This window comes from Vigna unguiculata, chromosome 9 (assembly GCF_037176805.1).
Source record: "Vigna unguiculata cultivar grain cowpea cultivar isolate G323 ecotype 2 chromosome 9, ASM3717680v1, whole genome shotgun sequence".
Taxonomy (NCBI): Eukaryota; Viridiplantae; Streptophyta; class Magnoliopsida; order Fabales; family Fabaceae; genus Vigna; species Vigna unguiculata.
In genome coordinates this window covers 39,066,062-39,137,112 of record NC_140800.1, presented here as the reverse complement: position 1 = coordinate 39,137,112, position 71,051 = coordinate 39,066,062, and the positions used below count along the sequence as shown (strand labels likewise).

Genomic DNA, 71,051 nt, shown 5'->3' with positions numbered 1-71,051 from the left:
ATTTTATTATTATATTTAAAACAATTTCCTTCGCTATAATTATGAGTGACAATTACAATACTGGAAAGTCAAAAGAAACTTATTATGTGTTGTTTGCCTGTGGGGAAATAAGGGAGACAATCAAAATTGTTTTTGTGTATTAGTTGGAAGTCGTAATTGACATAAAGAATAATTATAATCATTACTTGATTCAAGCATTATGTTATAAGACCCCAGAAAATTCTTTTCTTTTTAAACTATTTTATTCTTTATAAACTTATATCTCCCCATAAATCGTTTTTTTTTTCTAAAATTTTGAAGCTCTCACCTTTTTAAGAATCAATATTACTGAAATAATTTTTGCGGATAATGCTATTAAAACCTTCAGTCAAATTTTTCTATTAGTGAGTTCAAAAATTATACCCATTCTTTAAAATCAATATGTTTTTTCTTGCATGCATGGCTTATATTATGATCCTGAAAAATTTGTCTTCATTGTTGATATGAACTTTGATTTTGTAGATAGTGATTTTTAATGTATGACGTTGTTTAGGTGAGAAAATCATATTTAGATTAACTTTATCAATTAAGGGAAGCTATTTTCATTATTTTATAATCTAATGTTCTATTTTTTGAGTGATATTAGTTGATGGTATGATTGTTTGGATTAAATGTTGCTGGAAAAAATGAGAACTTTTTAAGAGAAGTATTAGTCTAATGCATAATATATGTAGTGGTTATATTTTCCTTGAACTAGAAAAAAGATAAGAATATATGAGAGGAAAAGATTTTTGGGTTTGTACTGTGAAGTTTCCAAGTGGAATGAAACTATAGACGTTATTACATTATGAAATTGATAGGAAAGTAGTGATGGAAGAGGTAGATGAGTATAAACTTTATTAATTTAATGTGATTTTTGTAATTGCATGACTAAGTGATTTCTTTGGTTTTGGTTGCTTGAGTGTCTCTGATGTAGTGAGGTGATTATACTTATGTATTTATTATTATATGAAGGTAAAGTTTAAAGAGAGTAGAAACATAGAAAAATTTGAATATAAGAGATGAAGAATTGAATTATTAAGGGATGTAAAGTTTATTAAGGTATCTATTATTGAGAAATTTGTGAATTTATTTTGGTATTGTTTGATTTGGGTTACATAGTTAGAATTTGTGATTTTGATATTTTGTTTGATTAATGAGTTAATTAAGAACATGATACATATTACTATCTGCTCTTGCATTGCAACAAATGTTGAAAAATTATTTTAAATAAAAATTTTTAAAATTTCTATAAATACAATTCAATGTTTAATATATTTTTTGTAAGATATTGTTATGAATTATATTCCTTTTTTCATGACTAATTTTCTATTAATGAAGATCAAAATACACGAAAATGAACTAAGGTGTGTGAATTACTTTAATCAATAATTAGCAATTTGCATGAAAAGTTGATTGTGCTTTAGAGTGTTTCATTTTACTTCTTTTGTCAAATGTGAAGATTTTAGGTGAAAGCCAATGAAACATTCTTCAAATTCTCAAAAAAGTTTTTAACACACTCACTTGAAGTTAAACAATGTCACATGAGTGACCGTCTTTATTATTATGAAGGACCAAGGAAAGTGTAACTTCTAACCACATGTACAATTGACGACATGTTATCATGATGTAATAATGCTTACTTTATTAAACTAACACGGAGCAAGAATACAACAAAGCTTATGTAGGTATTGTAAAGTTAGGGATGACAAGGCAAGACAGTTCATGGGACCCACCTATAGATTTACACGAAAAAATGTAAGACAGATTGAGTATTTTAGCCCATTGGTCCGCTTAGGCTCACCCCACATAACTCGTAGTGCACGCGGACCGACAATGTGCTAACCCGCATAACTCATATTACTTAAACTTTTAAAATGTGACAGCTCTAGTACAACATGTCATGTATATTTTTTCTAAGTAACTTGTTCATCCCCTTTTTACTCTAGTCCATACATACTAAAGTAACTCGTTCATTCATGTCTAATTCATTTAAAAGTACCTTTTCCATTCACTTTTTTCCTTGTTTTATTTCACTTCAAAGTTATTTTTATTTCCAGTAGACTCGTTCTTAAAAGTTATAAATTATAAAATTATGAATATTACTTATTTTGAGAAATTAACTATATAAATTATTATTTTTATTAATTTAGTTAAATAAAAAATAAGTTCTTAAAATTCTTATGGTAGACTTGCAAACTCACTCACAAACTAGACTTTATGTGAAACGAATAACAAAAAAATTAACGTCCATTTTTTATACCATACGGACCAATTCAACCTGTTCTTTGTGAATCACATATGAGTAACGAATCAATTCACACCGTCTTTCCTATGTATAAAACTTATTATAAATAAAAATTAATGTCATAAATCACTAAACTTGATTATCAATTATTATTATTATTATTATTATTTTTATTCTTTGATTGATTGTAATTGCATAATGTGATGGAATTTAGACGTCATTATAAACATTATAAACTTTTCATAATATCATAAATTATATTTTACTATAATAAACAATAAATAAATTATATTTTAATGGTGTAATAAACAATTTATATCACGATACATTCCTGTTTGATAAGTTATTTAAAAAAATTAAATTAAATTAAATGTATAAGATGTTGAAGACATATATTAATAAAAAGATATTTAAAACAATCTTAAGAAACTAATCAGAAAAATAAGAACTAAATATATTTTTATTTAAAATAAATATTTTAATTTCCACAAAAAATTATACTTCTACTAATCTTTCACTGAATAGTATAAATTCAAATTTAAAAAAAATCACAAATTTACTATAACATGAATAATTTAAATCAAGTTAAAAAAGAGCCCAGTGATTAAACCAAAATCCAAATTACATTTATATCCTAGTTTCTCAGAATATAAAAGAGCGAAAGACCAGCATCGTCATTTGAAGACAATTCAGCGTGCGTTTGAAGCAGAGAGAGATGGAAGGTTGGGACCCGAACACGAAGTCGACTCTGACACAGATCCCTTTACTTGCGACGAAGGCGGGTCCTCGCGACGGCGCGGCATGGACGCAGAGGTTGAAGGAAGAGTACAAGGCTCTCATAACCTACACGCAGATGAACAAGTCCAACGACAACGATTGGTTCCGTATCTCCGCCGCCAATCCCGAAGGCACTCGTTGGACCGGTAAATGCTGGTACGTCTACAACCTCCTCAAGTACGAATTCGACCTCCAATTCGATATCCCCGTCACTTACCCTTCCACCGCCCCCGAACTCGAACTCCCTCAATTGGACGGAAAGACCCAAAAGGTTCCTTCTTTACCCTTTTTTCTTTCCCCCTTCTTCTTTTGCTCCTTAATTTTCTACCTTTCACACCGTTTTTTTTTTTTTTTGTATTTTAGATGTACAGGGGTGGAAAGATATGCTTGACTGTGCACTTCAAGCCTCTCTGGGCAAAAAATTGGTACGTTTTTCTTCTCAATTAACCATATAAGATAAACTTCAACCTCTTTTTGTGATTGAGATTGTGATATGTTTGCGGGGACTGAACTATATAGTTGCCAATGAAAATTGGTGAAAGGATTTTAGGCTAAACTAGATGTTAGTTTATTAGGGATTGTTGTGCTATTTTTTCATATATATACTTGAAGTGTTTTGAATAGAATTGGACAAAGTGTTAACAGTACCTGCTCTCAATGTGGAATGAAGCAACAAGGATTGAGTATTGGGAAAACCTAAGTTTCACATTGACTGAAGTCCCTGAATAGTGTATATTAGTAGGGGAAGCTCTCATCTTATGAATTAGTTTTTGGGGTTTAGTCAGGTCTTACTCAAGTTCTCTGTTAATGTCTGTTATAGATTTGTTATTGCGCCACCTGTCATATTATACATGCACCAAACACAATAGTGTTTAGTGGGAGGGAGTGTATTGAAAAAGACCTGATTTTTGTGTATCATTTTATGTGCACCAAACACAATAGTGTTAAGTGGGAGGGAGTGTATTGAAAAGACCTTATTTTCATGTTGTGTAAAGATAGGGCCTAAGTAATGCATGTAAGTGAGTGGCAATCCTCACATTACGAGCTAACTTTCTGGTTGAATTAGAGTCTAACCCAAATTTCAAGACTAGGAACTATTGTGATTGCAATAGTTAGGATTGTAAGATTCCAACAAGAATCAATTAGGATTCCTGGTCAAATGATATTGTTGATTAATCAATATCTAAAGCTGGATAAGGTAACTAGAAGGTCTCTGTTCTTCTTCATTCACGTCACTGAACATCTGGAGTTGTTTAATGCTAGTGCATATTAAGATAGCTTAATATAACACTTGACGTGGGGCTTAATGTTTCTGTTTCATGACTGGTGTTTCAATAGTGATTTGAGGATTTTTAGTTTTAGGGCTGTTTTGTTATGACTGACCTAAAAGTGATTTAAAGCTGTAAACTCTTTTTTTGTGGAAAAATAGCCTACTTTTCGGGATCAAGTGTCATTCATTTTTTGATAGGAGGTTTTACCGAGCATGCTCTTAATGTTTTCTGAATTTAAATAACGATGTGTTTCTGTTCTTGGCTTTCCTTACAGCCCCAGATTTGGTATTGCTCATGCACTTTGCTTAGGTCTTGCACCATGGCTTGCAGCTGAGGTTCCCATTCTTGTGGATTCTGGTATGATTAAGCACAAAGATGATGCAACCACATCGACCGAGTCTTAATTATCTTGCTGAAACTGTAAAAGTAGAACTCAGATTTTTTTTTTTTGTTCCCTGATTGGTCAAGGGAAATAAAATGAGCTGTATGACCACAGGATTTTCCTTATGTAACTGCAGATATTGACGTAGTCTGGCAAATCAATATATATTGCATATGCAACATGAGTGATTTTTATCTGAGCTTGATTTTCTGTCGAGTTTTCGGTTGAAAAGGTTTTCTCCTTTGTGTTAATGATAAATTTATGGGCCAAATGAAGGTTTATTTGAAACTTACCTGAAAGGATAACGTTTGTCAAAACACTAGACATGATGGCAGTTAAAAAGAAAACGAAGCTTGGGTCAACTTGGTCCAAGCTTTTTGTTGATCACTTTTAATATTCTTTCTAAATATTCACTTGGATTTCTCTTGTTGCTTCTGCCTTAGATTTTTTTTTTTCTCTCTATTGCTCACAAAAAGTATTCAACACGCCTAAGTTTGTTATTTCATAATTCAGATTGCAGACTTTTTCTATAACCATATTTTATCCATAGAGATGTGTCTTAATTTTCTGATTTGTTGGCACAAAATCTGATACAGCGTGAGATTGGCCTCGTCTACGTGATTAAATATTTAGACCGGCCTCGTTTGACTTCATTCTTGCTCTTGTAATTCTCTGTTATAACTGCAATTCCTGGTTAAAAAGACTTATTTTGTATTGTTCTGATAAATTGTGTGCGATCAGAACATCCATAATCAGCAGTTAATATATAAACAAACCCTTTTCCCCTTCTCCCTTGGAAAATTATTTTCGAGAACAATACATAAACCTGTGTTGCCTTTGCATTCATCAACTCTACAACTGGTGTTTACTAGAAACTTGTAGCTCCATAATCGTGTGACTGGTTGGTTTTATTAGAAGAGTTGGTTTAGTTGCAATAAATAATTTTGCTTTTGGATGCCTATAATCATTCTGACATTTACAACGAAAATGAAAACTGTAACTTTCTCTCTACTCGTTTGTGGTGAATGGGATCAAACAGACAAATTACCAAGTGGTTTTCTTTGCCGTCAACATGTATCTAATATTCTAATCAGTTCTGCCCTCAAGAGAGTGCAAGTTTAATTAATGATATTACTTTTTATTATCAACTAGGAATTTTATGTAAGCTTACATGTATATTTTTAATTTTTTAGTTGAGACGAGTTATTAAAATAAAATGAAATTTTCTCTTTAAATACATTTCTATTTGGATGTGTCACATTGAACTCTGTTCATTGGAACCAATGAAACTCAATTTTACTTTTATCAATTTTAAGTTTGGCTTGTTGTTGCACACAATGCATCTCACACTGAGACGTTTGGTGATATGATATTTATCTGAAAAAGTTAACGAAGTAGCAGAAGACAGATGGAAGAATAGAAGAGGGTAACAGTGAGAATAATAATATTTGTAGGAGGAGAAGATTTGTTGTAGACAGCATGAGAAGTAAACCGAAAGGTGAAGAAAGCATGCACAGAAATGGAATGAAGGTAATTTCAAGCTAAAGACATCTCATAATCATAATTTGTTTCTCAGAAGCACAGAGTGAGAAGCTCTGAAAGACGTGTAGAGAAGCATATCTGATGGGGTCTGTGTAAAGCACACATAAATGCTTAAAGTTTCTTTATATACAGATGTTGGGCTTTCATAGCCTAGTGCAGTAGTTGAACTCATATTTCTGAATCAACTTGCTGGGGTCTGCTACTTCATGCCTCCCTATTTTCCCATTTAATATTTTCCTAAAAATGGAAACTCATTGCTGTTCTTGCCAATTCAAGATCATCACTCCAAGCAATATATTGTTAATTACTTCTTACCAAACATTTTAGGTGCCTTCAAATCAAAATTAAAGGACAGGACATTGTACAAATCTCTTAAATAATACAAACATATATATATATATATATATATATATATATATATATATATATAATTATAATTGGTGATGGGGTAACTGATTGGGAAGACCAACCACATGCTTTTCTAGATAATAGCATGGTCCAAAAGTGAAAATCTTTCCGATGTAAGAATTATTTATAATTTTAGAGATGGAAAAACAATAATATATCTTATTTGCAATCTCATGATAGCTAAATTAATATTATTTGTATTTGAGGTATTATCTATTTTCAAGTCCGAAACTTCTATTTGTAAAAAATATCTTTAAATATTAAAAATGAAAATGTATTTAAATTATCTTTAATTTTAACTCTTAAATAATATAAAATTATTGAATAACAAGAAAATGTTTCAAAGTTTCGAAAGAGATATTGAGGAAAGATCTAGTACAAAAAGAGTATTTGTGTTCTGGTCTGTAAGAGTTTAAAAAATATATATAATATAAATGAGAGATGTATTATTGAGTGAGTACATGCGATACTGTATTTATAAGCTTCCATCGTCATGAGTAAAGAAAAAATTATATAAATTATGTTATTTCAAGATAACTGAATAATGTATGTAATCAATTATCATATAACAATGTATCGTTTAAGTATGTAAAATATCAAATATTAAAATGATAAAAAAAAATTACAGTAGCAAATGCGATGCAAATGATGATGGAATTATTGATGTCAGTTTCCAAGGTTTATTTAGAGATGACAGTATGACGGTGACAGCGGTACTGAAATTGGTAGGGACAGCATAATCAAAAGAAAACAAGAAAACTGACTATTACATGTCTGAACGAAAATGAAAAAAGGTTATTTTTTTTAATATTAAAATGAAGGGTTAAATATATTTTTTTTAGTTTCATGATAAGAAGAGTTAAATATATTTTTGTTTTTTTTAAATTCAGTAAAATTTAAAATTAGTCTATTTTTTTTTAAATTTTTACCAATTTAGTCATTTATTTTTAAAGATGTATAAATTTAGTCATTTTAAGTAAATTTTATTAAGTTTATTTGATCTTTCAAACGTATTTTATGATAATATTTGAATTTTTTATAACATTTTATAATTTTTATTTTAATATTAACTCAAAATTATCATAAAATATAAAATAAATTTAACAAAATTTATAAAAAAAAATTAAATCCATATACTTTTTAAAATAAAAAACTAAATTAGTATAAAATTTTAAGGAATTACTTATTCTAAAGTTTACTTCAATTTACCAACAAACACATATTTAACCCGAAAATTAATTATATTAAGGAGTTGGATAAATTGAAGATTTGATAAAAGAATTGGTAGAAGAAAGGAAGAAGAGGAAGAAGGAGTGTGGATAAAGCATGCTCAGCGCCCACCAATGAGAAGTCAGAGAAATCTCTTATATCAATCAAACCCACAAAGCACTTCCTTTTCGTACCAAAGCCACACGCCTCAGGCCAAATCAGAGAGAGAGAGAGAGAGAGGAGAGGGTCAAAGTTTGCACAACTGTTCCAATTTTTCTTCTCTTCTGCTAGCGCCCCTCCTCTCTCACGATTTTCCCTTCAACATCTTCCACCTAAATTATTCCCCTTCCGTTGTTTTGTTAGGGTTAGGGTTCTCGCGCCACAATGGCACTTCCATCCACATTCTCAGCTGCAAAATTTGAGGCTCTGTTCCTCAAATCATCGTCTTCCTCTTCCTCGCAATTTCCTTCAAGGGCATTATTACCCACCGCTTTTCTCGACCATAACAGAAAAACCTTCGTCCGGAGAGGGGTTGTTCGCTGCGGCGCTCAGCCCTCTGATGCATCCGTTGGTCCCAACAATGCTATCTCTCTCTCCGCTCTTGAGCTGCTCAAGACTTCTGCTGCTGATAGTAAGTCCGGATAACTTTTACATTTTCTTTTATTGCCTTCGTAATCTCGTTAATTCGCTATTCTCGTTTGTCCCCATCATTTCGATCTTTTTCCCCGGAATCCGCTTATGTTTGTCGTTTTGTTGTATATTTCCTTTGTTGGATAAAATCACTCTTGTTATTTATACTTGGTCTTGTATTTAAGATCATGTTAAATATCCTGAGAATTTCTTTGCATATTCTTCTCTGCAATTATCTTTGTTGGGTGATTTTACTGTTTGATCTGAATGTGGAATAGTATGTTGGGTGCTTGAAATATTAAAACAATTGCAGCATTACCTGGAACCATATCATCGCTATTCGATTAGTATTCAAAGATTGAGTTTTGCACCGAAGCATTTTCCCTTTTTGATTATTTTTGCTGTTGATGATTTTGTCATTGGTGTATTCAATTTGATTACGGGTTCTCTCTGTTAATGTTGAAAAGGGAAAAATGAAATGGAATTGGAATGTTCCAAGTGATTGGGCTTTTGTACTTCATGATGGAATTTTACGCCTAAACTATATTCTATGAAGGTCCAGGGGGATGTTTACACCAAAGGCTTTCATTGGTCGAATTGTTCCGGTTAATTATCTGAAGTTTTCTGGTTGCAGCTTTTAAATAATTTGTAATTAACCTTGACAGGGTATACGAAGGAAAGGAGCAGCATTGTTGTCATTGGGCTAAGTGTGCACACCGCACCCGTGGAAATGCGTGAAAAACTTGCAATTCCAGAAGCAGAATGGCCTAGAGCTATTGCAGAGCTTTGTAGTCTTAATCATATTGAAGAAGCAGCTGTTCTGAGCACCTGCAACCGAATGGAGATATATGTTCTTGCACTGTCTCAACATCGTGGTGTCAAAGAAGTCATGGAATGGATGTCAAAAGTATGTGTAAAGTTTATTACCCAGATGGTATCTAAAGCGCATTATTAAATATTTAAATGCCTGTTCTCTTTTGCAGACAAGTTCTGTCCCTCTTTCAGAGCTAAGCCAGCACCGGTTTTTACTTTACGACAATGATGCCACACAGCATCTTTTTGAAGTATCAGCAGGACTTGATTCTCTTGTTTTGGGAGAGGGTCAAATCCTTGCCCAAGTAAAGCAAGTTGTCAAGGTTGGACAAGGGGTTAACGGCTTTGGGAGAAATATCAGTGGGCTATTCAAGCATGCAATTACTGTTGGTAAAAGGGTTAGAACTGAGACTAACATTGCTTCCGGGGCAGTTTCTGTGAGCTCAGCTGCTGTCGAGTTGGCCTTTATGAAGCTACCTGAAGCCTCACTTGATAATGCAAGAATGTTGGTTATTGGAGCTGGCAAGATGGGAAAACTTGTGATCAAACATTTGGTGGCAAAAGGTTGCAAAAAGATGGTTGTTGTCAATAGAACCGAGGAGAGAGTTGCTGCAATACGTGAAGAACTGAAGGATATTGAAATCATCTACAAACCCCTTTCAGAAATGCTCACCTGTGCTGGTGAAGCTGATGTAGTTTTCACCAGTACTGCATCAGAAACCCCATTATTCTTGAAAAGTAATGTCAAAGATCTTCCTCCTGCAAGCCAAGATGTTGGAGGCCGTCGCTTTTTCATTGATATTTCTGTTCCCCGGAATGTGGGTTCATGTGTCTCAGACCTTGAGCATGTGCGAGTTTACAATGTTGATGACCTTAAAGAGGTTGTGGCTGCCAATAAAGAGGATCGCCTAAGAAAAGCAATGGAAGCACAGACAATCATTGCTGAAGAATCTAAGCAATTCGAAGCTTGGAGGGACTCGCTGGAAACTGTCCCTACTATCAAAAAATTGAGGGCTTATGCAGAAAGAATCAGGCTTGCTGAGCTGGAGAGATGCTTAGGTAAGATGGGTGATGATATACCAAAAAAAACACGGAGGGCTGTGGATGATCTTAGTCGGGGTATAGTGAATAAGTTGCTTCATGGTCCAATGCAACATTTAAGGTGCGATGGGAATGACAGTCGGACTCTTAGTGAGACACTCGAGAACATGCATGCTTTGAATAGGATGTTCAACCTTGATACTGAGATATCTGTTTTGGAGCAGAAGATTCGAGCGAAGGTAGAACAGAACCAGAAATGAAATCCAACACCAATTTCATTGATCATAGTGATTTATTCTCTCCATTAGAATAAGAGGAAACATCCTCACCTGTTAGGATCTTAGTTGCGTAGTTGAAACACCTAAAGTGTCCATGTGGTGCTTCGTCTACTTGGCCTAACATCAAAGCGTCTGTGTTTCTTGGGTCATGTGTTTTTTTTCACCCCGTTCTTCCTCAGCCATCTGACTTTGTATTATACAAAATGAAGTGTTTTGTTGAGCTTTGTATTTACCTCGAATAATATTTTTCTAAAATGTGTCCCTGTATCGGGAATGTTAATTGTAAGTTTCGAGCTTCTATACTATAGAGAGGGTTGATTTTGCGCTTTCCGCGTCTTTCTTGGTCCAGGTTCATTCACACTTTTTTAGTGTTTTAGATTTTGTAATATATATATATATATATATATATATATATATATATATATATATTTGGAACCAATTGTAACATCCCAATTTTAGCATCTTAAAACTAATAAAATACGATATTTCATTTTAGTGTTCAAAACAGATAAACAAATGTATAAAGTATATTAATACAGTCTTACAAATGATCAGATTATATAAATATATCAATTATACATACTAAACATTTCTAACTCTAAACACAAGCTAACCACTTACAACAAATTCCCACTGAGACCTCCTTCCGACCTAAAAGATGGCTCCTCAACTTCCAAGGAACATACAATACAAGACAAAAACACAGAAGAAGGGTACGCTAATGACTTTGAAAGAATTTTCTTAAACCATATAATATTGATATATCTAACAACTATATACAAGCATATATCCACATACATATATTTATAAACTACGACTCAACTAATCCGGATACATGCATTGCGGTCGGATCCAGTCAGTTCTGCATTTGTAGTGGCATCTCATGCTCTGCAGAGCGACATATTAAGAGTGAAAACTCTACCACATGCAAGGTAAGTCCGTTAACACCTATGGTCAAGGAAAAACCTCTAGCCTAGGACCTCCTGCTCCTCTCACCACATACCCATTCCTCTCTACTTGAGAATTTGAATGATTATTAGAGCGTCATGATAACTGCCAAGACAATCCCTACCTCAATGTATACACTACCACAATCACTACTAATCCTCCTTAGGTTAGCATCAATCAGTCTTAACTCAGTCTCATATAAACAATCTCATACCATATACTCATCATTCATAATAATTACAAAGCTTCTATGATAACTAAAATACCACCCAATTTAACTCAAAAATACAAGTTTCAGGTTCTGACTCACTCGCTCAGCTAGTAGCACTCGCCCAGCCACTAGTCCATTCTCGCCCCGCTAGTACCACCCGCCCAGCCATTGGTACAGGTCTGAAAGTTCCTGACTTGGAAATTCGTCCAGCGAGTAGCACTATCCCAACCACTGGCCCATGCTAGCTCAGCGAGTAGGACTCGCCCAACAGTATGCAAATCTGCATAATTCTGCAGATCAGTGTTCTGCATAATTGTAACATCCCTATTTTTAAACTGTATTATTTATTTTAAATAAAACACTTAGAAAAATTCTATTTTTTACTAATGCTTTATATTTTATTATGATGTAATTTAAACATTAAAAATATATTTTATCATGATGTAGTTTTTACTTATTAAAAATAACAATAAAAACAAAACAAAACAAATTATATATATATATATATATATATTAGGAAAAATTATTTTAATTAAATAGGTGTGTGTAAAAAAAAATATATGAAGAATCTTTTAAAAGAAAAAAAAATATAGAAAAAAGAAAAGAAGAAGAAGAGATAAGAAGATAAGAAGAAAAGATAAGAAGAAAAGAAAAAAAAAGAAGAAAAAGAAGATAAGATAAGATAAGATAAGAAGAAAAAAAAAAACTAAAGAGATAAATATTATCTCTTTAATTAATAAAAGCAATGATGACTTTAGCACATGGATAGGCATATATAAATATATGAATATGGATGAAGAAGTTACGTAAAAAGTGAAAGAGAAAGAAGAAAGAAGGAGAAAGAAAAAGAGAGAGAGAAAGAAAGGAGAGAGAAAGAGAAAGAAGAGAGAGAAAGAGAAAGAGAAAGAAGAGAGGGAAAGAGAAAAATAGGGAAAGAAAGTTTAGAGCAACATTCAAAGAGATCTTAGTCTTCTACAACTATTATTAGTGTGCTCTTCGATCAATAAGGTAAGGGGGAGTGAGGTTAAGCTTTTATATATTAATCTTGATAAGCTCATGGGTTTTATATTAATCTTTTATTTATTTTGACTCATATATTATTCTTTTTACTTTCATTTAACTTATTTTCATTTATTATCCTCTTATATTTATTTTATTTAATCTCCAATTATATATTGATTCTGTTTATTTATTTATTTTATTTAATCTCCAAATATGTATTGATCCTATTTATTTATTTATTTTATTTTTATTTCCAGTTATGCACTGGTCCTATTTATTTATTTTATTTTTTATTTATCTCCAGTTATGCACTGGTCCTATTTATTTATTTTATTTATCTTCAGTTACGCACTGGTCCTATTTATTTATTTTATTTTATCTCCAGTTACGCACTGGTCCTATTTATTTATTTTATTTTATCTCCAGTTACGCACTGGTCCTATTTATTTATTTTATTTTAATTATCTCCAGTTACGCGCTGGTCCTATTTATTTATTTTATTTTATTTATCTTCAGTTACGCACTGGTCCTATTTATTTATTTTATTTTATCTCCAGTTACGCACTGGTCCTATTTATTTATTTTATTTTATCTCCAGTTACGCACTGGTCCTATTTATTTATTTTATTTTAATTATCTCCAGTTACGCGCTGGTCCTATTTATTTATTTTATTTTATTTTTATCTCCAGTTACGCACTGGTCCTATTTATTTATTTTATTTTTTTATTTATCTCCAGTTACGCACTGGTCCTATTTATTTATTTTATTTTTTTATTTATCTCCAGTTACGCACTGGTCCTATTTATTTATTTTATTTTTTATTATATTTATTTATAACGTTCTAATTCTTATCTAATTATTTATTTAAAGTTCTTGCTTTGATTCTTATTTTATCATTATTTTATAATTAAAACATAAACATAAATGTAAAGTGAAAGTAAATATTATTTTATTCAATGAGCTTGAATATGAGAAAATTACATGTACATTTTATTTTATTTTATGTTCTTTGTGTATAGTTTATACAATGACATGAATTGATAGTCATCACATTTAATGACCTTTGAAAATATCCAAGAGTATGTCGGTTAAGTAAGAGTTATCTCTGGTTTCAATAAGTTGAGATTAAACCAGTGTCAAAGTGTTTGTATTTGGGAAGTCACAGTTTGGTACACTGCGGGATGAAAGGCAGGGACCATGGTGGGGTCTAAGGAAGTTTTACCAAGTATGTGAATATCTGGATAGTTCAGAATAGCGCCCTGGACTAGGATATTCATAGGCCAAACTTGGGACTATCCGATACCTGCTCGGCATCGCCAAGGTTAGGTAGTGAGTATATATCTCTTTTGTGAGCCGATGAATGACTAATATTCTCGAGAAAGAAATAATTATGATTGTACCAATGTTTTATGAGAAATACTCAACTACCTAATCACTTCCCAAAGCAACTTTTGATGTTCAGATTGGATCATCAGAAGTGGAATATGGATCCATATGTCTGATAAAACAAGATCAAGTTTTGTGGTTATAGGTCCAAATCTAGGCCCCCGGTGTCTACATTGTTTGTTGAGTTTATTAAGATTGATATTTAAGGCTTATAAAGACCTCACTCCTTTCATATTTTTCTTTCATATGTACCTGTTGCATGAGCAGAAGAGGAACCTGCTCAGTGAGAGTTGTTCGGGATATTATTGGTGGATCTTCTGAAGATTGACTCATGGATAATTTCTATTAATATATTTAGGAGATATTAAAAATATAGATAATCTTTTATTCTGATGTAGAACTCTTAATATTTTACAAATACATATTTTTGTAACATTTCATGAACAATTATAGAGATGTATACTATATATATGAATATGAAGTTATGTTATTATTAATGTTCTCTCAAGGATAATCGTATGGAAAAAAAATTGATTCCATATCTTTTTATCAAATAATAATTATTTAGTATTGTAGTCGGGGTGTCACATTGAGTGGTATCAGAGCAGTTCCTTCTGTCAAGACCTTGGGTATGGTGTCTTCCATGTTTGTAGTCTCTACTAGTAAGTAGAGGTGCAAATTGTTTGTTCTTACATTTTTCTTGTAAAGGAAAAATGCAAGATAAGTAGACTAATAAAAGTAAGTAATAACAACAATTAATACTTGTAGTAAGGATAAGTTTTAACAATAGTTAAAAAAATAAAAATAAAAAAATCTAAAGAAAACTAAGGAAATTGTTCATTCTTTCAGGAAAAGATGGATAACGGACCAAACATTACCAATGAGTTGTTGGAAAGAATGACAATTGTCCTGGAAAATATGAGCCAAAAACAAAATGTTGAACCCATGAAAAATCAAGGATTAGAAACCTTTCGCAGGAATAATCCACAAAAATTTAAAGGGGGATTTAATCCTGAAGGTGCTCAGTCATGGATAGCAGGAATTGAGAAAGGGGGATATCATTATGATCACTGATCAGCAGAGACTGATATCGATAAATAAAACGGCATATGCAAGCGGAAAAGAACTTACATGCAACAGAAAACAGAAAAAACCAAAAAGACAACGAAAACTTAACTTATACGAACAGAGAAACTGATCGGTCCAAATTGAAGAGCTCATTGAGAGGATCAATCTTACGGTCTCGGTTCTTCAATACTTTTAGAGAGAAGTCAGAGAGCTTTAAAAAAGTGGTTTTTAGAGAAATAATGTGTTTTAAAATAATGAAACTCATTTATATCAATTCTATTTATACTAAAACCTTTTTAATATTAAAATAATCGAATCTCACTATTTTTATACCACTGTAACTTCTAAAATACTATTTTTTAGGATTTTACATGAATCACTAGTTTATCTACAAGTATTGTTCTTGGAGTGTTTCTTCTATGTGTTGTAACATAGATTAGGAATATGGACTCGGAGGGGGATTATGACACTGAACTCTACTGTTATTTTACGTCTACATTGAAGGCTGCACGTACTGGCATTGGCCAGTTAAAGCAATGAAATTAGGAAAGTTGATTAAAGCGATTAAAGGGAGAGGAGATTAAGACCTATTATGATGCTCATAATAGACTATGCTTATTGGATACGAAATGTATTTGGATATGATTATTCTAAAAATAATAAAATACGATACATAATAATATAGTAGGTATATTAAAAAATTATAATAATTTTTAAAAATATTATAAATATATGATTATTATTGTATAAATTTAAATTAAAATAAATTTATAAATTATCATTATTATAAAAGTTATAAGTTATGTGATCCAAGTTAAAATAATGATGATCGCATATTAAGACAAAAGCGCAAATAAAAAAGCTAAAGAAACAAATCACTCGATTGGTCCATCAGCAATTCATCATATCAGGTAGGTCACTGCAGAACTCCAATTCTGATAAATAGGAAAGCTATATTAAAAAATGTTAGTAATATTTCCTCTTTACAAAATTATTTTCTTTTTGTTTGCCTATTTGAAAGAGACATTTTTGTTTTTATTACTTTACTTGTATATATTTAATAGTATCATATCCTCAAATATCATATATTTGCAAATATTTTATTCATACACATCTTATATGAAAGTGATATAAGAGGAAATGCTATAATAAACTAGAGAGAAGTTAATTAAAGAGATTATTTTTTAGTTTTGCGTCATTTCCTTATAAAGCTGTAGAAAAAGACCAAAAGTAGCGTTCTCTCGTATTGTAGAATATCTATTGTTTGAAACAATTTTATAAGAATTGATAAACTGATTATATAACTTAAATTATACGGAAATTTAATTGTGTTTTTAATAAATTACCTATTGAATATTTAAAGTATTGTTGGTTTATTAAAACTTTGATTTTATTGATTGAAAAAGACAATATAACTTTTAGAAATTTAAAATATATATAAAAATGAAATAAATATCTAAAAACAGACAGCAGAATCTCCTCAACCCCACCACCCCTGGTGTTTTGGGTGGAAGGTGCTTGATGAGTCCACAAGGATAGCCCAACACATACATTTAAAGAACATCTCTTACTCCAAACAGATTGAGAACACTTGCTCAAAACTACTGAAATTGCAGTGTTGTTACAATGCTTTGGACAGAAACCTTGAGGTGTCACCACCACCCTTCTACACCTTAACACCCCACACCGTTTCAGACCCAATGTTCTTAAATTCTCGTGACTCAACTAATAGACACCACATGCAAGTGTGAGAGAAAGGAACGTTGCATTGGTAATTGGCGTGAAAGAGCAACAGGGACAGCTAAAAGATCTATTAAATGAACTCAATTGACAATATGCTTAGTTTGTATTCTTGTGACCAAATATTCAATTAACATTTTCCCATGCATCAAATATAGCAAAATTATACCCTCTAATAACATATACACTTCATTTTTCTCACAAAGTACGTACGTAGTCGGCAAAAAAAGTAAATACATTTATATCTGGAAATCGTGAAGAATATGTAATACTTCTTTTAGTAATTAAACAGGCAAATTAATAAAAAGAAATAAAAATTATCGAATAAACCATCAATATATTTCCTTAATGTCATCCTATCTCCAGAGTAGTTTCTAAGATGGTAACTACCTGATGAAACCTTCAAATGTTGAATATCCAACGAACAAATCCCTAAGTTTATATATTCTATCATATCTAAAGATCAGATTGAAACAAATACGAAAATTTGAGGGATTATTGATGCATTTATTTAATTTTATGGAGCATTTGAGAGAGAAGTGAGGATTTTAAAGAATGAAAATGGTTGATATATTATCTTTGATTTGAAGCGGTGTAAAGAAACAGTAGTAGTAAAATTGGATTAGTTGATAGATTAGATATAAAGTTTTGATCCCTAGCCTAGAGTGTAGTAGCCCATGGGTTATTTATAGCGCAACACAAACTGACATAAAAAGCAGGGTCCTTTGTTGCGGAGGCCTGGAACAGACCAAAGCTAAAACAGAATTAGCGTTGTTGGTGGTGGTGTTTGTGAGGCACCTCGTGGTTCTCCTCTTCCTCCTCCTATACTCCTACTCATACTAACAGTAAGAATAAAGCATAACAGCACTGGGCCAAGAACAAGACGGGGAGATGGTGATGGATTCGACAGCTGAGACTCCTATTTGGGCTCCACACCTGACATCTCTGTTTCAGATCCTCCTCTCATGCTAACTAACTCAAATCGTTTCTCTCCATTTATCGTCACTCATCCATCCATGCCTACCCAATTTCTGCTTCTGAGCCCACCAACTAGCTGGAAACTTCTTCTCCATCCCACCAAACTAAGCTTCCTCACACACTTGTCCTCTATCATTTTTAATTTTCAAATTTGCCAGCTACTTGAACAATTTTCAAATTATAAAATTCACCACCAATAAGCGCAGGAGATAAATACCCAAAGCATGTATATGTATAAATAAATTCTCCCTCACTCGCGGATAAGGTGTATCTCATGTGCCTACTGTTTGCTTTGGAAATCTCATCTCCAATGTATAAGGACCTACAACTTATTTCCCCCTCCTTTTACCACCTTGAAACCCACAGTATATCTATCTATCTATCTCCCGTTTCTTTTATTTTGTCACGTAGCTCAGTGCAACGCTTATGATTGCATTTAACTTTGGGCCCCTTCAAATTTCATTTCTGAATTGCCAAGGTAAGGGGTAATTGAATGAAAGATGAAAGAAACTGAAAAAGCATATCATGTTGCCATGGAACGTAATCATTTGTTCATCATTAAGTTCTGTCTTCTGCCATGTTTTTCATCCAAAAGATGATTTTAGGCTCTTGGTAGTCCGCTTCTTAATTATTAGCCGCACAAACCCACTACATTAAAGCGACAACCAAAACAAAATCTTAAACATGACAATATCGACTTCCGAAAAGGCAAGCATAAAGAGAGAGACTTTATAGATTACTACTAGAATGGCATTTACAACTTTCTAGAGTCTACTACTACTTCTACTACCCTTTCATATCATAAACTACCAATCTGAAGATGGCAGCAGCGGAGTTTAGATTTGTTCTGGGTTGGGTTGTGTTGTGTGGTTGAAAAGCAAATGATTATAATGGGAAAACAAGAGTGTATATAAAAGGCACAAGACAGAAAGACATGATGGAGGAAGCATCCAATGAATTTCTCCCATTTAAGGGTGGGCCATGCCCTTTCCTCTCTCGTCATCTTCCAATGCAGAAAGGGCCGCGCCGTCTGCTACCACCTTGTCCCCATTCCATTCTACTACCATGCCCCATCCCCTTTTCTTACCCTCTCTCTTTCTCTCTCATATGCCTCCACATTTTTAAACAATAAAAACAAAACATAATTTAAAAAGGAAAATTAAAACCTAGCGTTTTCGAAGCCGTGCAAGTCGCTGACTCTGTTCAAAGACTTCCTCATCATCGCCACCTTAGCCAGCTTCTCCGCGGCTCTCCAAGCCGACGTTGGGGTAAGCGGCTCGCCATTCTCGTCCACCAGAGTCACTTCTCTCTCACTCCCTCTTCTCCGCTGTTGCACACTTTGCTGCTGTTGTTGTTGCTGAATCTGAACCTGCTCGTGCTGCCTCCGCCAATGAAGCTCTGCCAGCTCAGTCTCCAAGGCGCGCAAGTAGTCCTCAGCCGAAGCGGCGTTGGAGTGCATGAGAAGTGCACGCGCTGAGGCAAGCAAATGATGCGCGCTGGTGAAGTCAGCGTTATGCTCAAGAAGCCTCCTGGACTCTGCAATGGCTCGGGTAGTTATGAAGAGATTCCTGAGCCTCTGGATCCTAGTACCGGAACAACGCAGGCTCTGAGGCGGCGGTACCAGAAGACCCTGCTCCCTACCGTATACGATCTCCTGGCTAGCAGGGTCCTTATAAAGGCATCGTACAGCCATCACGTGGTGGGTCCCAGCTCCTGACGACGCGGGAACTCTCAACTCCACCAACAGCTCCCTCTCTTCCTCGGCGTACAAGTCGCCCAGCCGCACCGCCCCTGTGCTCAGCAGACTGGGCCTTCCACTGCACGAGTAAATCGCGCTCATCTCCACCGCCTCTGACTCAAACCCCACCTGAATTCTCAAATCCTGCACCACCACGCTCAGTAGCCCACCCACGCACTTCGCGAACGCCTCCTCCCCCGGTTCCTGGCTGAAACCGCTTTTCGCCCCGAACCCGAAAGCGTGAACCGGAATCTCGATATGCGCGAACCGCGTCGACGATACGTGACTCGACGCCTTCCTCTGACTACCACTGCTGTTACTCCTCTGATTCTGAACCCTCTCTTCTTGACCGTCTGATAACAGCATCACGCTCGCCACCGGGTTTCTCTCTCTGCGATCCTCCAACACTCTCGTCGCCTTCCTCAATGCGTCGCCTACGCTCGAGCCTTGACCTACCACGAGCCGGTCAACTATGCGTCGAGCCACGCGCTGACCTTGGGCCGTCATTCTGCGCAGAGGCAAGAGCCGTTTTGAAGTGGCTGAGAAAGCGACGATGGAGAGCCTGTCAGCGGGACCAAGCGATGAGATAACCAAACGCATCGCGCGCTTCAGCATGTGCAGCTTCGCTCCGGTCATGCTTCCACCAACGTCCAGCACGGTGACGAGATCTATCGGCGCACGCTGCGATGGCGCCGCGCTGCTCCGTGGCGGAGGTGGCGGAGGCGGAGCCTTCACTTTCAACACCAACGCGTAGGTCTCGTGCGTTCGGGAAGCCGAGATAACGGCGCACTCCGGCATGAGTTTCACCTGAACCGTTCTAGAATCTCCGTCAGTTGTATGGAAGGAATCGGAGTATGATTTTGAGGAGGATGAATTCTTCGTGTTGACGAAAAAGCCTTGGAACTCCCCGGCGTCTTCTTCTTCGTCGTCTTCTTCGACATTCTCGTCGGCTTCGGGAATAGGAATGATCCTGCCGCCTGAGGTGGGAGAGAGGAGTGGCTCATCGTCGTCGTAGGAGCGAAGCGAATCGGAATGTTTGGTTGGGGGCTCCATCTGGTTGTAGGTCTTGAAAACGGGGGATGTGTTTTCCGTTGTCTTTTTGACGTTGGCATTGGGGTTTTCGGTGGTCCTTTGCGCGACGTCGTTTTGCGTGGCGGATTGCGCAGCGAGGTTCTTGTGCGCCGCTAGTAGTGGGACGTCCTTCCACGTGGCGTTGCAGACGGGGCACACCAGGCTACCATTTTTGCGTACATGCGCTGCGATACACGGGAAATGAAACGCGTGACCACATTCCGCAGTGTAAATAGCCGTACCCTGTCCCGTCTTCACGCTGTTCAAGCAAATTCCACAGCTACTCTGCTCAACCACAACAAATCACAACCATTCATTCAAATACTTTAATATTATTATTTATCACCGCATACACAGAGAACGTAACATACCCTGAATTTGAAACTGTTCTTGAAGAGTGAGAGCTTGAGAGGAGAACGCGGTGAAGATGGATTTGAGACAGAAAGCGTTTTCGGAGACTTGGTTGTTCTGGGAGTGTTCTTGCTTTGAACTCTGGGGCTGTCCCTTACAGTAACTGTTTGAGAAGCAGATTCTGGTATTGTTGTGCACCGCAAGCGTGGGGTGGAAGGGTTGCTCCCTCCGGAGAGAAAACCCAAGCGGGCACAGCTTCTTGGGCTGGGGCTTGGGCTTGGGCTCCCGGGCTGTTTATCCGATATGGTAGAAGCTGGGTCGCGGGTGCAGAAGGCTCTCCTCCAACCAGTACCCATGTTTACAGTGAGAGCTACACCTGAGGAATATATATACACACACACAGAGAATCGATCCCTTTCTATCGCTTTTCTCAAAGGGAGAGAAAGATGAGGAAAAAACAAGTTTTGTTTGTTTTGATGAATCTGAAGGTGGCACAGAAGACAAACGAATTTTGGTAGAGGGGCATGGGATCAAACGAAAATAAGGCTAAGAGACAAACTAAAGGGATGGATTCAGATAAAAGGAGATATTCAGAGAGGCAGGGATGGCTCTTTCGATCTTCACTTCTCTTTCTCTCTCTCTCTCTCTCTCTCTCTCTCTCTCTCTCTCTCCCTTATATCGAGAAACCCAAAAGATCTCTGCAATTAAACGCCTTGAGAGAGATCTGTCTCTCTTTCTCTCTCTCTTTCTATGTGTCTGTATATGTGTAATTTGTACAAAAAGGGAAGGCCTGCTTCCTCTGCATATTTATATATGGTGCTGCTTTTCGAAGGAGAATAGTGACGCCAATTACCATCTACATCTACATCTACTTCCAATAATTAAACAAATCAAAAACCTAAACCCATCATTTACTACACACTTTTTACCACCATAACTGCCACCTCTTTCTTCCCCGCTCTCCCTAACTATCTTCTAACTAATCATTAATCATTTCTATTATTCTTTAACATATCACTCACAATTGCCAAAGCTGCTAATAAACATCAACCACTAAACAACAAACGTGATTCCTTCCGCCCCAATTAAATATTACACTTTTAAAACTAAAAAATCAACTCTTTGTAAACATTATATTTAAATCATTAAAATCTTTCACGAACTCAAATCTCCCTCTTATTTGCACTTTTCATTAACTTTTAAAGTAATTGCTTATTAGTATTTTGAAATCAGACAAATGGTAGTAATCTAAGATTTCCATGCTTCAAACTTTGACTTCAACGTATTTATCTTCTTTCAAATTTTACTACTTTTAATTTCGAAGTCGTTTTATATGCTAAATTCGGCATAAGCAAACTCCGTAAGTTAAAAAATACAACTTTTTTAGCAGTTTCGATAGTATAAAGTATTGACAAGACCAGTTCATTTAATCTTTAAATCAGAGTTTTGTCAGTCCAATATTTAAATCATGTTTGAATCGAAGGGATTTGAGTTTGAAGTGAAGCTGATTGTGCGTTAATTATTCAGAATATTCCTTTCACGATGCATAATAATCAAAGTTATAATAATTTGTGATTAAGCGGTAATTGTTTTGAAGATACTGTTGATGATGTATAGGTGAGAGGGGAAGTTGATAACCGAAGAGATGACGCAGTTCCCATGCACACCACCTTGTTAGTTGTGTAGTGTGGTGACACCTCCACACATACCAACACGTGCCACACAGAACTCAACCCTTCCTACTCCAATCTACTTCTACTCCCACCTCTCATGCAATGTTGGCCGTTTGATGCATCACCATCAAGAGCATCAAGGTGGGACCAGTGAGAGAAGATTCAATGTGTAACAGCCACAGCCACAAAAGCCAATTCCAATTTTTACTATTCACTGTAACGATGCATATATTATACCTTGCTGCTGCACACAACAGTACAGTGTTTTTGAATTATTCGTGGAGTTTGGTGTGAAAGGTGTGAGTACGTGTACAACGCCAAATTTACCCTGACATTAACCTCGGATTACAGTGTGGTAATTTTCACAAACAGTAAAACCTAGATGTCACCCCCAACTTTTGGAGTACACTAGTACTACTGCTACTAATTCTACTCCATGCAATGTTTTTTTGAGCAGGAGCTAGGAGAACGTAGAATAGAGTACAGAAAGGTGAAAACATTAATTGCCATAAAAAAGTCAGAATTACTATTACTACTACATTGTATAATAAAACACTCACTTATCAGACATCCACATGACCCGTCCTTTCTTGGTGTGTCAGTAGTTTGGAGACCTACGCAGAAAGCCCCCCCCTCCCACACAGACCCTACAAACAAACCCTTCATCACAGGCCATACCCTCCCCTTTCTCTGTGCATGGGCCTTACCCTACAATGTCACTCACTTAACTTACACTTACCCAATTACTTCTTCTATATTATTTCAACATTATTCAATCATTCACATCCCTACTCTTCATCTATATCTACAAGATTTAAACTTTATTTACGATGAACCCTAAAATTTGGATAAGAAAAGAGTTTTTTAAAATACAGTAATGGTATTAGAAGTGTCCTTGAAAATGAAGCAGAATGGTTTAGTGCAGTGTTGATTATTTGAGGAATAAAGAACTAGGTAGAGTCGTTGTTGACAAATGCATATATAGCCACCAAAATGAACCAGTAGGGGTAGATTTCTTAAAGCTATGAAACCTAGGTAGAGAAGTCACAGCCTCACACACAGAGGTAGGTTGGTACCTTCCCAAAAGAACATAACAGAGAGAAAGAGAGAGAGAGAGAGAGATTTGACTGCAAGTATCATCAAAGAGTCAATAATTTCGACACGCACGTCGCGAGGTTAGGTTAGGGTGCGACTTTCAATGCCGTTTCGCATCTAAACCCTAAGCGGATGACGTTTTCGTATGCTACTATCAGTACCTGTGTGTGTTCCTTCGTGCAATGCATAGCTAACAAAAACAAAACAAACCCACTCGTATAACTGCGTGCGTCAAATCTCATTTGTCAACTTTCCACAAATCCAAGCATATTTATATATATACTTTTATTTCAGGGTATTCAAAGTTAACTACTATTTTGTTTTTAATATATATACATTATTAGAGCTTTGGTGGGTTTGAATATGAAGAGTTTACGAAAACGAAACTGTGGGAGTGAAATAAATAGAGTGATGAAAATGAATACAAAAAATAGAAATAATGAAAGTGATGAAGAATTTGAGTGTGTTGTGATGGGCTTTTTAAGAATGGCTACGAGGGTGTAGCTATAAAGTTTGGTAGGTTTTAGCTCTGGTTTAAACCATATTTTGGTTCTTGCCCATGTCTGGGGAGACAACACTCAAACCCCTCTGTAAAAATTTAAAACCCACCTTTATTTATGGCTTTCCCCTTTTTATTGTGTGTAATGTGGGTGGGTGGGGGAAATCAGAAAAAGAAAATCAAATAAAACTCTTCTCTTCTCATTTATTATTATTATTATTATTATTTTTTAATTTCTGTAAAATGTTGATGCTTACCATTGGAATAAATTTCTAAAATTGGTGGCTCAAAAAACAATTAGTGATTATTTAATTAGGAATTGGGTTTACCTTTGTTGACTTTTTGAGTGATAATGTATGAATGATGGTTAGAAATGGAAGGAGGTAGAAATGGAGAATTATTTTTATATGAAAGGGGAAATGACAGAGGAAGAAATGTGTGTGAAAGAACACATAACTACCTCGGTACTCACAATGATGTAGTGATGTGCATGCATTAAATTTGTTGACCATATGATATCATGCGTAAGTGCCCACCACCGGATCTCTCATGATATGCATATCTTTTGTTTCCAATTAATGCTACATCTATGCTGATACTATATAATAAATAAATCATATACACAATTTTCAATTTTTATTTTATTTTATTCAATATTATTACTTTTAGCATAAATAAATATAACTTTCAATAAATTTACGAATTATTTTGAATGGTATAAAAAAATTTAATTTTACTTATAATGGAATTGGTAGACAATACTATCTGTCCAAAGAAGCAAGTGTTCCAAATAAAATAATTAGGCATCTTCACCAAACCATATCTTATGCACTTTATTTTTCTACTCCCGTAAGTTAAGATATGATTCATTGTCAAACATGTATTGCAAGTGTTTAGCAGCACAATCGGTAAAGATTGAAGAACAACCCTTGTTTTCTTTGAATCCGGATTTTATTTGTTGAATACTATAAAATATGGCACGAGTTATGATGCATAAATACAATACGCGTATTGGATATAACACGTATTTGATACGTCAATATACTTATTTTAAAAATATTAGGATACGATATGTAATAGATACGAGATATATCAATATTGAAAAAATGTACAATAGTTCTTAAAAACATAATAAATATATGATTGTTATTATGTGAATCCAAATTAAAACTATATTACTAGAGTTGTTTATTGTCATCATAAAAGTACTACTAAGAAAATTCTTATATAATGACCAATTTTAATAACAAAAAATATGTTAGAGACTAATTTCCTAATTAGAAATAAATTATTTTGATAGTTAAAATCTTGTAACTAATGTTAGTGACCAATTTAAAAACCAATTATTTTGATAGTCAAAACTTTGATAGTTACTGTTAGTGAACAATTTAAAAATAATTCATAATAAAGACTATTTTACTTATCAATTATAATTTTTTGAATTATTTTAGTTGTCAATATTTTTTAACTTTTAAATTGGTACCTAAATTGGTTACTATAAAGTGACTAATTATTCGTTGTCACAAAAATTGATCATTATTCAAATATTTTCTTATAGTTTACTACGATTTTATAAAGTAGAAATTTTATTGATAAGTATCAGTAAAGTATTCTAAAGTATCGGATACAGATACGTTACTCAAGTTGAAGTATCGGTCCATCATAGGACATGAGTGTAGAATTTATATATATATATATATATATATATATATATATATATATATATATATATATATATATATTATAACTTATAACTTATATTATAATTAGTTGTTTATCGTTTATATATTTCTCACAAACAATTTTTATTCGTGTTTCTTCGTTTCGAAAAGTTTACTTTCTTTTTTACAAATTAAGAATAACCAACTAATATTACTATTGAAAAATTGTATTACTATAATAATTTGAATTTTCAATAAATAAATAAATAAATTTTTATTTTATGTAAATGCAGATAATTTATTAAAGGGTAAAAAAACTCGGCATTTCATTGAAAACTAATCACATCAATCCATTTAATTAGAAAAAAAAAAACTAAAACTATAAATGTTACTTTAATAAGACGGGAAACAAATACATATAAAATTTTACTTTTATTAAAACGAGTAAATAAACAGTGAGTCAACACGCTGTTTACCAAGCAACTCACATGTTTTTCTAGTATGTGAGTTTAGGGTTTAGGTATTATTTTGTCACATTATTTGTAAGCAATTCAGATAAATTTCGTTCCAATCAAATAAATTTAAATTCTTTAAAACTAAAAGATACTTTTTTGTTTTTTTACTTTTGTGATCTAAAGATCTCATTCTTAAATTTATAAATTCAAGTTTTAAGTTTATTATTGTGGTAGAAATGTTTTTTCATTAGTAAATAAGTCTTTAAATGATTTTTTTTTTGGTTCTGAAAATAGAAAACATAGTCAATTTTAACTCTCTATCCAACACACGATTAACTTTTCTCAATTTTATACTTCTAAAAAGTTTTTATCAATTTTACTTTCCAAAATTTTGCATAAATTGAAACTTTATAGAAACATTGCACTTTTATTAAGAGTGTTGTTTCGGTACATTTAATAAATCACAGATCATTTAGGAGTTAAGGTCAAGTATAATTTAAATACTCCTATATTTTTTATCTTTGAATGTTGAGACATCTTTTAATGAAAAAATTGTGACGAGGCTAATACCTCATAAATGCGGTCATTGTTGCATTTTTCTTTTTCAAGATTCACATGACTTTTAAAAATAAATCAAAATACAGAGTCATTTTCATATTCACTAAATGAATTTGAAGAACGTCAACACACCGCCATTTTTTGGTATAGAAAATGGCTAAGCGAAGATGGACCAGAAAGCACCAAAGTTACTGAGAAAAAAACACTGAATCATTTGCAAAACTAGTCAGTTAATTAAATTTCTTCGAGATAAATAATAATATTTTTTCTCGGTGAAAGTATATCAATAACTAAGGGTAATAAAAATGATAAAATATCTCACAAATTCATGTAGATCCGACTATTTGTTTATACTATATAATTGACTTAATACATTTGCGGAGATTACAACAAATATATTGTAATAATAATATTAAGTAATTTTTTCATCAAAGGGTTTGTACTATTTTCTACAGCGAATGTTTCTAAAACCTACGCAAAGCAATGTTGATAGGTTTGGAAAAATTGGAATTTTTTTTATCTCATTCGAATACAAAATCTCAGTTGAGAGCATGTAACTACTAGGAATCCAAGTGTGATTCTAAGTCTCACATTAGCTAAAAATGAGAAAGTTGAGCATTATATAAGAATAAAGACCCAAAAACCCATTGCCTTAAGGTTTTTGGTTGACAGTGGTGTCAGTATCTTATGTGGTTAGACTCAGGTCTTATTGGTATTTGTTCTTCCCAGTAAAATTCCCTCCTTGTGAAACCTGACAGTAACAAAACATATTTTGATTTACATAAGTGAAAATAATATGAAAAACATTATAGTTTTAGAAGAGAGGTTGTTGTGTTTAGGTGGAAATGTCTCAATAATTTTGGTGAGTCCTGTTAGATATTGAGGTTTATTGTCCATATTTGCATCTTTTAATGTCAAATCTTGTGACTTCTTGTTTCCTTAATGTCCGTTACAGTTTCCTCTTGGTATTTTAGTCCTTTTATGATTGTTCCTTTCATAATCATCTCACACAAACCTACAATTTTAGGGAGAAGACATGTTATTCTTCGTGCTCCAACACTTTCCTCTTTTTCTTTCTGAAATTAACTATGTCCATAGTGTTAGAATATAAGTGTGAGTCTAAGTCGCACATTAAATAAAAATGAGAAAGTATATCACTACATGAGGATAAAAACCCATACACCCATTGTCTTAAGATTTTGTGTTGAGAGTAGTGTCAATGTTATATGTGATTAGACTCAAATCTCATTGATATTTGTTCTCCCCAGTAAAACTTCCTTTATAAATCTAACACATAACTATACAAGATTGATTAATGTATATATTTTTAAAAGACAATAGTAGACCCGTGAAATGTTTACTCATAGTGCACATTTCATTTTTTTATATATATCTGATTTTGTTTTTCTATGATAACAAATAATTGGACTGTCAAAGGGGCATATGTTAAAAAAAATACGAAAATGACATGCTGAATGATAATGAGTTCACATTTAATTATTAACCAACAAAAAGTTATTACATAATATATTGCAAAAAGAGTTGAATTCTTCTCAATTTCGAGTTTCAATAATATAGGTACAAATCTTGGCCTCTCAACCACTATGTACAAGTATAATTTAAAATTGAAATACAAAAAATAACCACTTTTTTTTTTTTCATAACAAACTATGCAAGTTAATTTTAAAACACTTTGCTCTTAAGCCTTTTAATTATCAATTATTCCAAATGATGATAAGAGGAAATAATGAGTACTATATAGTTTGTACATATTCAGAACACTTTATATCTTTGATAATAATTTAAAGTATATATATGCTATAAGACAAATATGTATCTGTTTTTGTCTATAGTTGCTTACTGATGAAAATTTTATTCCGGAACGGTACTCTATTACATGAATAGAAAAAGATTGAAGACTTTTCATATAGATTATTTTAACTATTTTATATTGAATAATAATTTGTAAACAAGTTTTAACCATTTATTCTATTGTAATCAGATAACTAATAGAAAAAAAAATAAAATATAGAGCTAAATTTATAATTGATTACAAATTTTTCATGTCATTTGGCTGTTAATTAACACGGAAAAATATTTAAAATATTTTGAGAAGAATTACAAACTTACCTTTTTCCCTTTAAACTTGAATCCTTTCCTCTTTATATTTATTTGATTTAATTCAAGCTACCACATAAATAGATACTAAATAGATAATGAGTTTAGAACATCAAAGGAAGTTATTACTAATTACCCATAAATTAACCTTGTTTGGATGAAGCATCAACAATGCTAAGAAATTGAAATGCAATGTATTTGAATTGCTTGCAATTAAATTTTTTTCATTTTTTAAATAACCTGTTTGAATAAAGAAATTAAAATACATCACATTTTAATTTTTTGTTTGGATAAACAATTGAATTTCTTATGAGATAAAATTTCATTTTAATAATATTTATTTAGGCTTAATTATGTTTTGAATTAATGATAAATTTGGAAATGGGCTTGAGGACTCAGATGAGTCGGGCCGACCTGACTACCTAGTCGAGCTGGTTTGACCGATGACCCAGATGGGCTAGATCGACCGGGAAACCTCAACGGACCGTCTGACCCGTCTTGATCTCGACTTGTCCAACTTGTCTTGATCGTCGGGCCCCTCCGACTAGTCTTAGTCGGTGGGCCCGTCCGACCCTTGTTGGTCTTTGGGCTCGTCTGGTCCATCTTGGTCATCGAACCCACTTGGCCTGTTTGGATCGTCAGGCCTGCCCAATACATGTGGGTTGTTGGGCATGCCTGATTTGTTTGGGTCGTCTGGCCTATCCAACCCTTCTTGGGCGTCAAGCCTGTCTGACCAGTCTTGGTCTTCGGGCCTGTCTGATTTGTCTTAGTTGTTGGGCTCGTCCAATCTGTCTTGGTTGTCGGGCTTGTCTTGGTCTTCAGGCTCGTCCAACCCATCTTGGTTGTCGGGTCCGTCCAAATTTAGCTATTTCTAAAGTGAGGTTGAGTGGGAAAAAAAATCAAATTCCACATATTTTAAAAGTATTTGAATTTCTACTAATTTAGCTAATTGAAATACTTCAACAAAATACTTGCATTTTAAATATTTTTTAATTTCTCTATCCAAACAAATGATTTTATTACAAAAAAAATCTAAATTTTTCAAAACAATGAATTGTTTCATTAAAATGCTCTATCCAAACACATCATAAGAATATTTTAAGGATGATAAGTGTAAGTAGAAATAAACTCTTAATTGGTCAGAAGAAAAGAAGAAAAGAGATTTGTTTAGATAAATTTTTAAGATTTTTGTAGAAGACTATTCTACCATCCATGACCCATTAGATATTTTGGGAATGTTAGTGTTGGATTGATATGGATGACAAAATTAGTTAAGTTGAAGACACATGTGGAATACCTTTTTCAAATTAGCAAACCTTTTTGGAGTATTAAACATAATATTTTATATAAATTAATAACATTCCTCCATTTATAAATATATGGTTGACATCTTCCTAACTTCGCAATATAAATAAGACATCATTGGATTTGAGTCAATCTTCAATTCAAATTTTTCAATTGAAATTAATTTTGTTTGCGTCAATCTTCAATATATTGTTTGAATACGAATGTGGGTATAATTTGATAGTATCAATGAATGGGCTTAACATGACTTAGTTTAACCCTACTATTACTTGATTGATTCATACTTACCTTCCACGTAAATAATTGTATTTGTACCAATATTGGCATTGCAATTTATTATGTAATGTAAATGCACAATTATTTGATAAATTTGAAATTTTTAAATTTTCGTTTGAAATTCGTAAATTTGCTTTTTAAAATATCTTTTTATTTAAAACTGTTGTTGTTTTATATGAAACAGAATTCGTGATTAAACCTTAATTTTTCATTTGGAATTTAATAAAATGGTGAATGTAATATTAATTGTTTATTTAATATTATACAAGGATTTTTCTTGTTGATTTGATTAATACGTATATACAAGTCTGACATTTTTCATGAATTTTTGGTATACATGCATTAAATTATGTTTTATTGTGCACACTTCATTGTAGTTGATTTATTCTGATCATCATCTTTATATTTTGTACATGGAGATCAACCAAAAATAGTGTGGAAATATTATGAAAAGGATGAATGAAACTTTCTGAATGCAAGTAAAAAAATGTCTTTCTGAATGAGATAAGACAACACCTTTAAAATAAAAGTATAATATACATTCATGAAACGAGTTTATTTTTAACCATGGTCTTTAAAAAATTAATTAAAATTAGATCAAATCGAGTCAGATGTTTAATTATTTAGATATTATATATATATATATATATATATATATATATATATATATTCCTGACAATTTACTTTTAGTTATTTAATGTTAATAGTTGATTTTGCTCATAAGTTATATATATATATATATATATATATATATATATATATATATATATATATATTCCTGACAATTTACTTTTAGTTATTTAATGTTAATAGTTGATTTTGCTCATAAGTTGAGATGATCATAAAAAACTTAATAAATAAATAATTATTTCTTATACTAACTAATTACATTTTTAAATATTAATATATAATTTTTTTTGCAAATGTGAACAACCTTTTTTCTCAATAACATTTAAGAGGATTGATGCAAATACAAGTCAAACCATTAATAACTTTGAATGTGGTTAATATAAACTAGACGTCACTCATAATGCAATTTATGTGGCAAGTATTTAAAAAAAAGAAAGAGAAAATAAATAAAAACACTCACTTTATTAAAGTTATTACTTTATTGCTACTAAAATCTATATATCCTATTATTTACTAAAATTTTATCATATCTTCTATGAACATGGTTACGTGAAGACTTATGCCTTTTGAAATATCAAATATTTAATCTTGCACTAGTGTATAATCCCCAATCATTGATTAATGTAATATTTAAATTCTGTGGTATTTGTTAATCATCTTAACGAGAATAACTAGTACTAAATGATAGAGTAACATGACCAAACTCCATGTACCTTTTTGACTAATACCAAGCTGTTTAAAATATTTGGATATCATAGGATCCCAAATACCCCTTCTGTAATATCACTTTTTTTATTTCAACCAAAAAAATAAAAAAATAAGAGATGCAACTGTAATTAATACGAGCATTATTCATGCCAATGATTGACATGTGGCACGATAGTCAAGATTGGTAGGTTAAACAACAAATTAACACAAAATTAGAAAACAAAACTGTATCCTGATTAAAAAAACACTTTTCTATACTAATTAATAGTTGTATCGTCGACCAACTCCTAAATGTGTTAAGTATACAGAGGAGGTTTCACAAAATATCAATGAGACCTAAGTCTAATTAGATAAGGCATTGATACTATTTTTAACCCAAAATTTTAAGACAATAAATTTATGGACATTTATTTTTATATAGTACTCTACTTTTTCTCATTTATAGTCAATGTGGGACTTAGACTTACACTATTCTTAACAAGATGTTCATCAAAGAAATGAAGTTGTATCTAAGAGTCCATATTTTTTACTGAATTTTTGTGTTATTCTCTACTGAGTATTAAAAATACATTATATTTGATAGTTTAAAAATCTTCTAAATATTTTAAAATTTCAAATCAATGGTCATCAACATATTATTTTGAAAGCACAAGGAAGGATCGGTACAGGAAAACCTAATCGAGAATCCAATTTCTGTATTCTAGTAGTAACCTTTCCTTGGAGAATGAATATAATTAATGAGATTATTAAATGCTATGGCACTTTTAATGAACTAAATTTAGAGTTCTTGATGCACATGATGCAATATTGTTAAAAGTGTTAGGTTTTTTAAAGAACTGAAATTAGAGTTCTTGATGCACATGACGCAAATTTGATAAACTCTTGTGGAAGAGATCCCATCGTTTTTGCATACTCTTCAAGTTTGTCACATTTTTTTCCCCTGTTTGTTGTTTAATAACCTACCTGCAAATTGCAGATTCAAACTCATTCATTAAATGTCTTATACTCTTTCATTAATCAAAGCCACTTCACACCTTTCAAATATAAAATTCATCATATGCATCGCGTATCAATTATTTGACCATTGTGTGAATCTTTCAAAGAAAATAATCCTTAAACACACACACACGGTGTACAAGAGTAAAAAATACATGAGTTAAGTTAAATCAAGTATTTAGTTTAAGGTGATTGCTACATGAGTTTATATATATAACCCCTTTTTGATTATGGTTATGTGGTCAGTCATTCCGAACCATCAGCTCTGATATCACTATTGGGTTATATATTTTACATCAAATGAGTTATGGTTATAGAGACCGAAAGATTGTGGTTCTATATGTTTATAAACGCAATGGTGTTATGGGTTTTTATTCTTATATAATGTTTAACTTTGTCTATTATATCAAATATGGGACTTTGACTCACACTTTGACTATTCCCAATAATATATATATATATATATATATATATATATATATATATATATATATATATATTAAAAAGAAAAAAAGAAAAGAACTTTTATTTTGGCTTGTGTCAATGCAAATGAATTGGATTTGCTTGTTTGTCGCCCACGAATAGAAAGAAAACTGATTAATGATTTAATTTCTGTTCAACATCGTTATTAAATTGTATTCAAATTTTGTTGATGATGGTAGCTAACTTTATTGATTAAGCTTAGGTAGCTGGATAGTCAAAGTGGCGATTACTAAAAAAGCAAAAGAAAAAACAAAAAATGTACTAAAACCGATGATACGTATTATCTATTATTAATGGCTTTGGTTTTAATGAGACTAATTGGTTGGTGGAGTGAGGCTCATGATATGTTGAGAAGAGAGAAGTGGAAAATACGTTTTGAGTAATAATAAAAACTAAAAAAGTGATGATATATATATTATTAATATTATTATGTTAGGATGGGTTTTGAAATGAAAAGCTTTTGGTTGTTGAGATGTTGTCAATATTGGGTCACATGCCATGAACTTGTTAATCACACAGAATCCATAACAACCACGTACTTTTAGCTTCCAAAATATAACAATTTAGTACTATAATAGAAACCACCAATCAAGTAGCACAAATAGTTATTATTTTATTAAGTTTCACGCAAACTCTCATGTGCAAGGAGACTTTCAAATTCAATATTAATGTTATTGCCTATAACTTATAATGTTTATTTGCAGAAATCTATAAAGGGAATAAATTTTGCTTAGGATGGTATCATCTTTAATGCCCTAAGGAAAAATAAAATAAAATTAATCTTCATAGATCCTAAGGTTGACATCAAATAACTAACTTACATTTATTTTAAATTTCATTTAACAAGTACTTCTAAAAAGTCTAGGATCCTGAGTTTTGATAGATACAAAATGGAAAAAGTTAAGCATACACCCATGGAAGGAATCTTCATAACTATATATATAAATACTACTACAATCCAATACGTTGGTTTTATGAACAATCATATAACTCATTTTATTTTTATTTTCAGATAAATGCATATTAAATAATATTACACATTAATACACATTATTTTTTGGGTTAACTATGATTATGATTTTAATTTATGAACTTCGACACAAAATTGAAATTCATTCTTGTTCGAAACTTTGGTACGTTTTGATTCTCTAACTTTTAAAATGAATAGATATAATCATTTTAATCTAATTAAGTTAAATTCCTTTGAAGTGTCAAAAAGGTTTCTTAGCGGACATTAAAGTACTAACATGTTAAATCATGTAAACAAACGCGTTTTCAAAAATATTTAACGTATTTTGGTTAAAATGGCTATATTTATTTATTTTTAAAATTTATAAATTAAAATATATTAAAATTTTGGACATAAATAAATTCTAATTTCGTATTAAAATTGAATTAAAAACATATTTAACCTTTATTTTTTCTAAATCTAAAGATTTTTTTACCATAAAGTATATCTATTGATGTGCACAAATGGAAGTAACACGGATGATAAATTTTTATAGTTGACAACATCACAAAAAGCACTCTAAGAAAATACAAAATCATATACTAAAAACTATAAAAAAGATGAAACAATTTTACATAGCAGTGCAAAGTGCAGGCCTGTTTGTTGAATAAAGTTGAAGTTCATGTGTGATGCTGCCAACCCATGTGCTCTGCTTTGTAGCAGTGTGTTGTAGTGTTGCACAGTTATGCTAAAGCACAACACATTTTCACTTCATACATCTGAACACAAAACACCAAAACCCAGGTTTCATATGCACAATTCCTCCAAACTTTATACATTTAAGAGAAAAAAAATAATTTTTTAACTACTAAATTTCGATAACTTTCTCTTACAATTTTAAGTATCATTTTTTAAATAATTTTTCATTTTTTTATTTTCAATATTCCAAAATCACTTAAAAAATGTCACCTCATATTATAAAAGAAAATTGGTAAAATATCCTTAAAAAAAAGAAAAGATTTTCCAGTTACCAATTCAATCGTTCTGCGCTTCTATCAAGAGGAAGAAGAAACTGTACAATAGTTTTTTTTTTTTTTTTTGGTAACCTTAGATAGTGTGGTGGGTAATTGCTATAGTTATGTTAATTTTAATTCTGATTTCACTGAAATCTAAGGAAATTTTCGTAAATTATAATTTTAAAATACGCATTTTTAAAATAAAATTTTATGTTAAAAGATAAATTCAATTACTTTATTAAAAAAATACAAAATATTTTAATTATTTTATCCAAATAAAATATAAAAAATTCAAAGAATTATTTATAAGTAATTCAAATATTACATATTTAATTTTCTTAAAATTATTGAATTCTTTCATCCAAAACAAAACAAGATAATATACTCAAAGATTATTTCTATTGATTGCCTTTTCTTTAAACTAACATTATTCCTATATATCAAAGTTGACTAGATAGATAGTTGTATATCACAAACCAACATGCCTTCCTCCCAAAAGTATAATATAATTGCTATATATAATAATCGATCAAGGCCACATAATTTCTTACACGTTTTTTTTTTTTTTTCAATTCATTAATTGTCATATATCACCACTTTCTGCCTAGAGGGAAAGTAGACATAGAGGGATGGAAAATTTAATTATAATATTTTGAGCTTTTATTTAAAAAACACAAAGACATGTATCAATTAAATGAATTAAGCCCATTGACTAAAATGGTTTAAAGGTCTCTGAAAACTTACTTAATTTAGCAGTCATAGAAAATTCTCTGGCTTAATTATTGAATTTTTGTTTTCATTTATCGTTTCATATGACTAAAATGAATCAAATAGAAGGAATTTAAAATCCAAGTCATATTACCAATACTATGTTTGGTATTATCCTTTTTGACACACTTTCTCATGTTTAGATTAAAATCAATACATTCTCTTGTTTGTTAGGTCTTTAAATGGTTGATATTTTGTATATTTATATTAGAATTTCGATTTTCTCTTTTTTTTCTTATATTTTTTTTTTCAAAATACACATTAATTATGATATTTTAAAATATGTTAAGAAAAATTTAAAAGTATTAACATTGATGTATTTTGAGAATACAGTAAAGACAATATAAAAATATATAATAGAGAATCTGAACTAGTTTATGTTACGAATTAAAACACAGTAAGTAAACGAGGAAATGAATTATAAATATAATGATTCTTTATAAAACTAACGTGATATTTTAAGAAACAGAACACGATATATTTTAATTTGGCTTAATTTCTCAACCATTTGTTCACGGATTTGAACTGAAGAGTTTTTTTTTTTTTTATTTTTTATAAAGGCAACATCAGTATCTAATGACATTGTCATTGAGAATAGTAATTTGTCCTATTCTTGAAACGAGTAGTCCTTTTCCTTTAAACTTCTCTTTAAATAAAAAAAAAGAAGTTAATACAATTTTGCAAAGATTAATTATTTGATTGCGAAACACTTTTAATAAAAGTCAAGTTGTTAAATATGTTTTTGTCTCTTTTGAATTTTGTAATTAGTCTATTTTGAAATTTTAAATTAATTTAGTTTTTTATTTTTTGAAATACGTAAATTTAATTCTTTTAATCAAATTTGTTAGGTTTATTTGATGTTTTGTACATATTTAAGGATTGAATTTGAGTTGTTTATATTATTTGACATATTTTCGTTTTAATGTTAAATCAAATATTATCATGAAACGTACTTAAAATGCCAAATAAATCTCATAAAATTTGATTAAAAAGACTAAATCGACGTATTTCGAAAGATGATGACTAAATTAGTCCAAAGTTTTAAAATAGACTAATTCTAAAATTCACCGAGAGCTAAGAGATCAAAAATATATTTAACCCCTACAAAATTAAACGATTCCAAAAGTAAATTTGCAAGATTGGAAAGAAATGGAAGCTGGAAAAGCTTTAACCATTGTTTAGTTGATAGGTTCTTCTCTAAGAAATTTTGTTCCGTAGTTGAAATAAGAAGCAAGGGAAGGGACCCCTTATATTTTGATGAGGATGGTAGAGATGGGACCCACATGTATGATTGGACAGTGCGTTGGAGCTATTGACCTAAAATTAACGGTTGAGATTGCGTAGTACAGAAGCATGGAGATGAAAGTGTTTTTTGTATTTTACCTTCTCAACAAGCATGTTAGGATATTCATCGATGAGGATGTGACTCTTTCTCTCTGTTGGGTCCTCAGTTTTGCAAGGTTCTTACAAACACACGTACCGACACACCCTATCAAATTATCTAACCATGTTTCTAAATTGTGACACTATGCATCTCATTAAGTACAATCACCATTTCAAACTCATCAACTCTTGGACATGCTTTTCTGTTTCAAATATTCGCCCCTATTTATCATCACTCAGACGTACACTTATTATCTTAACGTTGATTTAGGTTAAGACCGATGTCAATTTTGTATCTATGAATTGGACTCGTGTTTTATTAGTATTGTATTTCAGTGATAATCTTTTAAAAGAATCGACCTTTCTAGTATTTAATCTAAAAAAAGGAAATCTACATAGTTATATGAAACAAGCCATTTACATTTGAGATGGTAATGATAATAATAATAATAATATGATTTGTTGTGTTATCATATTTCAATTGATGTGAAAGTTGTCGCTTGTGAATTGCACAGAGAAAAGAGTTTTCTGGGCCGCACGCTCAAGAGCTTGGGGAGTTCTCAGAGTGACATCAATTTCAGATGTATTAGCTTAAGAGTGAGGAACATGGCAGTGAAAGAAACTTGGAAATTCATGTTATACCGTGTATTGATTAGTCTAACGTTGTCACGAACTGTGTAATCCTACTTTGTTTGAGGTATGGTCAAAGACAAGGCCACAAGTAGTAGGACACAGTTTCATGAACTGAAATTTGTTTTCATTAATTCATTCTTCACACCTAAACTTAAAGTTTAAAACGGGGGTTCAAACGTTGTGTTGCATAATGTAATCATTAGGAGGAGAAGACTAGTTACAAAAACATAATTAAGAATGTTGCAATTAGTGGTCGGTCATGTGGATTGCTTTGGCAGCAGGTTAGATTTGAAGACACACTACACAAAATTAGCGACGACCCCGCATGGTTGTGTTTCCTCCATCACTATCTGATTTGAAAAGCTGATTTGAAGTATCAAGGTCTGGTAAAGTGCACAACCATACACTCTCTTTCTAACAAACAACTTTGCGAGATTTTAAGGCCATTTCATATTGTTAGTAGCTACAAAAATAGCATTTTTTTTTGTTCATTTTATTTGCTGTCAATGAAAAAAACACACACCCTTTGGCCTTGGTGTGTAATTTTTTTTCAAAATCAGTGATTATTTGTCTATTTAGAAGACACAACAAAGAAACAACACATAAAATTCAGTAAAGAATCTAAATTTATGATTTTTACGACAAAATCACTTGTGTAGTTTGTCAAAAGTAATCGACTTTTTAGATTGTAGTGGAAGTGATTAGGGTCGGCAATTAATTAATAGTGTGCGAATAATTTATTCTTTGATCTTCTTGGTTCGTGACTTTTAATTGCAACTACCATTTCTAACCACTCCAACTTCCTTCAATCATGCATTGTATAAGGCAGGTAGAGCCATGGCTTTGGCTACCATCTTAGGCCATCTTTTGCACCTTTCACATAATTCCTTCTCTTATTCATTTCTTTAACAACCATTTATTTCAATTAAGTTTTCAAACAAAGAGATTGGGATGAGGTGGGGTCCCTTTGCTGTTGAAATTCAAGGATATTCTAAACTACTTTTTAAATAAATACTTTCTTTATGTCATTTTAATATGCTTCCGAATCATCACGATAAAATATCTCTCCTTTTAAACTTCTTTATGACTGCAATTTTTTTTTGCATTTGGGAGACCATTTATTTGGCTATCAGCAAATTTTTACACACTCTTTATATTTTTTACTATTTAACTCTCAATTTTTTTTTCACAAATATAAAAGTTAACTTTTTTAACGAGCAAAAGGCTCTTAAAAGTAGACTGTGAACTGTTATAAGTAGTGTAAAAAAAAATACTTTAGTTTGGTAACAGTACTAGGAATTCATATCCAGCAAAGTATGGGTGTTTGTTAATCTTTGCCATCCCCTGCTGCTGCTGAATTGCACCAAGCTCTACAAGATTCTATCACAATATTATACCTCTTCCATGTGAATGATTGAAGGCATGGGCATAGATCTTGGCTAGTTGCCGGACCACAAATGGTAAGAACATATTCATCATCAAGTGAAGAGGCATAATTATTTATGAATAAATAAAATATTTTAAGTTAAGTTTATGTTAGAAGTTCCACACCGACTAGAGATAAGGCCAATTTATAATATGTAAATGGGTGCAATCCTCATCTTACAAGCCGATTTTGTGGAGTTGAGTTAGGTTTCAAACCCACTTCTAACATGGTATCAGAGCCAAGTTAGAGTCTATCTTAGCAAACTTTCTTGAATATTTTGTTCCATCCGGTATCGGATTACATTGGATATAAGGTCAATTCAATATAAGTGGGTGCAGTTTAATTGTTCTAATTTTAGACTGTATCATTTTAAGTCTTTGTAGTGATTTAAAGGAGAAAATAAATATATATTTGAAAACTGAAGAAAGAAAGAAAAAATGACATTAAACTCTGGACATGTAAGCATAACATGCTTTACCAGTGAATCAGTGAGAAAATAAGGCAAAATAGTTGACCATTACATCATCATTCATTCCAAATACGAGTAATAATCATGAAAATAGATGATGTTCAGCTACAACCTGTGTGGTAATCATACTGCATAACTTTGTCATAAAATAAGCGCAACAAATCTTAGAATTATTTTTTATGCATGTAAAAACTGCAAAAATATTCAGCAGTTGGATATGCCAAAACTGATTAGGTTGTTTTTTCTATGGATTTGTTAAGCGTTGACAGGTTCCTGAATGAGACAAATCTGCTACACTAAGTTTATTTATATTTTTATATATATATAGTTTTTTTTTTGGTAATATTTGTGATATTTTTATATAATTATTAATATATTTAGCAATGTGAATGGATGTAATGATGGTGCATGCATTAGCAAGTTGACTTGTGTGAGGCTGGAAGACCACATTTTGCATCTGTCTTGAAACCACATGGGATGAATGTCAAAACAATATAATCTGATTGGTTCCCACAAGATAGAAAAATAGATAAATGCCTAATAATACCAAGTGCATATCGCACCTGTCATAAATCATGTTCTACTTTGATTGAATGAGAATCTTTTAGTTTTTTTTTTATTTTCGCAAACTAATATTTTATTTTATTTTTTGTCTTTTTCCTATAAGCCCTAATAAAACTCACCTTATATTGTCATCACAATTATAATCACTCTCAAAACTATTTTTGGAACTAATTAATTGATATATATTATTTTTTCGATTTATTTTAAATCAAAACACTTGAACGAGTTTATACATGATTCGTAACAACCCTTATATCGATTTAATGCATAACCCAGAAAGAGTTTTATAATTTGAAATATAATTATTGATATTTAGAGAATAGTAGTAGGCCCAGAAGAAAGAGCCCATGCCACCAGGCCCACCAGAATCCATACCGAGATGATGTTTTGAGATGGGCCCAAAAGGTGCAAATGCAACCAAACAAACAAACCCAAACTAAACCCACTTTGTATTTCGTCTTTATTGACCAAAATCTCACGGCTAGATCCACCTGTACGAATGTGGGCCAATTGCCTCTGGATTTTAATTATCTTCATTTCAAAGTTACTAGTATTTTAGTTCTAAGTGAATTGAATTTCATTTTTATTAAATGAATATCTCGACAGATGGATTGTTATAATTTACTGGAAAAATATTGTGCTAATTTTATAGTTTCATATTAAATAATATTTCAATTCAGGGATTACTACGATTTGCTTGAAAAATAATAAGCTATTTATTTTGTAAATTCATTTAGCATACTTGGTTGTGAAATATTACACAGTGAAATGGGTTGTCAAAATTAGATATTATATTCTAAGCAGTTTAAATTAGTATTTGATATTTATAGTTCAACAGGTTTTTTTTTATTTTTTAAGTCTCTATAAGGATTAGAAAAAAATTAAAAAAATAGTAAATTAAGGTTAAAAAAAATAAAATGAAAATGTTATAATATAGAATAAAAAAGGTAAAGTTAGAGAATGTAATTTTCCAATGTTATAATATTCTCATGCACATTTTAATTCAGTCAAAATATTCTCATACAATATTATAAAGTAGTGAAATAAAAATGAATTACATTCTTTTCGTTGTCTTCTCATAAAAGCCTCTTAAGTCCGTACACAGCACATATTCTTAGTGATACATTTCTAAATTAAACCCATGCATATTCTTATTCTTTATTATTGTTGTTATTGTTAGGAAGTGGTGGATATGTGATAAGATAGATTAAGATGATTTTGCCGGATTTTTTTTTCCTATGCACATTTTCTTTATTCCCTATTCAATGTTTAGCTTTTTTTTATCCGTACTTTACAATTTCTTGGTACTTGCCCTCTTGGATTTTGTTCACAAGTTAGAATTTCCGTGAACATGAAATACGATGAACCAAACCAATTAGTAAAATCATGGTAACAACTAACAGCTAAATTTGAAAACGTCAAATCGGCATGCTCTTTTCTTTGATGATGGAGCATTAAGTTGGAGACAAAATAGTGAAACGCCCATTACTCAACTTACTTTAATACCCCATTAGCTGAGGCATGAAAGACACGACTTTGTACGCTAACACAGAACTAGAGCCACAAATGGCTAAAAAAATGCCCATAATGTCACGCCACTGCTGTGTGTTGGTTTGATTGAACAGGAAGATCCATGCACTGCAACCAATCGTCAGAGACTCACATGCTTATCCTACACTCCCCAACAACCATATCTCAAATGTCTTCACAAAATCTTAATACTTCATGGCAGGGCTCAAATCTCAAAGCTTCACCAAGCATGGTTTTTTATTTTTTTGTTTCAGAAAATATGGAAACAATTCATGATCGGATTCAGAAACATCTTTGGTGTCAGATTTTTTGTTAGATCCTTACAAACAGTATGCTTTTTTGGGAATGATTTTGATAAGTGGTAAACAGTAGGACTACATGGCAAGCGACATACTGACAGAATACAACTTGTTTTTTTCTTTCACACAAACACAAAACACCCTGTTGAAGGTATGCTGCAAAATTTACACATCACAGATCCTTCAACAACATCATTAACTCGCGTACATAAAATATAGGTACTCTCACTCCCACAGTCAAATCTTCGGAGGTTTTGTAAGTTTGAACAGAACAATCTTAAAACAAGTTTGTTAAGCATAACATAAGACATAAGACAGACATAATAAACAATACAAGGATTGATGCAGCTTAGTATGAGATTCTATCCACTCAAAAACGCCTTCGGTTCTTGCTTGATTTGTTCACCTCCCATAGCCCAGAGAGGCTTTTAATACCGCAGATAATTTGATGGATAGAGATGAACACTGGCATTTTCTAGCTCCTGCTTTTACTTTTTTCAACAGCCCTGGGAGCTGCAAGTACGCACAAAAACATGTAAATTCAAACAAGTGATATGAATAGACTAAACTTTTAACAGAAGTTGAAAGCAGATTCAAACAATTGCCGCCACAGTAAAATAATTTCAGCTTAGGTTTCTGTGATTATCTTCTGGTTTCTGCCACAATCTTAGTTCACATTTATTATATTATAAAGCATTCTTGCCACCACCACTGCACAATTGAAATAACTACCAGGCAATTTGAAATTTTTGTTTGCCTATTGATTGTTAAACTATTTAACCATGTTATATATGCGTTGAATTGACGAACTCGAGGCTTGTTCCTTCATTGCTTTTCCTTTTCTACGTACTTACACGATTTTCAGACAAGTATGTTCAAAGTTATACTTATGAGATAAGATGGGTTCGATAAAACATACCTAAACCAATGGCATCAGAACTCTTCATGATCCTCAGCCTCTTGCATGTTTCAATAAACATCCTGCAAAGAGTTGATACATTGTTTTTGAAATTTGTTAAGGGAAACAAACATTATGCAAGTTCATTTCATGAAAGATTAAATTAGGTACGCAAAAAGCTTTACCTAAATATATCAAAGTGGTTTTCATCGATGGAAAAGTATACATTATTATTATCAGGAGACGAAGAGATACCACATTATTGTAATAACCACAACATTTCACTTGCAGAAAAAGTTTTTAAATGTTCATATACCCATCGCAGCATTACACCATATAATTCATAGATAGAGTAAGATTTTGCCAATTGCCATTAAACCAAAATTTGATATAAATAAATATAGCTAGTCTAGCTGCCGAAAAAAATAGAGTATGTATTGTTCTTTAAGAGAAAACCTAAATTACATATGGTTTTACAATCAAAATAGTTAAGAAAATCAATCTTACTCCTACAAGTTGCTATTGCTACAAAATACCACTACCTCAACAAAAGTAAATCATGATCTCATAAAATTGCATAGTTCTATTACTATGCTCAAAAAATAAAAGTTGACAATCGCTGGAAAAATATTATCAAGACTGAAATTTATTTATCCAGTACTAATAATTTAATTTCAAATTAGTCATTAACTCATTATGCATTCAGAAAATTCCTTTGGAAATTCATAGACAGATAATAGCACAGCAAGGACACTTACTCAGCATGTAAGAATATGGAGGTTCATATGGCATGGACTAACAATAAATCGGTTAGTTTCCCAACAAATCTCACATGGATAAACTTTTATGCCATCTTAGAACTGTGCTGGATTATATATTATAAATTAGTCTTATCTCGAACAAGAATCCTATATTTCCATAGAAATGGAAGTTGTTTCTTAGTATAGTTTCCTAGTTTCACCTTTCTTTAAAATGTTTTTACTTTGAAATAAAACAAATTTAAAAATATTCCAGGGAGTGATAAGTATTTATCAACAATATTTGGATGGGACTATCACTCCCGGGAATCCACGATGTCCCCTACAAAACAGGAAATGCATTCCACAGATCCACACCCAGAGGTTGTAACTAGTAGCTCATTTCATAAGTTAGTTGAAGTTTCATATGAAAATTAGCTACAAGTTACTCAAATCTGTTTCGTGAACAAACCTTTCACGCAAATATTTTTTCTACAATTTATCAAAGTTCCTTTCCAGAAAACAGAGATACGAAACATGGATAGAAGAACTAAAAAGTGATATGCAGATATGATAAATTTAAAAATTATACAACACGATGCAGCTAAGATTCACCATAAAGGTAATATAATAATCATTAAATCAGAAATCCTAAACTAATATGAAGATAAAAATATATAGACACAGTAAAATACTATATTAATCTAACTATGCAATCAATTTGAAGTTTTAGTGCTTCCTAGCTTCTTTCACAAGACAAGCTAAGAGGAATCAAAACTATATCATGAGAAAACACATTTGAAGAATATAAAGTTGATGTCACTGAGGAATTTATTCTTTTGGAGAAAAGGCAGTGGAAAGTAAGTACATATGAGTTAAACTTACTCCCAGGGAACATCACCCACGAGCATCCAATCGCCATCTTTGTCCTCATATGTAAGAACATATTCTGATCCATGAAGAAGGTCCTTCAGCTTGGTTTCATTCAGCATTTCCCTGCCCAGAATTCCATGAGATCCACACTGACCTGTAATCATACCAAAACAAGCAGTAACTGGATCCAAGCAGACTGTCCATGTAAATAATTGAAAAAGGTCAAGTTTTAAGGTCAATTTTTTCTTCCTCACAAAACTATTTTTTTCTTACTTATGGTAAAACAGCTGAACATCTTCTCAAGAGCAGAAGATAATTCTGGATATGCAGAGTAGTTATTCAAGTCCACTTTCCTTAAATAGGGAGCACCATCCATACTGACTTTGACGAACAGTGCACCAACCCCCACTTTTCCATCAACTTCTTCATTGTTCTTTGAATTAGTTGCCAATGAATTCTTCCTAAATGATCTTATAGGGGGCCACCCCACAACCTGAGCCCTGAAACACAAGCATGACATGGTTAGAACCAACTTCCCAAACTTAATGTGATCGGTTATAGTTTTCCACTTACTTGGTAGCTGGTGCACTGTTATTGTTATTTGCAGAACAATCAATACTTGGTCTAGTTTCATTGACAGAATGAGGCTCCTTTGCTATTGCTGCTTCTTTCATTTTGTTTTGCTGAGTCCCAGCCTTCTCAAGTGTAGAACAAGGATTTAATCCCAAGTTAGAACCGGGCCTCGGAGATAGTATAGGATTGTTCTCCGAATCAACTAGGAACTTCCCCTGCATGATAGATTAGGGTAAGACAAAAAACTTAAAAAGTACATAACATATCCTTCGAGTGAATTGGTGTTTACCTCTGAGAAGCCATTCATGGCATCTGAAAACCCTCTCTTGTTTCCCAAAATAGCAGTCTTGGTTGAAGAATGGTGATCATCAGTGAGAGGACGCAAAGGAAACAAGGGTTTTTCATCAAATTGAGTTGAGCTTCTTAAGCAAAAATCGGAATCTCTTTCAGGGGATTGTGATCCCGGAAGCCCAAGCCTGAGCTCTGTGGCTTTCAGGTTCAGGTTACTTTTAGTCTCTTCTGAGAAGGACGGAACTGAACTGTCCACAGAAGAACAATCAGATAAACCCATGTAGTTGCGTTCTTTCAATTCTAAGGTCTTCAGGCACACACTTTCCATGGTGGTTGATGAGGAAACCAACAAAGTGACATTGCTTTTACCCTCCTCCTCCCCTATTCCCAGCAATGGTGGAGACATCACACTTTAACCCAAAGCACCCAATTTTTGTATGCCCTATCAAGCAATCACACCATTTCACATTTTTCATAAAGCAAACTCAGTAATCTCAACTATCTAACTTTACATGCCACAACCTTCAAGATCGGCAAGCATACAAACAGGAAACATAAAAGCTACACTGAAAAACCCTAACAAACAATTCATCTCAGAACTTCTACAATGTATTGAATTCAAGTATACCTATCTTTTCAAAAATTCTTTGATTTATCCCCAAAATGCAAGAAATTATTAACAATCATCAAACTATATATCTTGTTTAAAGTTTAAAAATGCAAATTCCAAATTTGACATTTCGGATTTGAGTCTTGGGTGTTAGAAGAAACACACAAAATAACAATAATAATTACATAAACAACAAAAATATTAGAAAATATAGCAAACAGGTAATTATTACTTTTTCTGGTGGAAAAAGGTTAAAAAGTTCTAAAAAATAACCCAAAAGGATAAATCTTGAGAACAAAAAAATAAAAATGGAGAAATTAAGGGCTGAGGGAGAATTCTGAATTTATGAACCATACTCTTCACTCAATTGTTTAACATCATCTTCTATAAGCAAACTTCAGAAAAAGAGAAGAAGAAAAAAAGATCAGTCCTTTACGCGCAGACCATGAAGAGATATAAATGGGGGAAAGATCACAAACTATTCAGTAAATAAAAATAAAAATAAAATAAAAAACTCCCTAAAAAAAGAAGAGAAAGAAAGAAAAGATCATACTTGTCTGAATGCCCTGAAAGGAATTTGTTAAAGTGTTTACAAAGATTGAAAACTATCTTCAGCCATTAATAATGGGAAAGACAAAGACGCATGGCAAAGTAAGAGGCATGAAAGCAAAAAGGGTAAAAACAAAGACACACAGACAGAGGGGTTGGTTGCAGAAAGGTTCCAGAAATTCAGGGTCCAATTGCTTAGTTCAACCAACATAAGAAAACAAAACGTGGAAGCAAAGCACACAAGCTGCAATATTAAAACATTTTACCTGAAAAAAACAGAAGATCAGAAAGGATGAAGAGGAAGAAGAAGACGAAGAAGAAGAAGAAGAGTGATTGAAACTTTGAGATGAAGAGAAGATAGAGAGAGAGAGAGAGAAAAAAAAAAACTAAGGACCCTCCATTGGGCATAAAGTAACTAAAGCTTTTGCTGTCTGATGTGAAACTCCATGCATTAAAATATATGATTTTAATAAAAAGGAAAGCCTCCTGTAAAAAAAACTGCGCTTTGTGTAATTTCCAATTTTCCTCGTATGTCCAAGACAAAGTTTGTTTGCACTATCACTTCATTTTATTTTAATTTTAATTTTAATTTATTTATATTTGAGTAAGGTACTGTCACCTTTTTAATAATATTCCGCCGAACATATACTATGGAACACACCTTGAGTCCTGGATGGCCCTGCTTTTCTGATGATTGAGAGTGCACCCCTGATTTATTCTTCTTGCATCAATTCATCTCTTGAAACTAAGAGCTACATGCCAAAACTTTATTTTAAGACCCCGTTTACTATTTTTCTGTTCTAAATTTTCCAGAATTCTCAACAATTCCTGTATGCTTCCAAAATTATCAAATACAAACTTTATGAAACAGAAAGAAAATACCGTGTATCATATCATTCTGTTGCAAAATTTTTGTTTTCATTTTGTTCAAGTGGGTATTGTGATGAGATTTTCAAGATAAAAACATCGAAATATGAATATAATTTATTTTTTGTTTAATTATTCGTTTAATTATTGTTTTTATTTAAAAGTGTTAAATTGATTGTCTCGTCGTTTTTAGTTTTTCGTTTTTTTACAATTTTTTTCTATTAAATTTCTTTAAAATGATTAATGATTTTTCACTAAATTTAATATTAGAATTGTGTTAATTACACCATCAAAACAAATCATTTTTATCAAGAACTTTAATTTTGATAAAAAATAATTTATCTTTTTAAAAAAAAATAACAAACGAACTAAATTGTTTCATTTTTTAAAAAAAATGTGACCATACGGAGATTACAAAAATATGGATGATTAACTTAATATTTTTGAATAAAAATAATGACTCAAAGAGTAATTAATCTTTTATTTTTATTTCATATAGGACTTAATTCAAAAATTCATTTATAAAATAGAGTTAATTATATATATATTTTTTTTAACTTTTAGTAAAAATTGAAATTATACTATCTTTTAAACTTTGGAGTAATTTAGATCTTCATCTCTAAAAATGTGCAGATTTAATTTTTTTTATCAAAATTTTTTTAAATTTATTTGACGTTCTAAATACGTTATTACTATCATAAAATATGTTCAAAATATCAAATAAATTTAATAAAATTTAATTAAAAAAATTAAATCTATGTACCTCTAAGAGGTTACATTTATCCAAAATTTCAAATAAAAACTAGTTTTAATTTTCACCGAAATTTAAAAAATCAAAACATATATAGCCCTCAACAATATGAAATAAAAGTATATATAAACTTAAGTTTAACTTTAGAAAACAAGACATAAGTTAAATTATTTTGTAGGAGACAAGCACTTGAAATTTGGAATTATATTTAATTTTTGTTCCGTAAAAATAAGATAAATAAGTTGAAGGAATGAAATAAGGGAAAATAAAATAAAAACTAAGGAGATTTAATTAATTGATATAAAAATAATATTTGGAATGCTTGTATAGGAACAAACTCCACTCATTTACTAAACAAAGGTGACAAGATTCTCCCATTTCATTGATCCACCTCTACAATATGCCAAGTTAATGCAATTACCATAAATGCCCACACAAAGCCACAGGCATGACAACTATATGGATCCCACTCATTACTCTCTCTCATGCATGTTGTGGGTCACAGTTGTAAGGTTCTTAGGTGGACACAAAAGGGTAAATAAGGAAACAACATTAAAGTATTTTAATTGTACATTCTTTATGGTTCAAACTGTTTCCCTCTTCAGAGTGCTCTAGGAGTACAGCAAACCTGAGAACGAACCACTAGGCCACCACATTAAATTTTTCAATGCATTGTGGTCCAACAACACTATTTTATCCAAAATAAGAAACATAAATACAACACCAAAGTTTATCAACCTACTTCATTACAATTTTGTAGGCTTCTATTCAGTCAAAAATTGTTTATTGTATACAAAAAACAAAAGATGATAACAATGTAGTTTTCACAACACAACTACACCTTTTATTGTCTCAGTAGTTTATTTTTTTGGAGTAGTGAAATCCTTTACAAGATTAACTTGTAATTTTTTTTAATATTTTAATAAAATAAATACTTCTAATATATTGTATAACACCTTTTAAATATATTCTCAATTATTTATGGAAAATAATAAAAAAGTCAATCTTAATGTTATTTATCAATCTTGTCTATAGTTTTATAATTTTTAGTAAAATATAAAAAACATTATCTTAGTACATCTTGAACTAACTTGCTCGCACAAGGAATTGTTCTTGCTATTTCACTATTAATTGTATGTTAAATGTAATCATGTTGTTCCCAGAAAAAAAAAAAGATGAAAGATTAAGAACCGATAAAAATGTTTGATTGTATTTTTAATAAAATAAAATAAGATGAGTGAGTTACTTAAATATAAAGTGACATAAATGAACTTGCTTTTAATTCATTTAGAAATCTATAATGGATTGGTTAGGCCACATCATTTAAAGCACTAAAAATGTTTTTTTTTCCTTTAATTGTGTGTTGTGTGAATCTAGTATCAATAATAAAACTATGAACAAAAATATAATCTTTAATTAAATCAATAGTATATGGAACAAGTGGTTAAGGATGTGCAGGAACTAACACTCCCTATGAGTGTAAGTTTGAATTATTCTAAGTTGGTGAATAACCTTCTAATGGTATTGGCATCATGTCCACAGAAATGAGAGTATTTTTATTATACTACTTTTTTTCTAAATTATTTTTCTCAATTTTTACAAAAAAGGAAAAAAAAACATTTCATAAATTTTAACTTTCACTACTTGTTATAACCGATACAAAATAAAGTTTTATTTTTGTTTTCAAAAAGTATTGCTTTGAAAAAACTTTTAATTAAGAGATTGAAATTTCTTATAAGTATGATATTAAGAGGAAAAACTATTAAAATTCATGAAAGCATAAATTGGTGTGGAAGAAAAGTGAAATTGTGTTGGAGTGTGAGAGTTGAAAGGTGTAGAGAGAGAGAGAGAAAAAAAAAAGATTAAAAATAGAAAGAGTGTGTTTGGAGACAGAAAAAAAGAGTATAAAGTGAAATGATGTTTTGGGAGACAAGAAAGCGGCTTTTAATTTTGGATTGCCGGGTTCAGAGTGTGACATATAACCTCTTCTCTTCACAATTTCTCTGTCACGCTCTCATTTCTGCGACTCTTTATCACTCTCCAACCACAATCTTCCAACACTTCATTCTCCAATATCCAACCTAACAAAAATATAAATCTAACTATTCTGCTCAATAAAATTATATCAAATAAATGTTTTAAATAATATATATAATATTATAATTAAAATATTTTCATTATCTACTTATTAATAATAGATCATACATAAATATTACGGTATCTAATATGTACACCCTACTTATCCATAGTTATTGGATTTTAGATAGAAAATGAGTTACTGATAATAAACTACAAGAAAAATATAAACAATGGAATTGTTTAGAAATTTACTATAGATCTTTTTGTTCACGTTTACTTTTAAACTTTTAATGTAACTTATGTAAATTTACTTTTAAAAAAAACTAACTTGTTTTGTGTATAAATTTTATTAAATTATACTTTAGGATCAAATATTATTTGAATTTACATTTTAAATTATTTTAGTTTACTTTTTTAAAACTATTTATAATATCATATGTAGTATAAGATATTTGTAAGTGATTATTACTATGAGTAAACAAAAAAAATATTTTAAACGAGAAAAGTGCTAAAAATATAAATTCATCCATTTCATTCAATACCTTACATTCTTTAACATTTTTTCTTAAAAATATTTTCATACCACAAATGTAAGTGTGTCTTTATCAAGTATTGACTTATTCATACTATACTATCATTGAATCTAGTGTTGAATATATTTGCGATTCTTAAATACAAAATTATAATTTATTTCAATTTTTTTGTTCCAAAATTTTAGTATGATTATTCTAATTTAGTGACATTATAAATTTATATTTTAAAATTTGGGATAATATTTATTTAAAGTTTGATGATCAATATGTATTAAAGTTACACTATAGATTTTTGTCTTTGATGATGTTGGTAATTTTATATTAAAGTTTATAACTAAAAATACAATTAATATGAGAATCTATATAATAATAAGTTTAAATTGAATTAAATTTGATATAATTATAAATGATAATCAAGTTGAAATGAAAGTAAGTCCAATGAACATTATTATTAAAATAAGAATATATATATATATATATATATATATATATATATATATATATATATAAATCTAAATATAATCATTTAATTAAATATTGTAATTAATGAAAATATAGTTAACTTTTCAAAATAATTTGCTCACTTTAACACTATAGTAATCACACATTATATTAAACATTTGATTTATTTTATTTCTTACTTTAAAGTGTTCAATTTTTAAAATTGTACAAAACAATCTGAAAACAAAATGTGAGTATAAGTAATTTGTATTGTGTATAGTATGAAATGGACAATCAAGGAATGGACTAGTCTAGCTAGTTAAATAGTCATTCAAACTCAACTTATTATCTTAAAAGAAAAAAAAAAACAAATAAAAAGTTACACTTGCAACTTAAGATATGGAAGTAAGTATGATTAAATCAGTAATCAAGTCTAAATGGATTTAGGTCGCAATTAGGCCGGTTCTAATAAAGAATTCATTAAAAAACTATAAATAAGATATAGAAAGATGGTAGGTTACGCATTAATTACATATTTATTATACTTGCATTTGATTTTAGAGTTAAATATGCTTTTTGTACTTTCATTTTTTTAATTTTGAAATTAGCCTATTTCGAAATTTTGGATCAATTTAGTTCTTCATTTTTTGAAATATGTGGATTTGGTCATTTTAATCAAATTTTGTTAAGTTTATTTGACATTTCAAACGTGTTTCATAATAGTATTTCACTTAACATTAAAACAAACATGTGTTAAACAATATAAACAACTCAGATACAATATTGAAATGCGTACAAAACATTAAATAAACCTAACAAATTTTGATTAAAAATGATTAAATCCATATATTTCGAAAGATGAAGGACTAAATTGATCTAAAATTTCGAAATGGACTAATTCTAAAATTCACTGAAAGTTAAGAAATCAAAAATATATTTAACCTTTGATTTTAAACTAACTTTAACATCGTAGGACCTTTGATAGGTATTTCTATCGGTGTAGATGAATAGAAAATAACTTGAAATAAGAATTGCTCATTTTGAATTCACCGATCCATCATACACACCAAAATACACTCATACATCACTCGTTCTTTTTTAAGAAATCACATTTTTTTTATAAGAAAATAGTATAGTTGAAACAAGTAAAGTTGTTGTAGATGATAAAACTTTATATCCAAATATTTATGGCAATTACATATTTTAAATTGAAATTGAAATTCAATATTATTAATTGAATTAAAATGAGTTATGCTCAATTGCAATTTCCTAGTAGCTGGTTGAAATATTACTGATCTATTATTTTGAAGTGCAATATAACTGAAGAGATGATATTTAAAAAATACTTAACAAATCTTATTTAAAAAAAAATTTGGAAATAATAAGTACAGTAATGATAAGTAAGTGTTACATGGTTTCTGTGATGAATATTTAGGGATAAAAGCATGCGTATCGTGTAGAGAGTGTTTGATGATTAAGAGAAATAATGATTAAGAAGAGTAACATTTGCACGCTCTGCTGTTAAATAAAACCATGCATACACCATCATGTTGAATGTTGGAGGGGTGCTGCATTCTAATTATGATATTTGTTGAACACCGTTGGATCCTAAACATTCTCAATCATACCATTCACGCCATTCTCAAACTCTTTCATTACGTTTTAACCACATCATTTTACTTCCAGAACAGTCACTAAAAGTCTGTCACTGCCTTTTTTTATAACTATTCTTTCAATACAAACAAATCAACTATTAATAATACATATCTCATTAATTAATCTATAAATCATATTGGTAATTCACTTAATTTTTTTTAAATTGGATAAAATTAACTTGATTATACACGTATATCAACAATTTAATGAAGCATTTAAGATTAATTAAACTTACCTATATCACTAATAAAATATTTCACACATGGTATTTAAACACACAAAAATCATAATCCTTAGATGTAGTATTATTTTCCTCCTCGTGTTTATTTACATAAGGTATAATAAATAACGTTCTTGTATTCAAAATTTAATTCGACATAAGGACTTTGGTTTTCTAAATACTTAAGGAAGATGGGCTTCAATAGTATTTAATCAGTTGACCTAATAACAATTACATCTGATACCATACTTCTATGCTAGTTTGTTTCTTCCCACACCTCCATAAGTTTCTTCATGCACCCTTATATAATATTTTTTTTTCATTTTATCCCCTTTAAATCGTGCAATTAAAAAAAAATACAATTTCTGAATTACATAATTTAAAAATTATTAGTGATTTTCGAATTACATAATCTAAAATTTAAAATTGATTTTGAAAGTCATTGACTTCGAATTGTATTGTTTAATTTTTTTATTTTGAAATTATTCAATTTAAAGTCTTTTCTTAAAAAACAAATACTCAGATTATATAATCTGAAAAGGAGAAATTAGAAAATGAAAGTGCAATGGAATGTTATGGAGGTGGAGAAAGAAATTGCCTACTTCTAATTCACGTCCTTTGACAAATTCATACTACCTCAATCTTGGGCTTTCTTATTGGGCTAATGTCGTCCTCTAGAAGACCCCGTGCCCAATAATGGCAATATTTTAATTAAATAAAAATAGTTACAAATCCGCGAAAAAAAAAACAAAAACAAAAGAGATTTTTGTAAGCCATCATTCATTTAAGTAAATTAGATCGAGTTTAAAAAAAGCAACTAATCGTTTATCCTTAGCAAGTTATACAAACTTTACAATTTTTTTTTGTCTACATTTAAAAGTTACCAATTTTAATTTTTACACATACTATTTTAATTTCTTAGTCTATATACATTTTATTTAAGTCCCGGTCATCTAAATTTGTAGAAACTAAAATAAATTAGAGTAACATGTATAAAAATAAAATAAAAAAGTTATTGAAATTAAAACATGAAACTTCTAATTTATTGAACGAGTTTCTCTATAAAGTTCTTTTAGAAATAAAAATATAGTAATAAAATGAACTTAAAACTAATATTAGCTTATTATAAATTAAAATAAAATTATAAAGCAACTTCTATTAATTAATTTACGTATAAATTAATCTAAATTTATAGAGAAAATAATTTTATCTTATTTTTCTTAATTTTCACCTATAAAAAGAGTTTAACAAAAAAAAAAAAACATTCTTATCGATCCACTCGTTTTCTCATCCTAGTATAAAGACCGTGAAATTAAAGAAAATTAAAAAGAAAATTTGTAGTGTATTTAATTATTGTGATTAAAAAATAATACTAATCGATTAATATTGTGAATTATCAAACTATCTTTAATTTACTTTAAAAATATAAATATGAATTAAAATGAAAAAAATATTAATTTCATATTAATATTAACCTTCATTCTAATAAAAGTATGACAATTATTTCCCATCATTAATGGATTTTTATACTAAAGTTATAATTTTTTTATTATTGTAGTAGTTAATATTTATTATATTAAAATGATTATTTATCCTTTTATTAATATAGATTGTTAAGTTGGTGTGCTTGTTTAGATGAAAACATATTACCACCCATAAGTAGTAAGTAATTTCTACCATATTTGCTCTCTAGATAGAATCCATAATTAAAACAAAATCTGTATGCAAATATTTATTTAACAAACATATCCAAAAAGCATGCGCATAGATTGTGACTTTGAAGGAAAGTCACCACGACTTTACCTTGTTAGATCAATTTTCCTCGTTCCTATCAAAAGTCCGTCACCTAATTAAATTGATGTTCACCATACAACTCATTGTTGTTCATTCATATAAACCATCTCTGGCTTGTACTCTATTATTTGCAACATCTTGCTACCAACTTGTAAATTTTGCAGAACATAAAATTTCATGCTGCAGTGCATACCATTACCATCCAAAAGGAAAGTTATATACAGATGGAGATGATCATGCACAGCTTTAATTTCCCAATCATTACTTCAACTCCGCGAGCTTCTCTTAATCATCTCGCTCAACTCAACACAAAGCTATCCACAGATGTTTGAGTTTGTAGAGCCGAAATTTCTTGCAGGATCCTGAGATGAGTTTTCTGGTTGCAACTTGGTGTCTACAGTTTTTTATGTTGTTCGTCAACAAAAATCATTTGGTGCTGTCTTGTGCACATGGATTGTGATCCTTTCATTTGTTGGAGGCTGACATGGGCATGCTAAAGCTATGAACTTTGGAACCTCATCTCCTGGCATCAGCACTGGCAAGCTCTCACCACAGTTCTGCTTCATCATCTGAACACCATCAAACAAATATCATCAGTTATTTCCTCAAAGGTCACAAAAAAAGTGTCGTTAGTTCCTAAAAAGGAAAAAAAAAAACATGTTTTGTTTTGTAAAAACAGTGATAAATTGGAACTAGAAAGCAATGTTTACCAAGACAGGAAAGCCTGGTTTGTGAGGAGGGGTTATGTCTGTGAGTGGGTGTGTGTGATGAGGGTGAGTGCTGATATTCCCAGAAGAAAATGGAAACAAAGGTCTAAGCTTTTCCCAGTGCAAGCAGCAGCAGAAGAAGCTGCAGAAGAAGAACAAGACGGCAATGAGAAGAGCTAAGCCCAGAGGAAAGGCAATGGATACTCCACCTGATGTGTCGTCAATCTCCATTTTTGTTCTCTGCTAGCATTTCACCTGAACGGTGGTGGATGAGTGAACGAAGTCACAGAAAACATGAGTTTTTATAAGAAAGAGAGTGTTAAGGGTTTGATTGGATCGTTGACAAAGGTGCACTTAGTGGTTAGTGGGGTGTGACATGACTTTTAGTGATAGATGTTTGATGTGACTTTAGAAACAGAGTTGGTGGAGGTACATTTTCCGTTTAGTACGGAAACAATATGTCACTTTTTTTTTTTACACTGTATAATTATAATGTTTTTAATATTACTGGTTACTTATTAGTCTGTATATTGGATTGGAATATTACAAAAAGGAGTTTAATCACTCTATATAGCAAAAGTAATAAACTTATTATATGTAACAATTTCTCACCCTGTTACTAAGGAATATGAAATTGGATTATGGTTGTTCGTGATAGCATAATATAGTGTGGGCACGGTAAAATTAAGCATTCTTCTATATAAATACAAATTGTTAAACTTTTATTAACTCGCTAAACTTGCATTAAATGGTTAGACATGTTGAGTCTTGTTGTGTAAAAGTGTAATAGAAAATCATCTCTAACATATTCCAAACATTTTGGAAACGATTCTCTCATAAATTCAAAATGACCTATATTTGAGTCTTCAGAAAAAAGAAAAATATTTGCTTTTAAAGTCAAGTTGAATGTATGAATGCGCAACATTCAATGTGTAGAGAATTTATTAGGCACTAAACTATGTGATGTATATAAATAGGAAATTAAATAATTTTAAATGTTTTATTAGCCTATGATGGTTATAGAGAGTTTCTATTAACGTATGTCCTAAACCGTTAAAATCCAACGCATTATGAATGGAAATCCATAGTTTTATGGCATTGGGAGTGGCACCCTAAATCTTGTGGTGTGTTGGTAGTTTATTATTAGTGTGTGGATGGAATTAGGAAATGGCATTAAGAGTTGAAAATATAATATGCAACCACAAAATCCCTATTATTCGTTAATTAATGCTGCTTTTCCATAAAGTTGTCCACTATGTATTATTATTATTACTAATATTATTTACGGTCCATTGAAAAGAAGCGAGTCCACTCTGAACGGTATATAATAATGTATGTCGACCTACCCAACCAAACCCAACCTTTGTGAGTGCTACATCAGTGTTAAGCACGGCTGCTTATAAAGCCATTTTTTTCATATAACAGTAACCCCACAACTCAATAACATATTCTCCATTTTTTAAATCAGATCCTTAATTACGATATTATTTAAGATAATAATATTTTAATAATTCAATTTTGACAATTTTTTTTTATCATATGGTAACACTTTTTACGGTGATTTTGAAATATAGAAAAAAGATAAAATGATAAAAATAAAAAATCACTTAAAAGATCTCACCTCACTTTTTAAGAGAAAGCGTTAAAAAGTAATTTTCTTATTACTTAACTAAAACTTTTATATAACTTTTGTTTTGCAAATTCAATTTGTTTCTATCACAGACTCAATAGTTTTACATTGTCTAGAAGTTGAGGTTTAAAACGATTTAAATATTTCTTTCTCCTTTCATTTTCTGAACCTTTTTTATGACAAAATTGTAACAAAAGGCTCCAAAACGAATAATACCTAAAATATATATTATAGACTACTAATCTCACATCTAGGGATAGCAAAAATACCCGCGCCCGCAGATATCCGCGGCGGGTAACAGGTAACGGGTATTTTAATACCCGCTTATAAACAGGGCGGGTACGAGTATCATATTATCCGTACCCGCATGTACCCGTTACCCGCAAAAAATTAAAATTAAAATTAAATTTATATTTTATTAAGTTAAATTTAATTAAAATAAAAATTAACGATATATTTTATTATGTCAAATTTAATTATAATTAAAATTTAATTTAATTTATATTTTATTTTTATAATTTTATATTAAAAAGTTTATAAAATATATATTTTTGTAAATATTTGCGGGTATTGGGTATCCACGGGTACTCGCGGATTTTAAAAATATTCGCGAATATTTTTTAAACGGATACCCGATAGGTAAACGAACGAGTAACGGACAGACTTTTTTTTTTTGACGGATCGAGTTCTACTTCTTTCTCCGTCCGAGGTAACTTTTAAAACAAAAAACGTGACAATTTAATTGTTAATTGTTGTTATTTACTATAAATTGATATATTTGTTTCAGATTATTATAATGTATTTACTTTACTTTAATTTGTCTTGATTATTGATTATATATTATACTGTGATAAATATTTTCAATATTTATACATTTCAATGTAAGTGTGTATCTTGGTATATTTATTTAGTCTTTAAAGCAAGAAAAAATTATAAGGTGGATGAGAACTGAGTCTATTATTATATACTAAACATTACCTAATCAAGCTGAAACAATCATAATCTGACTAATTTATATATTTGATGACTAATTTTATATATTGTATTTGTTTTAAAATGAAAATTTGTTTTTTGTCTATATCAATAATTTATTTTATTATAATTCGATATCTAATGTCACCTTAAACATATAGTCTAACAGATTAAAATTAGTTCTACACATTTAAAATATAACTCACAATTTGTAATAATTTAATTTAATTGGATTGATAATATATACTCCAAAAAAAGTGAAATTGAATTCTGCATCATCCGTGTAAGAGAGGTGATAGTATTAGGTCTCAGTCCCTGTCGCTAAAATTGGAAGTCCTAGGTGGAGAGCACTATAATCTTTAACCTAACTTATATCAAAAGCAAACTGGCCAAGTGGAATAATTCAAAATACTCAAATTTTAGATCATAAGATGTAATCATTGTTAACTAAAAATTAATTAAAATTAATGTTTGAAAATTTAGTATGTACGTATTTTTTATTATATATTTTTTATCTCTAACGTCCTAAAAAGTATAAATATATTTTTTCAATTAATTTAATTTTTAATCTTTATAAAAGTAGTAAAAATTGATTTTGATTTCTGTAAAAAAGTTATTTGTTTTTAATATCTCTAAAATTATTAAAAATTAATATGTTTAGCACTATTAGTTAATATATTTACCATATGATATTGTCATTTAACAGGTTTAGCATTTCCAACAAATTTGTCTCTATTTATACTAAAATGAATATTAATAACTGAAAATAGTAATTTAAAATTTTCGAAGAATGAAAATAATTGGTTTTTTTTATAAAAAAGTAAAATCAGATTTTTTAGAGATAGACATTTATCCAATATATACGCATTTTGAAAATAACAAACACGTGTAACAATATATAACATAAAACAGTATAGATCACAATCATGTAGTGGAATAAATTAGTGACAACCACAACAAAAAATAATGCCTGAAAAATTTGTGTTTAATTATTTTTTTTGTAATTAAGTAAAATTATAACAGTTTCATCGTTGACGAGCTGGTAAAAATAATATTATAATAATCATAATTATATCATAAAATATAATACTAAAAAATTTAATATGACAAAAATAAAAGTATAATATGTGGCGAGAACAATAACCCAAAAAACAATAAGGTAGCATATTATAACAATAATCTCGAGTAAGATAAAGAAAAAATATAATTTAACAAAGTTTTTTTAACAAATTTTGACAAACTATTAATTTAGGTAAAAAATATTACTTTATTATTTTATTTTGGTTAAAAAATATAAAATTAATCTATTTTAATTTTAATTATAGAAACTTTGTCAAGTTCAATTTTTTTTTATCAAAACATAATTTTCCTGAGACAAAAATATTACAAAATGATTTTAAAATTATTGAACCAAAAGTGTATAGCGGAATACATTTCTTTGTTACGTTTGTTTGACAGATATGTTAGTTTAATTAACCAATTTACTATATATATTTAAGACAATGTTAATGCAGATAAATTACTGAAACATTTGATTTAATTGATATATGTCTAAAATTGAGGTTATTTTTATCTTTTCTTATTCGATCCTTGTTCTTTGTTCTTCTTCATACCAAGTTAAATTTTTTTATTTTTTTTATTTCCTGTTGTTGTTGTTTAAGGTTAGCAGAACTTTTTATTTCACGAAGGTTATTTTTGGTTGTTGTTTTTTTTTTTTCTATTTGTTGTTGTTCTTTTTCTTTTCTTTCTATTTGTTTTTTTTTTCTTCTGCGTGGATCTTTGTTCTTTTTTATTTTTCTTATTCAGTTAATTTTTTTTATTTCGTGTTGATTGTTCTTTATAAAAAATTTAATTTTTGCAATGTTTCTATCTTGAACATGTTTTGGTGTTGTTGTATTTTTTTGTACTTCGTAGACCTATTATTGTAGGTTGAAGAAAAGATTAAAATTTTTATTTTGAAATCTTGAACATGTAGGTTAAAGTTTTTATTTTTAAATCTTGAACATGTTTTGGTATTGTTGTATTTTTTTTTTTTTTTGTAATTCGTACACTTATTTATTTTTCTTTGCAGATCCAAATTTGGTATACCTGCAAGTTTTTTTCTTCCAACAATTAAAATCCATGTATCTTATGCAGGTTAACATGATTAGGATTAATTTTGAGGACAACCATTTAGCAACTGGGTTGGGAAATCATCTTGCTAGCTATAAACCTCATTCAGATTTACTAATACTTTTTCATAAATCTCATTCAGATTTACTAATACTTAGCTATAAACCAGTAGCTTCCATTCTACATGTGACGATAATGACGGTTTGAAGCTTTTTGGATCAAGAGACCAAAACCGTGAGGCTCAGGTTCTATTCACTAATTCTTATACATTGCCTAAAAGTTTTTGTTTGAATAGATAAAGTGTTCAAGGATAGTTTATAAACAAGTATTTCTTTACAATAAATTAAACATGTTCCTTTCAAAATCATTGGAAATAAATAGACTATATATATATATATATATATATGCATGGATTGATCTTTAGCTATATTTTATACAAATTACATAGACATAAAGAATATTCATGCAGAAGTTTGTGATAATGGTGCCAAAACAATATTTGAAATCTACCAAATCTGTTATCCGAAGGAGTATTTTCACCACGAACTCGAAGTCATGTTCAAAAGATTGCAATTTTGTGCCACCTAAATCTGGCTTAGGAAGTTCCTCAAATCCCGACCAAGACTTTGTTGCTGAGGCTACAAAAGAGATTGCAAGCCTGATACATAAGGATTGTATGGGAAAACCAAACCACAGGTCACCTGTCAGTAACTAAAAGCCTAGAAATTCATATTAACAGTAATGACATGAATATATGATATAGGTTTTTGCTTTATATTATAGACCAGAATGCCATACACGGGTAACAAGTATGGTGTTTCACTACTCTTTACCAATCTAAGACACTTTAGGTACTGACTAAATTAAAAGGATAACAAAACTACAAGTGTGTAACTCACACCTCACTGATATTATTTTTATCTAATTGAGTGGTGAACTTAATATAATATCAAGTAATGTGATTGTTACAAACATTGTTAATGCTTTTACATTGTTTCTGTATTTTCTAATGCAATAGGCCAAGAATTCGAAAGCAGTTGCAAGTTGCAGGTGTGTCCCTAATCCTGTCTTTATTTTTGAACTCCGAGTTTTGTAAATTCATCTTAAATAGCGAAAATGAGTTTTAACTTTCATATATACATAATTTTCATATAGCCAACAAAAAGTTATAATGTGTTTTGGATATTAGGATGTCTTAAGAAGGTATGAGTCTATCTAATATCTAACACTTTGTGTGTGTTCTTCGTATTAGAGAAGGAACTGAATCAGGTTCAAGAACAACTGTTTAGGAAAGCATCATATAATTGTTTAAACTTGAAGAAGCCAGATAACAATTAGGCTATTTCATGACTAAATTAAAGTGATGAATTTGACCACAAGTATGAAAACAAGAACTATTGCATGAAGATCTTCCTTTTCTCCATGTAGTCTTGGATAACTGACTGTTTATATATTTTTTAATGTCGTATATTTTGATGAACACGTCATGTTTTGCGAAATTCATAGTTACTATAATTATATTCGAGTTGTGACAATCCTATTGTCCATGAAAAATTATTCATGGATAAATGAAATACATATTGATATGAAGTGATTTATTTACCATATTTATTTACGACTATCTGTGAAAAATAAAAATTTTATTGTGGCACTCTTTTTCTTAGTAAATAAAATTAAAGTTTGAATTTTAAAACTATAAACAAATGGTTAATGTACCAAAAAGAATGAGTGACGACTTTATCATATAAATATAAATAAATGATGAAGATTAAAATTTATTAATGGGTTGGTTTACCCTTATATAAGTTATGCCTATTGTTTTAGTTCTATACAATTTATTTTTAGTTAATTTGTTATAAAAATTATTTATATGTTGTATTGTCAAATTATTTATTTAAATATTATATATATAATTATACATAATTATAACACATGAATATAATTATTTAAATAAATTATTTATTTAAATATAGTAATAATTATATTATTCTTTTAAAATATACTTAGAAGAAAATACTAGAACATATTTAAATATAATATTAATTATATTTGAGACTTCAATATAAAAATATTATAAAACTAATAAAACCAAATCATAACACATAATAACAATAACAAAATTTTATTATTTATAGTAATACTAGAGTTACTAATGAATTGTGTTCCTATGCTTACGAATTGATTTATACAAATAATAATTATATGATTTATTTCCTATGAGTGAATTTCTTTTATTCCATACGTTTTTTAAATCTTTTTATTTATACATTTATAATTAATAATTATACGGTTAATTTCTAAAATGTTTTTATCAATTAATTATTTTAAATTTATTTTATTATGAAAGAAGTTTTAATTGGTAATTAGTAATTTAAATCGATAAATATATTTTATTTTGAATTATTACTTTAATTAATTTATTTTGAAACGGGATTAGGGATTAAAACATTTATTTTTACAATCAATTTATATTTATTTCTAAATTTTTTTATTAATTGACCAATTAGTTCTATTAATTGTTTTTAATTTTCTAACTATGGATTGATTGTATTTTATTCTATAGGTTTTGAAATCTTTTAAATTTATATATTTATAATCAATAATTATATATTTGTTATGAAATAAATCGAATAACATAGAGAATGACGACAGATAATAGAGAAGAGAAGAACAAGAGAGAATAGAGAATGAGAGAATAGAGAGCAACTCATCTGTGTATTATTATTGATAGGAAGAGTCCTATTTATAGATACAATATGTAATCCATAAAGGAAACAAATCAACTTAGTTAATACAAATATTTACCATAAAGAGTAATATGAATCATATGAGTAAATATATCAAATCAATGGATAATCATTTAATTCATAACACTCCCCCTTGAGTGTCCATTGATAAAGAATGTGTCTCGTTACTAGGAAAAACCCTTTAGGATAAAAAAACGTAGTGAAGGAAAAAGAGTACAACATTCTGTATTTTTTAATACAATATTGTTCATCACATATTATATTTCTCCCCCTCATGTAAACTTACATCATTAAGGTGACAAAGTACGAATTTGTGAGTCATTTGCTCAAAAGTTTTTCTTGGTAAAAACTTTACAAATAGACTTGTCATATTTTCAGATGAACGAATTTTTGGATATCTATATCATCCTTTCAATTGAACAATACACTATTGTCTTCACATATGGTTGTTGATTCCATCTTTCTCGGCGATAGTCACAAGTTTCTTGCACATGTAGAATAATAAACCTTAACCAAACATATTCACAACTTTCCTCGTAATTTTGTATGATTAGACGATGTTCATTACAAAAAAAATAGAGATTACCGACGGTCTCGATCCGTCGATACCAACATATATCCGTCGGTAAACTACTTTTTCCGACGGACAACCGACGAGCCAAAATCCGTCGGTAAAAGGGTCGTAGCTAACGGTTACCGACGGATACTGCCCGTCGGTAATTACCGACCGCGGTATCCGTCGGTAATTACCGACCGCCGTATCCGTCGGTAATTACCGACCGCAGAATTCGTCGGTAAGTACCGTCCGCAGGATCCGTCGGAAATTACGGACGGCAGTATCCGTCGGTATTTACATGTATTCGACGCAGCTTTTTCCGACGGATTGTCGACGGAATAATTCGTCGGTAATTTGAAAACAGTTTTCCAGTGCAGTTTGTATTCGCACTGTCCACAAAATTTATCAAACCTGCAATCTCACAAATACAATCAGACCTGCCCATCTTATAGTTATCCATAGCCAATCCAGACAGGTATCTTATACAGACATCACACGCATAAATATTTTTAGAGTCTGTATATAAAAGTCAAATAAAGATAAACATCTTTCAATCACAATCTCATAGGTTATATATGTTTAACTAATGTAAAAGCAGACATAAATAACAAACTCAGTATAGAAAAATGTCCTAATAATCTACATAATCATCTGAATGATTTTCTTCTGTAGGGTCTTCTTGTTGCTCAATCTGTTGCTGGACTGGAGTGGGCTGGACTGGTGTGGGTTGGACTGGTGCGGGTTGGACTGGAGTTGGTTGTTGCTGGGGCGGTGTTGGGTTGGACTGCTGTTGTTGAAGACGGGTCTGGGCATCAGGAGGTAGAAAGGCCATGACTAGATTTTGGAAGTTTTGAAACTGCCTTGTCAAATTTTCATAAGCTTGATCACGTTCTTCTAGTCGTTGTGTGAGTCGGTTCAGGGCCTCCTCAGCATTGCTGGAAGAAGATGCTTGTTGTTTGTGGATACCTCTTCCAGCAGTGTAACCTTTGCCAAGTTCTCCAGTGCCATAAAGTCTTCCTTTATTTTTTCCGCCGACAACATCAACCCAACACTGTGTCCTAATGACGTCTTCCTCATCATTATGCTCTGACGCCTCAGCACAGGACCCTTGCTCAGATCTAACCTGTGAGAGTCTAGTTGAAAATTCTTCCTGTTAAAGAAAACAATGACAAATTAGTTAAATAAGGTACAACATATAAGTTTAAAGGAAATAATAAATAGTAAAAGGATTTCCTTACATGTGTTCTTCGAGACCTTTCATCAACAAACTGGCCAGATCCCTTGCGAAGATGAGTTTGGTAAAATACCTCATCAATATATGCCTCTCGCCCCAACTCTTTTTCCTTTAACAAAATAAATTGTTATATGTATACATCGATTTTAAAAGAAGTAAATTATATCATAATATGAAAATAAAAAAGATTAAGGTTTATACCATACGAAGGGCATGCTCATGAGTGGTAATGGAACCACCTGTGTGTAGGGTGCCACCCTTTTCTGAAGCTCTATTCCTCTGGGCTGTAATTTGCTTGTTGCGATAAGAAGGAGAATTCCAATGTTCTAGCAATCGATTCCAGATATCGTCCCCAATCCAATAAGGGCGCTCTCCTGCAATCCGGGCATCTCTAAACATCTCAGATAGCCTATGAGATGCTTTAGAGTGGAATTTTTTTTTAATTTGACCTTCGTGCTCAGGTCTCCACTGAACCGATCTCTGTAACAATAAATCAAGTACATATGATGTTGACAACACAATATGCATGGTATTTAAAGTCTAATAGCAGTGACCATCTACTTTTCCTTTGAAATACATACATAAGTATAGAATGAAAATAAGTTTCATGACGTTTTACCTTAAATCGTTGCCAAAAAGGTTCTCTCTCTTCTGGAGGTATGGCTCCCCATGATGGCCAAGGCGAAAGGAACTGTTGCTTAATAGATCTTGTGATTGCCTGAGAAGCAACTCTAGAAGGAACAAACCTAAATATAAATGCATAAAAGTCATCAAAAAGAAGGCAAGGCAAATAACAAGTCATGGCATACAAATTAGTATTTAAGATCTAAATAGATATTACCCCCGATTAAAAGGCTCAATCATCGGTCGCTCATGGAGAGGAGGGTCAACATCATCAGCAGCTGAATCAGGAGCATCTGCTGTAGGAGCAACATCAGGAGAGGGATTAGAGGATGAGGAAGGTCTAGAAGAAGTGTGAACCACAACAGGGGAGGGTCCTTGATGGGAAGGTTGTGGTGTGGAGGTAGGTGGTGCAGGAGCCACAGTAGGGTTTGGTGTGAAGGTAGCTGGTGCGGGAACCACAGTAGGGTGTGCTGTGAAGGTAGGTGGTGCGGGAACCACAGTAGGGTGTGGTGTGGAGGTAGGTGGTGTGAGTACCATGGTGGGATCTAGTGTGGGTACCACAATAGGGTGTGGTGACGGAATGGATGTAGATGGTGTGGTAACCCCGGCAAGGTGTGGTGTGGGTACCCTAGCAAGTGATGGTGCCTGAATGGGCGCACTGTGGTATTTGGCCAGGAACCCTTATGATATACCGTGCTGGCTGTCTTCTTGGCTTTGTCTTCTTCCCTTTATCGGAACTAGATGGACGTCTAGGTGACATTGCAGCAGTCAAACTATATAAAACAACAAAATTCAACATCAAATATTAACAAGATAGTTATTTTACAGTTTAAAATGACAAGTGTAATTCACATTACCAACCACAAAATAATACTTTTATAAGTGAAATATTTAAAGTTTGCCAAAACATAGTTAATGAATCTTTTACATAAATTTAACAATTACAACAACCACAACAACATATCACAACAACTAAATAATTCAATCATCATCGTCATCCTCATCATCATCATTTTTGCCATGATCGTCATACTCGTCGTCGTCATCATCATCATCATCATCATCATAATCTTCTTCTTCTTCTTCTTGGTCGTCTTCATCTTCTTCATCTTCTTCTTCTTCTTCTTCTTCTCCAACTTCTTCTTGTACTTCTCCTTCCAATTCTTCAGGAGCACCATCAAAGTCATGCAATGTAGATACACTTTCAACATCGATTATTTCATGGGCATGTGACATTTCATCAACTTGATATGGAATATCCTCTTCCACCTCATTTGACTCAATGCGACCCCTAGGCTTAGTTTGTATCGCAACACACCAACCACTTTTGTCGATGCTCCGAAATGCTGGATATGGGACATAGTAAACTTGTCTAACATTATTAGCTAGAATGAATGGATCAAAAGGTCGGTATCTTTTACTCATGTCAAGTTCAACAATATTATACCTAGGATTCACCCTTGTACCATCTCTAGAAGGATCAAACCATTCACAATAAAAAACAACTACTTTCTTTGGAGAAGTACAACTGTTGTACTCTAGCTCAAATATTTTATGAATTATTCCATAAAAATCATCATAACCTCCCTCTGTAATGCCCTTCACGTACACACCACAGTTAATTGTCTTCTTTCCTTTGGACCATTCATTAGTGTGAAACTTATACCCATTAACAAAGTATGTGTGCCATTCTTTTACGCATCTCATGGGCCAATTTGCCAAATCTCTTAAATCTTGATTTTTGAGACTTAATGGCGCTTTATAAACCTACAAATATGCAACAATAAATTGTTACATGAATTTGGATAACAACAATTTGTTTAAGAAATAGGAGCATACATACTTTATGTTTGAACCAGTAAGGAAACTCTGAGTATATTCGAGCAGAAGCAGTTCCCTCATGTACTTGATTAGCCACAACGAATGAGCTATTACATAAGAATACAATTAATAATAAGTATATAAACTTCCTGATTAAGGTGCTGAGATTGAGATTAGAACATACTCAAGGTACGATTTAACTTCAGCGCAATTGATTAACACATGGACATGAGCAGAGTTGAATTCAGCATCAGTTAACCAATAAGTCAGCTCCTTGCCTGCGTGACGACCAACTTGTCGAAACACTGATAATGTTGAGTCACATGTTTCATTTTGCCAGCGTGTTTCATTCCTAACATTGCTAGGCGACAAGATGAAGTTCTTGAAATAATGAGAACAAAAATATGTTGTTTCACGATGCAAGTAGGCTGCACAAATTGATCCTTCCACTTTGGCTTTGTTTTTTACAGAACGTTTTGATTCCCCCATAAATCTATAAAAAGAAATGAATAGATTGTGATTTGAAACGAGAATAAAAGTCTAAAACATACAAAGATATAGTAATCATGGTTTATCACCTTTCAAATGGATACATCCACCTATATTGCACTGGCCCACCAAGCCATGCTTCATATGGCAAATGAACAGGGAGATGCTCCATTGAATCAAAGAACCCGGGAGGGAATATTCTTTCCAATTTGCAAAGAATAATTGGAATATTTTCCTCTAACATTTTCAGTGAATGCTCCTTCAGTGTCGTTGAGCATAAGTCTTTGAAAAAATGACTAATTTCTATTAGAGGATTTAACACGTGCATTGGCAATGAGCTGAACGCAACAGGGAGTAATGTCTCCATGAAGACATGACAATCATGACTTTTCATACCGTGAATACTACCCTTTTCGATATTAGCACATCTTGCCAAGTTTGAAGAATAGCCATCTGGCATTCTTAGTTCCTTGATCCAACGACAAACTATTTTAGATTCATCTTTTGTGAAGGTGTAATTTGCTTTTGGTTTGAGCAACCGTCCGTTAGATTGTGGCTTCAACTGCAAGTCTTTTCGGCCACAATATAAAGATAAATCTTTTCTTGCCTTGTCATTATCTTTAGTCTTGCCACTAACATTCATCACGGTGTTGAAGATGTTGTCAAAGAAATTTTTTTCTATATGCATGACATCGAGATTATGTCTTAGCAAGTTATCTTTCCAGTATGGAAGATCCCAAAATATGCTTCTTTTGGTCCAATTATGCCACTCTCCATACCCATCTATCCTTGTCACACCAGTTTCAGTCACTTTTGGATAATCTTTGACCCTTCTCCAAACTTGTGATGGGGTTAACCTAGGAGGTGGCCTATCCGTTTCAACTTCCCCTTTGCGAAATGCCTTTTTGTTTCTCCTAAATGGATGGTCAATGGCCAAGAACCTCCGATGGCAGTCAAACCAACAACTTTTCCGACCATAATTCAATGTGAATGTCTTAGTGTGCTCCATGCAATGTGGACAAGCTAATTTACCATGTGTGCTCCAACCAGATAACATTCCATATGCAGGAAAGTCATTAATTGTCCACATCAAAGCCGTCCTCATAAGGAAATTTTGCTTCCTTGAAACATCATACGTCCAAATACCATTCCACAACTTATTCAAATCATCAATCAAAGGCTCCAAATAAACATCTATGGATGCCTTTGGATTACATGGACCTGGTATTAGACATGTTAAAAACATGAAAGGCTTTGTCATACACATCTCAGGTGGAAGATTGTATGGAGTAACAATCACAGGCCAACAAGAATATGGTGAAGACGATGCCTGGATGTATGGATTAAATCCATCCGAACATAGACCAAGTCGAACGTTACGAGGATCACTGGCGAAGGATTCATGTTTTCGATCGAAGTGCTTCCAGGCTTCACCGTCAGATGGATGACGTAGCACTCCTTGAGTTTTGTTCTCATAATGCCATGTCATGTGTTGTGCTGTTTCCATTGAAGCAAACATTCTTTGTAATCTTGGAACTATAGACAAGTAGAACATAGACTTCAATGGAATTGGTTTTTTTTGCCTTCTTCCTGCATGGATTGTGTGATATCGAGCTTGTCCACAAAATTTGCATTCAAGTAATGATGCATCATTTTTGCCATTATCGTTGTCATAAAAAAGCATACACCCATTAACACAACAATCAATCTTCTTAGACTCTAATCCCAACTTTGAAACTAATCTCTTGGCTTCATAATAATTCTTTGGTAAAGAATTATTTGGTGGTGTTAGATCTAAATAGATTTTTGCCATATTGTCTAATGCTTGGTTAGGAATGTTCCAATTAGATTTGCATGCCAAAAGTCTAACGCATACTGATAGTTTCGACTCTGTTACCCCTTCAAATACAGGTTGATTTGCCTCTGCCAATAAATTGTAAAACCTCTGAGTGGCTTCGTTTGGAGACTCTTCTAAACGGCTATTGTCTTGTTCTTCAAATGAAGGATGTCGATTAAGAGCATCATTCACCATTTCTTGCATATACATAAATTGATCCATCTCAGAGCTGTGTGCAACAGTACTTGAACTATGAAGGCAATTTTCTTGTGCAGTCAAATCAACAGAGGGCATTTCTTCACCATGAAATGTCCAAATCTTGTAATTTGGCATGAATCCTTTTTGGTATAAATGAACTTTAACCACCGCGTCTTTCAAAATTTTAGTGCATTGGCACTTTAAGCATGGACATCTAATCCCTCCATCAAGAGCATAATATTTATATTGTCGAGCCGTCCAAATAAAGTCCTCAACTCTTATGATAAAATCTTCCTTTAAACCTCTTCTTCCAGGATAACAACGGTCATACATCCAACCACGGTGGATGGGAACTTCGGCCATGTCCTGGGACAAGCCAAAGGAGAAAAATGTTATGTTACACTATGCTAGTGCAACAAAGTACAATTATCAAACATGAGACTTAAGTAATAAACCTATTACTACTTAAGCCCATGCATGTAGAAGGCAAAGATAGAGGGTGCACGAATAATTTCTTCATTCTAGCACACCTCTAGTTAACTTGATTTCAATTTTTGCACCAATTTTATAGTATTATTTTAGTCCAATAGCAATTCACATATACAATTGGATGAGAAATTCGGCCATGTCCTAGGACAAACCAAAGG

At 31.3% G+C, this 71,051-nt stretch overlaps 7 protein-coding genes across 8 annotated transcripts; 2 read left to right on the top strand and 5 right to left on the bottom strand.

The window, feature by feature from the left end:
- Window positions 1-2,939: 2,939 nt before the first annotated feature.
- LOC114196290 (ubiquitin-fold modifier-conjugating enzyme) lies at window positions 2,940-4,895 on the top strand. The gene is made up of 3 exons (XM_028086889.2): window positions 2,940-3,314; window positions 3,407-3,468; window positions 4,589-4,895. Exons 1-3 carry the CDS (start codon window positions 2,982-2,984, stop codon window positions 4,716-4,718), a joined length of 525 nt encoding a protein of 174 aa, XP_027942690.1. The 5' UTR covers window positions 2,940-2,981; the 3' UTR covers window positions 4,719-4,895.
- Window positions 4,896-8,041: 3,146 nt separating this feature from the next.
- Window positions 8,042-10,944, top strand: LOC114163844 (glutamyl-tRNA reductase 1, chloroplastic-like). Its single transcript, XM_028048201.2, has 3 exons — window positions 8,042-8,486; window positions 9,151-9,392; window positions 9,469-10,944. The coding sequence occupies exons 1-3, from the start codon at window positions 8,240-8,242 to the stop codon at window positions 10,597-10,599; spliced, it is 1,620 nt and encodes a 539-aa protein (XP_027904002.1). The 5' UTR covers window positions 8,042-8,239; the 3' UTR covers window positions 10,600-10,944.
- Window positions 10,945-18,649: 7,705 nt separating this feature from the next.
- On the bottom strand, window positions 18,650-21,860 carry LOC114162794 (Zinc finger (C3HC4-type RING finger) family protein). The gene is made up of 2 exons (XM_028046769.2): window positions 21,132-21,860; window positions 18,650-21,045 (listed from the first exon to the last, which is right to left on the bottom strand). The coding sequence occupies exons 1-2, from the start codon at window positions 21,465-21,467 to the stop codon at window positions 19,111-19,113; spliced, it is 2,271 nt and encodes a 756-aa protein (XP_027902570.1). The 5' UTR covers window positions 21,468-21,860; the 3' UTR covers window positions 18,650-19,110.
- Window positions 21,861-42,697: 20,837 nt separating this feature from the next.
- On the bottom strand, window positions 42,698-47,640 carry LOC114163249 (auxin-responsive protein IAA8-like). Of its 2 annotated transcripts, none has more exons than XM_028047433.2 (7): window positions 47,403-47,640; window positions 45,976-46,419; window positions 45,687-45,901; window positions 45,387-45,613; window positions 45,126-45,309; window positions 43,525-43,586; window positions 42,698-43,118 (listed from the first exon to the last, which is right to left on the bottom strand). In XM_028047433.2, exons 2-7 carry the CDS (start codon window positions 46,381-46,383, stop codon window positions 43,081-43,083), a joined length of 1,134 nt encoding a protein of 377 aa, XP_027903234.1. In that variant the 5' UTR covers window positions 46,384-46,419; window positions 47,403-47,640; the 3' UTR covers window positions 42,698-43,080. The 2 variants fall into 2 exon arrangements, with proteins under 2 accessions (XP_027903234.1, XP_027903236.1); XM_028047435.2 differs by having other exon boundaries at window positions 45,126-45,267; window positions 47,403-47,639.
- Window positions 47,641-55,389: 7,749 nt separating this feature from the next.
- LOC114162590 (uncharacterized protein At5g65660-like) lies at window positions 55,390-56,473 on the bottom strand. The gene is made up of 2 exons (XM_028046522.2): window positions 56,188-56,473; window positions 55,390-56,046 (listed from the first exon to the last, which is right to left on the bottom strand). The coding sequence occupies exons 1-2, from the start codon at window positions 56,413-56,415 to the stop codon at window positions 55,894-55,896; spliced, it is 381 nt and encodes a 126-aa protein (XP_027902323.1). The 5' UTR covers window positions 56,416-56,473; the 3' UTR covers window positions 55,390-55,893.
- An 8,359-nt stretch (window positions 56,474-64,832) lies between these two features.
- LOC146883967 (uncharacterized) lies at window positions 64,833-66,614 on the bottom strand. Its single transcript, XM_085667220.1, has 5 exons — window positions 66,277-66,614; window positions 66,055-66,181; window positions 65,637-65,915; window positions 65,440-65,544; window positions 64,833-65,351 (listed from the first exon to the last, which is right to left on the bottom strand). Exons 1-5 carry the CDS (start codon window positions 66,594-66,596, stop codon window positions 64,833-64,835), a joined length of 1,350 nt encoding a protein of 449 aa, XP_085523346.1. The 5' UTR covers window positions 66,597-66,614.
- A 426-nt stretch (window positions 66,615-67,040) lies between these two features.
- On the bottom strand, window positions 67,041-70,767 carry LOC146883966 (uncharacterized). The gene is made up of 4 exons (XM_085667219.1): window positions 68,459-70,767; window positions 68,065-68,373; window positions 67,903-67,987; window positions 67,041-67,826 (listed from the first exon to the last, which is right to left on the bottom strand). The coding sequence occupies exons 1-4, from the start codon at window positions 70,765-70,767 to the stop codon at window positions 67,041-67,043; spliced, it is 3,489 nt and encodes a 1,162-aa protein (XP_085523345.1).
- Between the last annotated feature and the right edge of the window lie 284 nt (window positions 70,768-71,051).

What these genes read in the sequence shown, in the direction of transcription:
- LOC114196290 (XM_028086889.2), top strand. Translation starts at nt 2,982, where the DNA reads ATGGAAGGTTGGGACCCGAACACGAAGTCGACTCTGACACAGATCCCT. An exon ending in TGGACGGAAAGACCCAAAAG is followed by an intron (nt 3,315 to 3,406) that starts GTTCCTTCTTTA and finishes TTTGTATTTTAG; the next exon opens with ATGTACAGGGGTGGAAAGAT. An exon ending in CCTCTCTGGGCAAAAAATTG is followed by an intron (nt 3,469 to 4,588) that starts GTACGTTTTTCT and finishes CTTTCCTTACAG; the next exon opens with CCCCAGATTTGGTATTGCTC.
- LOC114163844 (XM_028048201.2), top strand. Translation starts at nt 8,240, where the DNA reads ATGGCACTTCCATCCACATTCTCAGCTGCAAAATTTGAGGCTCTGTTC. An exon ending in CAAGACTTCTGCTGCTGATA is followed by an intron (nt 8,487 to 9,150) that starts GTAAGTCCGGAT and finishes TAACCTTGACAG; the next exon opens with GGTATACGAAGGAAAGGAGC. An exon ending in TCATGGAATGGATGTCAAAA is followed by an intron (nt 9,393 to 9,468) that starts GTATGTGTAAAG and finishes TCTCTTTTGCAG; the next exon opens with ACAAGTTCTGTCCCTCTTTC.
- LOC114162794 (XM_028046769.2), bottom strand. Translation starts at nt 21,467, where the DNA reads ATGGGTACTGGTTGGAGGAGAGCCTTCTGCACCCGCGACCCAGCTTCT. An exon ending in AGAACAGTTTCAAATTCAGG is followed by an intron (nt 21,046 to 21,131) that starts GTATGTTACGTT and finishes GTGGTTGAGCAG; the next exon opens with AGTAGCTGTGGAATTTGCTT.
- LOC114163249 (XM_028047433.2), bottom strand. Translation starts at nt 46,383, where the DNA reads ATGTCTCCACCATTGCTGGGAATAGGGGAGGAGGAGGGTAAAAGCAAT. An exon ending in CCATGAATGGCTTCTCAGAG is followed by an intron (nt 45,902 to 45,975) that starts GTAAACACCAAT and finishes TCTATCATGCAG; the next exon opens with GGGAAGTTCCTAGTTGATTC. An exon ending in TTCTGATGCCATTGGTTTAG is followed by an intron (nt 43,119 to 43,524) that starts GTATGTTTTATC and finishes GCGTACTTGCAG; the next exon opens with CTCCCAGGGCTGTTGAAAAA.
- LOC114162590 (XM_028046522.2), bottom strand. Translation starts at nt 56,415, where the DNA reads ATGGAGATTGACGACACATCAGGTGGAGTATCCATTGCCTTTCCTCTG. An exon ending in AACCAGGCTTTCCTGTCTTG is followed by an intron (nt 56,047 to 56,187) that starts GTAAACATTGCT and finishes GATGGTGTTCAG; the next exon opens with ATGATGAAGCAGAACTGTGG.
- LOC146883967 (XM_085667220.1), bottom strand. Translation starts at nt 66,596, where the DNA reads ATGGTACTCACACCACCTACCTCCACACCACACCCTACTGTGGTTCCC. An exon ending in ATTGAGCCTTTTAATCGGGG is followed by an intron (nt 66,182 to 66,276) that starts GTAATATCTATT and finishes ATTTATATTTAG; the next exon opens with GTTTGTTCCTTCTAGAGTTG. An exon ending in CTTTTTGGCAACGATTTAAG is followed by an intron (nt 65,916 to 66,054) that starts GTAAAACGTCAT and finishes TTATTGTTACAG; the next exon opens with AGATCGGTTCAGTGGAGACC.
- LOC146883966 (XM_085667219.1), bottom strand. Translation starts at nt 70,767, where the DNA reads ATGGCCGAAGTTCCCATCCACCGTGGTTGGATGTATGACCGTTGTTAT. An exon ending in TGGATGTATCCATTTGAAAG is followed by an intron (nt 68,374 to 68,458) that starts GTGATAAACCAT and finishes TTCTTTTTATAG; the next exon opens with ATTTATGGGGGAATCAAAAC. An exon ending in GAAGTTAAATCGTACCTTGA is followed by an intron (nt 67,988 to 68,064) that starts GTATGTTCTAAT and finishes CTTATGTAATAG; the next exon opens with CTCATTCGTTGTGGCTAATC.